The sequence below is a fragment of the Phacochoerus africanus genome, chromosome 6, assembly GCF_016906955.1.
Source record: "Phacochoerus africanus isolate WHEZ1 chromosome 6, ROS_Pafr_v1, whole genome shotgun sequence".
Classification (NCBI taxonomy): Eukaryota; Metazoa; Chordata; class Mammalia; order Artiodactyla; family Suidae; genus Phacochoerus; species Phacochoerus africanus.
The window spans coordinates 90,279,854-90,340,801 of record NC_062549.1 but is presented as its reverse complement, the minus strand read 5'-3'; the positions used below and the strand labels follow the sequence as shown (position 1 = coordinate 90,340,801).

At 48.5% G+C, this 60,948-nt stretch overlaps 1 protein-coding gene across 2 annotated transcripts; it reads left to right on the top strand.

Moving 5' to 3' along the window:
• Positions 1-720: 720 nt before the first annotated feature.
• On the top strand, positions 721-29,573 carry VANGL2 (VANGL planar cell polarity protein 2). 2 transcript variants are annotated; one of them, XM_047784159.1, is made up of 8 exons: positions 721-1,019; positions 18,194-18,454; positions 18,553-18,673; positions 20,511-21,118; positions 21,878-22,014; positions 22,522-22,657; positions 25,057-25,288; positions 26,060-29,573. In XM_047784159.1, the coding sequence occupies exons 2-8, from the start codon at positions 18,384-18,386 to the stop codon at positions 26,318-26,320; spliced, it is 1,566 nt and encodes a 521-aa protein (XP_047640115.1). In that variant the 5' UTR covers positions 721-1,019; positions 18,194-18,383; the 3' UTR covers positions 26,321-29,573. The 2 variants fall into 2 exon arrangements, with proteins under 2 accessions (XP_047640115.1, XP_047640116.1); XM_047784160.1 differs by lacking the exon at positions 721-1,019 and adding an exon at positions 17,609-17,674.
• Positions 29,574-60,948: the final 31,375 nt, after the last annotated feature.

Sequence of the window (60,948 nt, the reverse complement as noted above, 5' to 3'; positions counted from 1 at the left end):
AGGTTCCCTTTGTAATTAATCCTAACGCTCAAACCAGAGGGGAGGAAAAAAGTGTTAATGAGGGAGCGTCCCAGACTGACTGGGCGGTCGCGGCTCGCAGCGAGAGCACCAAGTAATTAAATTATTTTTGGAAGCATGGGGCTGCGGCGAGGGGTCGGGAGGGGGGGAAATATGATGGTGACTGTGTGAGGGAAATCCCCGTATGCATGGGAAGCAGGGAGTATTTCTCACCGCTAATTAAAATCAGGAATGACTTTTTCTTTCCGCAGCCCTAGGGGGGGAATAAATCAATCTTTTCGCCTCCCAGATTCCCTTGGATTCGTGTATTTCTATGGCTCTAAAGAATTGGACACGGCTATACCCGTGGGGCTGGGGGCTCGATCTCCGACAGGCAGGTTGAGGAAAACAGACCCAGAAGGGGCTGCAGGCTGGGCCCAGGCCAGGAATCAAGGCAATCCCTCCAGATCATAGTTCAGGGCTGGGGTCGCATCCCCGCCGGCGATTCCCAGGATCCAAGAGGGCCGCTGGGCATCTGGCGGCGAAGGGCTGGGGGCGGGGCAGCGACTCGGGGAAGAGCGGGGCCGCAGACAATGGACGCGGCGGCGGGAGAGGCGGCGGCTGCAAGAACAGCCGGGAGGCGGCACCCGGGAGCGCGCGCTCCCCCGCCCCCCGCCCCCCCCTCGGCTTTCGTCCCCTCCCCCTCCGCCCCCTCCCCCCTCCTCCGCCGGCTCCCGATCTGATTCCTGATCCCTGATTCCTTGATCCTTGGTCCCGCCATGGGAGCCTGAGCGCCCCCCACTCCCCCCTGGCCCCCAGCCCCCGGGGCCCTGAGGGGGAAAGAGGCAGCGGTCTGGGACGACGAGGGGGCGACCAGACTCAGTAGCCCCTCTACACCCCCGCATCGTCCGCGCTTCCCGTCGGGGAGCGCGGAGTTCGGAGAGACCCGGAACGCTGCGGATACAAAGACGCTGGGCCGTGTGGGGCGCCGGCCGAGCCCACCGGACCATTCGCAGCGGCGGGTGAGTGCCGGGCTGCGGGGGTGCGGGCAAAGTTTGCAAAAAAAAAAAAAAAAAGAAAAAAAAAGAAACAGAAAGGGGGACAGTCATGCAAAGGGCCACAGGGTGCCGGGCCCCCCGAACGAGCAGAACGGCTTAAGGGGGAAGGGGGACGCGGGGCAACCCCCTTCCGGTCCATTCCCCCACTGCACAGCGGAGTGCCCCCCCAACTTTGAGTAGAGGAAGGGGCGCGTGGGGAGGGGGCGGAGCCCGGGCCTGGAGAGCCGGGGACTTTCCTGGGCCCGGGGCCGGGCGGGGGCCTTAAGGTTCCCAGGGGAACTGGTTGAAGCTGGAGATTGGGAGTGTGTGTTGGAGGTGGGGGGAGAGGCAGCGGAAAGATCGGAGTCTGGAGGTATTGGAAGGCGAGGGTGTTTAGGGTGCATACACAACTCAGGAGCATGGGGAGGGACAGGGTCAGGTATGCGTTCGGGGTGTGATATGGAGACTGGGGAGCCGCCGGAGGAGAGTATTGGGGGGGCGTGTGTGCAGCTCGAGGATGGGGCTGGAGGCCAGAGACCCGGGAGCTGTGTGTGGGGCCCAGGGGACAGGCGCCGGCATCTATCTCCCCTCTCATATTTACCCATTGGAGGGGCTGCGGGTTTTGCATTGGTGAGTTTTAAAGGTTTGGTGGAGCATCAGTGTGCATGATTCTTTGTGTGTGTGTGTGTGTGTGTGCGCGTGTGCGCGCACGCCTTTAAGTGCTGTGTGTTCCTGCAGGTGGGCCCCTGGGTTTGGAGATGTAGGTGTTTTTCTGTGCCCAAGTGTGTGCGCACCCAAGGAGCAGCTGGCCATGTATCTGCCGTGTGTGTTTGGATGTGTATTTATGTGTATCCTCTGGGGGAGGGCTGTGTGTCTGTGTGTGTGAACTGGGGAGGGGCTTATGGGAAAGATACACAGGGACTGAGGAAGGTGGGTGTGTAAGAGCAAAATGGGGCATACCTGGGTAGGTGCGTGTGCACCTGTGTAATGCAAAGGAGTGTGAGTGAATCTGTGTTCTCTTGTGTGTAACCTGCCAGCGTGTACCTGCCTTAGGTGGCGCGTGTATTTCTGAGTGTGGTTTTAGGGGGTACTGCCACTTGCCTCTGCAGGCGGATTTTCCTGGCAGAGAGCCCAAAGGGAGGGCTGTCTGGAGGATTCTGAGGCTTCTTGGATGGCCCTGCCCTGGTTTGAGGGTAGCACCTTGTAGTGTCTGAGACCTATGGGTGGGAGTGAGTGGGCCATCTTATGCGGTGCCTGTTTTGGGAGGTGGGCTCTTCTAGACAAGGGTGTGTTTTGTGGGAAATAGGGAACAAGGATTCAGGTTGTAGCCCTAGAGGAATCTAAGGGATTGGAGGGATCAGGGAGAAGAATAAGAGCCCCATCTTCATAGGTTGTGTTGTAGCGCTCGGAGAGGCCACCTTCTTGGCCTCCCAGCCCAAGTTCAGCCCCCTCAGGCCACAGTTGTCTTGCAAAGCCGTCTTGGAGATTGCTGCTTCAGAGCCCACTAGCTCTACGCTGCAGTTTGAGAGGAGTCTGGGGGCTTTGGTAGGGAATAGAAGCAGGAGGAAGGGACATGCTTGGAGGATTGAGGCTGGTACAGAACATCTGGGTTCCCTGGGGCAGAGGGTTAAGAAGGTGGCATGGGAGCTCTGGGGAGAGCAGTGGAGGGTGTTTCTTCAGGGGTTTCTGCAAGTCTGTCTGTGTGGTTTACCACATGGTTGCACTTTTTCCTGTTGAGAAACATGATTGGGATGGAGCTGTGATCTGGGTCCAGGTCTCAGGGTGAGGGATAGGGGCTGAGCTTGCCGGGAGGGCAGTTATCCATCTGTTGGGGGAAGGGACAGACATCCATCGAGGGCGACACTCACCATCATGAATAGTGTGGTGGGATGTGGATGTATCTGTCCCCAGAGGAGGGTCAGAGCCTGTGTTCTCTTTCTCTCTCTCCCTGCACCCCCCCACCCACTCCCACCATGTGCCTGTCATCCTTTCTCTTTTGGGATGAAGGGAAGGGACTCGCCATCTTTGGGATGCTGCCTTGCTTGCCATCTCACTCTCAGCTATTTTCCTCTTGCTGCCAGAGATTAGGTTGGGGCACCCTGTTTTAGGAGCTGAGGCTCTGAATGCACAGGCCCATTTGGGTCCCTGGGTAATTCACTAATGGGAGATCCTATTGGGCATGTGTAATTGGAATGTCTCCTCTTTAGCCCTCAGGGATCCCCACCTCTCCTAAGCCCCCAGGATTATAAGAGCAGTAGGAGTTAGAAAATATTGGGACTAGGGATGGGGCAGAGGAGGGAAAGACTGGCTTAAAAAAAAAAAGCACGATGGAGTAACCATCATAGCTCAGCAGAATGAACTTGACCAGCGTCTGTGAGGATTTGGGTTTGATCCCTGGCACCGCTCAGTGGGTTAAGGATCCGGCTGGGACCTTCCTCTGATGCTGTGGCTGGGGTGTAGGCCGGCAGCTATAGCTCTGATTCAACCCCTAGCCTGGGAGCTTCCATATGCTGCAGGTGTGGCCCTAAAAAAAGACCAAAAAAAAAAAAGAAAAAAGAAAAGAAAACGTGACTGCCCCAAACGTGGCATTACTGATGGGTAGGGTTCCCAAGGTGAGCGAGGCACTTGCATCTGGGATGGTGTGCTCTGGCCTCCTGGGGTACCTTGTTCACTCCTGTCCTCTCACTTAATGTGTGACGTTTTCCTGGTACGGGGTGAGGGAGGAGCTCTTCCAAGGAGGAGGATGTGTGGTCAGACATTAGGAAAGGCCGCCTCTGAAAGTACCTCGGACTGGAGCTAGTGGCCACGTTGGCTCCTCCTCCGCCATTGTCTGGCTCCTGCCGCGCCCTCTCTTTTCCCTGTTTCTCCCGGGGCCAGCCTCTCTGTGTGCCCCCAGTGTTCTTCTGCTCCTTCGAGATCTGAGGAAGAGCCCCCTTCTCTGGCCCTAGAGCAAGACAGACTTCAGTTGCTCATTTGGTTTGCAGGAGGTTCTTTCAGTTTGAGGGGGTGTGAACTTGACTTACAGAAGCTTTGAGGGGAACAGGGACAAGATCCTGGAGCCCCTCCTCCCTGAGTTTGAGTTTGAGAGTCTCCAGTCTTCTTTACTCTTCCTCCCTGAGCAGCTCTCCACACTGTGAGGCCAAAGGGAAGAGTCCGAAAGAGTTGGCTGCAATTAGTACTTAATGGTGTTGTGACATTGAGCAAGTTCTTAAAACTCATTCCCTAGTGTCTTAGGTATCTTAAGACATCATGCTTCCTCCCCACCCACCCCAGATTGGGCCTTCCTCTGCAAACCCCACTTCTCCCCAGTGGCCTCCTTCCCAGGGTTGCAGCTTGCTCATAAATTCTGGCTTTGCCACTTCTTAATTCTGAGACCTCAGAGAGAGGACTTTTTGAAGCCTCACCTGCAAAGGAGTTAATAATAGGCCCTCCCTTTTAGGTTTATGAGGATTAAATGAAATAATATATAGCGAGCGCTGGCCCTTGGGAAGCCCTCTGGAATGGTGGGGGTTCTGAGTGATGATTGTTAAGGGAGTGAGTTCTGGGTTTGGGGGGAGAGCGAGGCTTTGGTTCTACACATCTTCTGGCAGACTGTCTGCCTACTACCTGTCAGATGCTGTGTGAAGCGCAGGCTGTGAGGGGTGAATAAGAAGGGCTTTCACAGGGGAGATGTGCAGAAACATGCCCATTCGCTGTAAGTATATATGGAGGTGTGTTCAGGAGGCCACTAGAGCATAGAGCGAGTGTGCTTGGTCCTGGCATGGTGTTAGGGAAGGTTCCTGGAGGAGATGTGCCTTTCCCTGGATGTTTTTTAACTGAGATGAAATTTCTGTGACATAAAATTAACCATTCAAAAGTGAACAGTGGGAGTTCCCGTTTTGTGGTTCGGGGGAAACGACCCCGACTAGGATCCATGAGGATACAGGTTCGATCCCTGGCCTTGCTCAGTGGGTTAAGGATCTGGCATTGCAGTGAGCTGTGGTGTAGGTCGAGGACGCAGCTCGGATCCTGCTTCGCTGTGGCTGTGGTGTAGGCCAGCAGCTGTAGCTCTGGTTCGATCCCTAGACTGGAAGCCTCCATATGCCCCACGTGCAGCCCTAAAAAGAAAAAAAAAAAAAGAGAGAGATAAACATAATAAAAAGTAAGTGAACAGTAGCACTTGATACATCTGCAGTGTTGTGCAACCACCGCCTCTATCGAAAAACATTCTCATCACCCCCAAAGGAAGCCTGTACCCAGTAAGGAGTTGCTGCTCCCTGTTCCCTACCTCCCCCCAGCACCAGCAACCACTGTCTCTATGGGTTTACCTATTCTGGGTGTTTCATGTAAATGGAATTATACAATGTGTGGCCTTTTGTGTCTGGCTTCCTTCACTTAGAATTTTTTCAAGGTTCACCTACACTGTAGCATCAGAACTCCACTCCTTTTTGTGGCTGAATCATATTCCACTTTGTGGATTGGTCTTAGCTGGGTTTAAAGGATGAGGTAGGCAGGCAGGGAGGGGACTGAGGAGGTGCAGCAGGTGGAGGCTGAGCCTGGGCGAGTGGGAGCAAGGGTGCTGCTGAACTACACGTGGCTGGGTGTTCCTGGGTCTTGAAGTATTAACTGGGGGTTTGGCCTCAGTTTCTCTGTCTATGTAACAAAGTCCTCTGTGGTTGGTGGGGATGGAGGTGCTAAGGAGAGGAGAGGGTGGGTTATAATTGCCTCTTCTCCAAGTCTAGATTGAGGATGGGTTTTTTTTTTTTTTTTTTTGGTCTTTTTAGAGCTGCACCTGCAGCACACGGAAGTTTCCAGGCTAGGGGTCAAATCAGAGCTACAACTGCCAGCCTGCACCACAGCCACAGCAACACCAGATCTGAGCCGTGTCTGCAACCTATACCACAGCTCACTGCAACGCCGGATCCTTAACCCACTGAGCAAGGCCAGGGATTAAACCCGAATCCTCATGGATACTAGTTGGGTCCTTAACCTACTGAGCCACAATGGGAACTCCTTGGATGGGGCTTTTTAAGATGTGCTCTTTCCATAATGTGAGAAAATGAATGTGTGTGTGTGTGTATAATATATATATTATATATATATATTATATATATATGACTGGGTCACTTTACGGTTCAGCAAAAATTAACAGAACATTGTAAATCAACCGTACTAGAAAAAAATAAAAATCTTAAAAAGATAAATTAATTAAAAAAATAAAATAGGAGTTCCCATCATGGCGCAGTGGTTAACGAATCTGACTAGGAACCATGAGGTTGCGGGTTCAGTCCCTGCCCTTGCTCAGTGGGTTAACGATCCGGCGTTGCCGTGAGCTGTGGTGTAGGTTGCAGATTCGGCTCGGATCCCGCGTTGCTGTGGCTCTGGTGTAGGCCGGTGGCTACAGCTCCGATTCAACCCCTAGCCTGGGAACCTCCATATGCCGAGGGAGCGGCCCAAGAAATAGCAACAACAACAACAAAAAAGACAAAAGACAAAAAGACAAAAGACAAAAAGACAAAAAAAAATAAATAAAATAGGAATTCCCATCCTGGCTCAGTGGTTAATGAACTCGACTAGCATCCACGAGGACGTGGGTTTGATCCCTGGCCTCGATCAGTGGGTTAAAGATCTGGCGTTGCCGTGAGCTGTGGTGTAGGTCACAGACATGACTCAGATCCCGAGTTGCTGTGGCTCTGGCGTAGGCTGGTGGCCACAGCTCCGACTCCACCCCTAGCCTGGGAACCTCCATATGTCGCTAGTGCGGCCCTAAAAGACAAAAATAAAATAAAATAAAGTAAAAAATAAAATAAAGTAAAATAAAATACTTGCTCTTTCCTGGGCACCTCCCTCCTGTATGCACCTCCCCTCACCTCTGTGGGTGCCTGTCTTCCTGTTTGATTGGGCATTGACTTCCGTTCTTTCTGAACTGTCCTGAAATTTCTCTCATCGTCTCCAGGGAGGTAACTCTGTTCATGGGAAGGTTTTGGTAGCAGAGGTGATGGAAAAGGCCTGGGAGGAAACCCTCTTTTCACTCGTTCCCTAGCCATCTTCCCCCTTTTCACCCTGGCTCCTGCTGATCTGACTTGGGCAGCCTCCTGTCACCTTTCTTCTTGTGACCTGAAGGGAAATGAGGGGGGTCAGGAAGACTCTCCAGCCCTGTCTCCACCCTGCTTGTACAGAGTAGGAGGCAGAGGCCTGATGTGGTGGAGACCTTTGCAAATAAGGTGTTGCTGTGCTAGTCTGATGCCCCCGGCAAGGCTGGTAATTACAGACAGAACAGCTGGGAATGGGTTTGGGAGAAGCGGGCTTAGAATCAGCAGAGCTGAGGATATCCTTGTAATCAGGGTGGGGCAGTGAGAGGGGAGGGTGGGAAGAAGTGGGGGGGCTGGAGTGGGCCTGGAGGCTTGGAGCCCGCTTCCCCTGCTGCTCTGCACACAGCTGACTTAGCGCCGCCTGCAGGAGAGTAAGAGGTGCTCAGAGCCCAGGCCCTGCTCCATTGTAATTGTGGAAGGAGGTGTTGGGTAGGGGGGATCCTGGGGTCCCTGATGAGGGGTTATTGCTGCTCCCTCAGACCTGGGTGTGGTCTAAGAGAGGGGCTGGGGCCAACACAGAAGCCAGAGTGTTGGGACTGTCTGATTCTGGGTGGGGTCTTACATCCCTTAGTGAGGTTACAGGATCAGGGAGTGAAGGGAATTGGCTTGCCCCCTCTATAGGAGAGAGAGGTGGGAACTACCATTTTATTGAGCATCTGTTAGGTGTCTGACTCTGTGATAGTCTATATACATTATTCATTGAACACTCAGTTTTCTGAAGTTGGCACCATTATCCCCCTTTAAATTTTTTTTTTTAAATCCTGTGAATTTTATCGTATTTATAGTTGTACAACCATCATCACAACCTAATTTTAGAATATTTCCACTCCCAGCCCCCAGGCCATCCCTCCCTACCAGGCTGTCCCCTTTGGTAACCATAAGTTTTTCAAAGTCTGTGAGTCTGTTTCTGTTCTGCAGTTCAGTTCATTTCCATTATCCCCATTTTGCAGATAAGAAAACTGAGGTTTAGAGAAAGCAAGCGACTCATCTAAGATTACATAGCTCCTGAGAGGCTGTGCCAGGTCTGTCTGAGGTCATTGCTCTTCTGTTTCCCAAAGTGCTCTTTCCATCTTCTCCTACTCATTTCATTTAGTTCAGGTTTTGCTTATTGCCTTTAATCTTGAACTTGAATAATTCTCTGTCTCCTAAAAAGCAGACATGAGTCAGCCTGAGGAGTAGTGAAGTCTACCCCTGAGGAAGGGGGTCAGTCCACTGGAGAAATGGGGTCTCCCAAGAAGAAGACCTCATTGTCACAGCCTGGGCAGGACTGCCACCTGGGCAGAACCACCCTGGGGGCTGTTGGCCTCTTCCTTGGCTGGGTCACTTCACCCATGGGGCCTCTGGTCACCATAAGCCGTGGGGTCGTGTTTTTTTTTCTTTGTTTTTGTTTTTGTCTTTTTGTCTTTTCTAGGGCTGCACCTGTGGCATATGGAGGTTCCCAGGCTAGAGGTCGAATCAGAGCTGTAGCCGCCAGCCTACACCATTGCCACAACAACTCGGGATCCAAGCCTCATCTGTGACCTACACCACAGCTCATGGCAACGCTGGATCCTTAACCCACTGAGCAAGGCCAGGGATCGAACCAGCAACATCATGGTTCTTAGTTGGATTTGTTAACCACTGAGCCACGACGGGGACTCCCTGGAGTCTTGTGTTGATTGAAAGGGCCCTGGCCCTCATTGTCTGTAGTTTTCCAGCAACCCCCTAATAATATCCTTCAGACTCCAGAGAGTTTCACCAGAGAGCTCCTGGCTCTCCTAGTCTGGCTAGAAGAGAGAGTGTGCCTTTGTGTGTGGATCTGGGCCAGGGTGGTGGTGGTGGTGGGGCTCTGGCTTTTTTAGGGTGAGTGGGGGTTGCACAGGAACAGGTGCAGAGCCTGAGGTGTGAATGCAGTAACTTAAAAAACAACTGAGTGTGAACAGCAACACGTGTTTTGTCACCTGCTTTACTCCAGGACTGGGATGGAACACGGAAGAAGGCTTGGGGAATGTTGAGGCTCCTCAGAAAGAGCGGAAACCTCAGGTGGTGGGTGTGTCCAGATGGTGAAGGTTGGCTGGTACTTGGGCCTTTCAGCTGGCTCAGTTTTCCTAGAGAAGAACTGGCTGAGGTACCAGATCTGAGGCCATGGACTGAAGCAGGAGGAGGAGGTTTGCAGAATGGGGAGACCCAGAGAGACACAAGCTGCCAACCGCACCCCTAATCACTCTGTATCACGCACCCTTAGGCCCACCCTCCTGCTTTCCCATTCAAACCAGCTTTGTTGCCCATGTCCTCCAGGCGCACTCCCCATCCCAGGGAGCTACTTTCTACTTGTTTCTCTTCTAAGGCAGGGACTGGGTGAGCAGGTTTTGAAGGGCCCTTGGGGTCAGGGACAGTTGGGGCCTACCTAGGACAGTAGGCCGTGAAGACGGAGAGGCATTTTTGTTTTCCGTGAGGGTGGGAGTGTGGCGCACACAGAAAGCTGGTCTCTGGGTCAGCACAGCTTGCCCACCTCCTGTTGTCCAGCTTTTCCTGTCCCCGAGGACAATTCAAGGTGCCTGCTTGCCTTCTTGGCTCTTCCACAGCTCCCCTGGTGGGCAGGTAGGGGCCAGTCCTTTGCCCCAGCCAAGGGAGGAAGAAGCCAGAGCCTGGTGGGTGGGAATCACAGGGCCTGCTCATTAGTGAAAATTAAACAGAGCATCCAGGCATCTAGAAGCCCTGGTTACCTTCTCACCAGCTTAGCGTCCTGTCTCCCTCTGGCCTCCACCTGGGACAGATGCCAAGGGGATTACTCACCCTTTCTACAGCTCCCTCCTTCCTCCCGCCCAGTGTTCCCTTCCAGACTGACTGGGAATGGGTCTGGGGGAGGCAGGGAGTGAAGCATATTGGTGTGTGTGCAACATGCGTGTACTTGTGTGCAGTGTGCCTGGGTCAGGGACGTTCTGCGAGCTGGAGTGGGGGTGGGGGTGCTAGAGAGAAAGCAGAGCAGGTCTCTACAGAACCTGCCTGGCTGGGGCGGGTGGAGCTGGGTGGGGCAGGCAGAGCCGTTCCAGGTTCCAGAGGGGGAATACGAGCGTGGGGGTACCTGTGTGCGTGTCTGTGGATTTGGAGGGTGCCCAGCCTCACCCTAGCTTTAGATAGAGGAAAATGAAGGAAGTAGGTGGAGACGGGCTTGGCTCTGGCTTCCCTGGCTCCTTTTAGGTTAGAACGCAAGCTCAGGTATCCTGGCTGGGATCCCAGGCTGGGGCCCTTCCCTGCAGCTCCTTGCAGTGGGGTCTGGTGGTGAACAGCTGTTCTGGAAGCATAGACTGTCTGGGTGACCCCAGCACAGCCCTTCCCCTGCTGCGCAGCTCAGTGGGGAGAGGGATCTTGCCCCCTGCCCCGGGGCTTAAGGATGGTGAGCTCACGTCTGGGAGAGCACCTGGTTAGCAGCGCGGGGGTGGGGCTTGGTGCCAGCTCCTGGACTCCCGGGTCCGGCCCTTTCCTCTCCCTCAGCCTGCTGACATCCAGCTGTTCTCTGTGTCCTGGACGGCACTATCACCCAGGGATCCTGGGGCCTCTGTCAGGGTATAGGAATGAGGGTGGGGCAGAATCTCCATCCCACTTTTGGTCCAGGGTCTGGGGCTGGTCCTCGCCCACTCTGTGCCTTAGTTCTTTCTGTGCTAGGGAGAACCCAGTGTGGGATGGGAGGCTTGTCCATGGCGCAAGGCGGGATGGCAACGGTGAAGGAACTTCGAGATCTCAGCCAGGAGTGGTGAATAGGCAGGAGCAGAGACCACCCCTTGTAGGGGAAGGGGAAGGGGCTGTTTGGTCTCAACTGTCGCAAAAGGCATAGACCTGTCTAGTCTCTGTCCCTTTGTCACTGGTGAGAAGCCGGAGTAGGGCAGGAGCCAGTGAATTCTCTCCTGTCCTGGCCATCTCATAGTCTAGGCTGCTCCAAGAACCAGCGTCTGGAAGGAGCATCATGGAAGAACCTGGTTTCACTCTGAGAGGAGCACGCCTCAAAGTCACAGTGTTAGTGGAGTTCCTGTTGTGGCTCAATGGGTTAAGAACCTAACTAGGATCCATGAGGATGTGGGTTCAATCTCTGGCCTCGCTCCGTGGGTTACAGGTCTGGCGTTGCCATGAGCTGTGGTGTAGGTCGCAGATGTGGCTCGGATCCTGCGTTGCTGTGGCTGTGGTGTAGGCTGGCAGCTGTAGGTCTGATTCGCTCCCTAGCCTGGAACATCCATATGCTGCAGGTGCAACCCTAAGAAGAAAAAAGCAACAAAACAAAAACCAAAGTCACAGTGTTAGTGAGGTCTTTCTAACCATGGAGGGAGAAAGGGCTGCCTTGGATGTACTACCATGAACTGGCAGCCTTCTCTCCCTGCCTTTATCTGTAAAATTTGGGGTTACAGCTCAAGGCCTTATCTAACTTAGTGCTGGAACCTGCTGAGAGTTGGGTAGGTCAGTTTACCGTCTCCTCCTTCGGAGGCAGGGAGAGTGTGGGGAATGATGTGGGTACAGTCAGAGGTTCTGGCACTGCCCTCTTCTCCGTGGGACTATGTTAGGGGCTGCACTGTCCCCCATATCGGACACCTCCTGCCTCCACCGTGTCTGACAGTGCGCCTGGATGGAGCACATCCTTGAAACTCGGGGGGTGATGTGGCAGAGAGGAAAAACCAAGCGGGGCAGTCAGCTGTGACTCGGAATTGGCCCTGCCCCATGCTCACTGATGTCTCGGTGAGGCGCTCGGTCTCTGGACAGGCTTCTAGCTCCTTGGATACTGGGCTGGGAGATGGGACTCCTGGGGTCACCTGGGAGGGGAGAACATCCAGGACATTGGACGGAACTCACATCAGTGTCCTTGGACATTGGGGCTGTGGTGGATGAAGCTTAGGGAGCCTTGGGCTAGGGCCCCACATGTCCACACTTCCCCCTGGGTTGTAGTGAGGAAGAGGGTGCAGGGCACCTGCAGTAAGACTCTTGTGTAGGGGAGTTCCTGTTGTGGCTCAGTGGTTAATGAATCTGACTAGGAACCATGAGGTTACAGGTTCGATCTCTGGCCTCACTCAGTGGGTTAAGGATCCGACGTTACCGTGAGCTGTGGTGTAGGTCGCAGACTCAGCTCGGATCCCGCGTTGCTGTGGCTCTGGCGTAGGCCAGCGTCTACAGCTTCGATTAGACCCCTAGCCTGGGAACCTCCATATGCCGCGGGAGCAGCCCTAGAAAAGACAAAAAAAAATACTCTTGTGTAGGAAGTAGAGATTTTTTTTTTTTCGATTGAAATATGGTTGATTCACAGTATTGTCTTAGTTTCAGATGTGCAACGTAATGATTCAGTATTTTTGCAGATTATAGGAATCAGGACCTTTAATGGGCAAGGGTCTACAGACTCCTCTGCAGGAGGGATCTGAGGGGGTGACCATGCCCATTTCCTTGGGTCCAGACAGGACCACCCTTCTCTCATCCTGGCCTGAGGAGAGGAAGGCTGTTTGTTTACAAAATGGTCCTGTCAGAGCACTGCCCCTGTCGGAGGAAAACTTTGTGCTTCCTGTCCTCTTTCTCATCCTCTTCCCCCCTCAAGCTGGAAGTCCTTTTTTTTTTTTTTTTTTTTTGCTTTTTAGGACCATACCTGTGGCATATGGAGGTTGCCAGGCTAGGAGTCGAATTGGAGCTGTAGCTGCCAGCCTAATCACAGCCACAGCAACACAGGATCTGAGCCACATCTGCTACCTACACCACAGCTCACAGCAACACTGGATCCTTAATCCACTGAGTGAGGCCAGGGGTCGAACCCACATCCTCATGGATACTAGCTTGGCTCGTTACCTCTGAGCCACAACGAGAACTCCTGGAAGTCCTTTCTGAAATCCAGTGCAGGTGCGCTCCGCACCACTGCTGGTCTGAAACTCCCAGCCATGTTCTCGGTAGGGATGAGGAGCGACAGGTGCCCTTGCTGAGTGTGTGTTTGTGTTCTGTCCCCTCTCCGGCATCCTCTCCGGCCTGGTTGCCCTGCTCCCACAGTGCTTTCCCCGAGTCCCACCTGTGCCCTAGTCTCTGCTCTGCTTTCTTTCCCACCCGAGGCCTGAAGGGGCTGGGATCGGGTGGTGGGGTGGTCTGGGCTAAAGCAGCAGGAGGAGGTGGTGCCCGCAGCTGGCTGCCCTCTGGTCATCGGTCCTTAGCCCCGCCTCACGTGGGGGTGCCTGAGTCTGTGTCCAAGGCCTTGTCTACCTGAGCTGCTCCTCTGAGCAGGGCAGTGGGGTAGGTCTAGTCTTGGTCTGCCTTTTGGCTAACACCAGCCCCACCCAGGGCCTTGCTCCCTCTGCCTGTTGCCAGGTTCTGAGTGTATTTTTTTCCAGGAACCTCCGATTGTTTCCTGAAGAAACCTGATCCCAGAGCTCATACAAAAGCTGGGGCCCGCCAGAGGAGAAACCCCATTCTCTCCCCCTCTGTCCCTACCCACCCCCCCACCTCCATAACCTCTCTCGCTTTGGATGCCGGGTATGGGTTCCAGGACCTGGCTGCCATCACCTAGGCAACAGGGGGCTTTGGTTGCCATGGTGATCAATGTGAGAGAAGCTGGGCAGCAGGGACAAAAGCCCCCACATTTTTCCCCCCAGCCCTCCCCCCTGTCCCCTTGGGATGATACTGAGACACATTCCATTAATTTTATTTCTGAAAGGCCTTTGGAGGGGAGAAGGTTCTCCTTTTTGTGACGAGCTCTCTCTTCCCTCCCTCTCTCCTCTCTGGCCTTTTTTTAACCCCAGATAATCCATGGTTGGTTTGAGCAGGGGATCGGGTGAGTGTGTTTGTGAGTCTGGGACGGGGTGGGGGCAAGGTGAAAAGCAGCGGCACACAGTCCCTTTTACAGCTTCCCGCCCCCGAGACCAGGGCACTCCCTGCCCTGCACCAAGTCCCGACTTCCCGCCCCGTCCCATCACGCCTCCCACATTTCCACTTGTTGATCTCATCCAGGGGTCCCCTCCCCCACTCTCTTCCCTGGGAACGCTGCCCACCCGGGAGACCCTCCAAACCCCTGATTCCTGAGACTGATTAAACAAGGGGGACTTCTGCCCTTCTCTTTGCTCACCTCCCATCCGTCCCCACAGCCTCGCCAGTGCTTGGATTAGTTCCCTGGGGTACGTGAGGGGACAGCTGGCAAGGGTTTCAGAAATCGGGTTCAGGTTTGGTCCTGCTGTTTGGTACGAGAGGGAGGAGCATATCCTGTTGCTTTCTGGGCACCTTGAATTGGGTTGGGAGGGGTGGAGAGGCAGGCCAAGGGAGCCAGGTTGATGTTGGGTCTTTAATAAATAGCTAGGAGGAAGGTAGGGAGCTTTAGGCTGGAGCAGTTCAGAACAAAGGGTTGGGAGGGGACCGGCACCCTCATCTGGTTTGAAATTTATCTGTAGGGGAAACACAATGGCATCAGCTTCCCTCCTGGGTATGTTTGAAGTGGTGGTTCTGCTTTGGGGTGTGTGTGTGTGTGTGTGACTTTAGTTGTACAAGCAGCAGGATTTATTTATACTACCTCCTCCCCAAGTCTTAGAGGAAGTGTCTGCAGATTTGAGTAGGAGTGATCTTGGAGTCAAGAGTGTATTAATTGCTTAACATATTACTTGCCGAGCAGTTTCTTTCTTTCTTTCTTTTTTTTTTTTGTCTTTTTGCTATTTCTTTGGGCCACTCCTGCGGCATATGGAGGTTCCCAGGCTAGGGGTCGAATCGGAGCTGCAGCCCCCGGCCTACGCCAGAGCCACAGCAACGCGGAATCTGAGCCGCGTCTGCAACCCACACCACAGCTCACGGCAACGCCGGATCGTTAACCCACTGAGCAAGGGCAGGGATCGAACCCGAGACCTCATGGTTCCTAGTCAGATTCATTAACCACTGTGCCACGATGGGAACTCCGAGCAGTTTCTTAAAGTACTTCTTTTACCCCCAGAATCCTCACAGCAACCCCATGAGGTGTGTATCATTTCCCCTATATTACTGATGAGCCTGCCAGTCTGCAAAGCACAGAGAAGTTAAGTAACTTGCACATGGCCACACAGCTAGTCAATGGGAGAGTTAGGTTTTGAGCTCACATCTTCGGGTGCAAATCACAGGCTCTTTTTGTGCTGTGGTCCTGGCAGACAGGAGAGTTCAGGCTGGGGAGATGGAGAGTCTGGGTTCTGGTGTCTCTGGCGGTGCTTTTCCTCTTTATTTCTCCACCTCCTTCACTCTGTAACCCACTTATTCTCTTTGAACCTCCTGGTGCAATTCAGTTTGTAGGAGGCGGACTAGAAAGAATAAGCTGAACCATAGCAAGAGAGATGCAGGTGACATGTCTGGAACTGCATCGGGACCAGACCACTAGAATGTTCTCAGGAGGTGGAGTAGAGGAGCCCAACCTGTAATTTTCAGACCAGGACATGAGTGGGGCCTTATTCGTGGCAAAAGGTTAGAAGGGTTTAAGGTAGGTTAAGATATCATGGCTCTGTCCCCTAAGTGTGTCTCTGTCACACATTTGCCTTGCCGTGGGGATATCAACAGACATTACTGGACCATGAAGTGCCTCCGCACCATTCTGTTAGGAGGATCCGTGAGTGGATTTAGCATGGATTTCATCTCCCCACAGTCATTGCAGTTTCCCTGAGCGTCAGAGAGGCATCTTCATTTACTGGGTGGGTATCAGCTACTTGCTGGGTGCCCAGGAGAGGGTGGTGGATACAAGTATGTATCAATCAAATCAATCATAATTCTTAGTCTCAAGTTACTGATGTGTCAGTTTAATTGGAGGAAAGTTAACAACTACACAAAGCAGATTCATTTTAGTTCTTAGCATACTTGACCACAGCAGCACTTGACTGGCTGATTTTATTTTATTTTATTGTATTTATTTATTTATTTTTGTCTTTTTGCCATTTCTTGGGCCGCTCCCACGGCATACGGAGGTTCCCAGGCTAGGGGTCGAATCGGAGCTGTAGCCACGGGCCTACGCCAGAGCCACAGCAACACAGGATCCGAGCCGCATCTGCGACCTACACCACAGCTCATGGCAACGCCGGATCCTTAACCCACTGAGCAAGGCCAGGGATCGAACCCTCAACCTCATGGTTCCTAGTCGGATTCGTTAACCACTGAGCTACGACGGGAACTCCTTGACTGGCTGATTTTATTCCTAACTCGGAAGTGTGCTAATTCTTGGCTGCATAAGAACCCACTCCTCTGCCTTCGTGCCCCTCTGGCCTCGCCTTCCCAGCGCCTTTGCCTGCTCCCTTTCCTTGGACATATTTACATATTGGGGTTCTCAGGAACCCCTTCTTTAACCCTCTGGCCAGGTGATCCCATCCATTCCCTTGGCCCTGCACACTGTCCATACCACCAGCTCAGACTCGCCTGAAGCCAGCTCCTTTGACAGCAGCTGCCTGTTCCACTGCCTGGCTCTGGACGCTGGGACCCGAACTCACTAACTTCCTCCCCAGACTTGCTTCCTCCCAGTCTTCCTGCCTGGTGATGGCCAGAGATCATGACACTGCCCTCCCCCGCAGACAGTCGCCCTTAGGTCCTGTTGGTCCTGTCACCAACATATGTGGCAAAGATGACTGTTTCCTGTCTCCCTGCCCTGCCCCATCCAAGCCTCACGGCTGCAGTGGTCTCCCGCCAGCCCATATGGGCATAGCCAAAACCCTTTGCAGGCTTCCCACTGCTTTTAGAAGAAAACCCAAGCTCTTGGCCTGACCCTTGGGCATTTGCCTAACCCAGCCACAGCCACCTCTTCAGCCTCACTTTCCGCCACCCTCTCCCTTCCTCAGCTCCGGCTCCACAGTTTCTTTAAGTCCACTGAAGTCTTTGCTGCCTTTCACGGGCGATTCTCTGCTCTGCAGGCTTTCCCTTCCGTTCTGCCTGCTTAACTCCTATGCTCCTTCAGGCTTGGCTGTTATTTTCTCAGACTTTCCAGAACCACTCACTCTAAAGTAGTCCAGCTCCCCAGACTTGTCTGTCACACTGTCCTCATTCTTCTGCTTTCATCACTGATGTAGTTAAGTCGTTTGTATTCAGCTGTTTACTTGTTTAGTGTGCACCTGCTCCACTGGAGTGTGAACTCGGGATTTATTCACTCCTGTGTCTCCAGGGCCTAGCCGGGTACATGGTTCCTAGAAGGGGCCTAAGCAAGACGATGCCTCAGTGAATGAAGAGAGGAAATGACCGCTCAGTGCATGGGGATGACGATGGTGGGGTCGGGGTCCGAGGGGAGGTCGTGACAGTGGGTGCAGGGGTAGGTGGGGGCTTTTGTGAGGGGGTGAGGCTGGTTTCTGAAGACCGAGCAGGGTCTGGGTGAGAGGGATGAGGGGAGAAGGAGAGGTTCCTCTCCTCTGAAGAACTAGAAAGTGAAAGTATAGAAGGAAGATACTGCCCCTCGGTCCACACAGAGTCAGATACGCTCAGGCCTTTGCCTAATTCAGGATGTTCGGTTTTCGGAGAGTGGTTTCTCTACTCACCTTCTCTTCCTGTCCCCCACCACATTATCTGCAGTTTCCATCCTTCACCCCCCGCCTCACCTGCTTTCACCCAGACATGCACACAGCCTCAAGCGGAGCCGCTAGCTTGACCCGGCAGGAACCGTAGGTCTGTTTGATGTAGGTGCTAGGGACGTGATGCCAAGAGAAGCAACCATAGGCAGCCCCCTGTGGGCCCACTCAGAAGTTTTGAGTAGGGGGAAGATGAAGGGAGGGGAGGAGAGGCCTGGGGTAGCCTCTGGGCCGAAACCAGCTGCTTCCTGCTAAAATCTCCCCTGTTGCCTGGCCAGAACCTGCTTTCTCCGAGTCATCGTTTTCCTGGCTGAGAATAGGAAAGCATTGCCTGGTTCTCTCCAGCAGGGGGTCCAGGGTTGAGTCATTCTGGCTGCCCTTTGCAGGCCACCCCTTCTCCCTAGTCCTTGGCAAAGTCTGGAGGTGCTCTTTCTAGGGGGCAGGGCAGGAGGAACTGGGCCCACTGGACAGAGTGGGAACTCGGATGGAATCTTCTCAGTAGTGAAGCTCCCCTGAGCTTCCTGTGGCTGCCTTTTGGAATGGCCCTCCTCTCTGCCCCAATCTCCCTCCCAGGGGAGCTCCAGCCCACCTCTGACCAGCTGCTTCCTCTCCCTAGGAGTGCCGCCTGATTTTCTCTGAGATAAGCCCACCCGTCCAGCAAAATAGAGTCCCTCAGGGTGACAGTTGATTTCCTGAAGGTGCCCCTTGGCCTGAAGAAGTCAGTGCTGAAGGAGGTGGCAGTGGGGCCCCCCAAAAGGCCCCAGCCTGTGGCCCTGGAGCGCTACAAAGCTCGGCGTTCTGACGCCATGGACACCGAGTCCCAGTACTCCGGCTATTCCTATAAGTCGGGCCACTCGCGCAGCTCCCGCAAGCACAGGTGGGTGTGTGTGGAAGGCCAACGCAAGTGGCTGGGAGGGGTGGGAGTGGGTCCTCCCCTTGACCTTGAGCCCCTGTTTCCCTGGCCTCCTGCTGCAGGGACCGCCGGGACCGACACCGCTCCAAGAGCCGAGATGGGAGCCGCGGGGACAAGTCAGTGACGATCCAGGCCCCAGGGGAGCCCCTGCTGGACAACGAGTCCACGCGAGGGGATGAGCGGGTGAGCATCAGGGGCATGGGGTCTGGGCCAGGTAGTTTCCAGACTGATCCTTAGAGAAGCTGGAGCTCCATCAGAAAGGGGAAGGGTGGGGAAACCTGGCCTCTTCCGACATAGGTCAGGTCAGGGAGGCGTCTTGTGTCCTACTTCTTCTAAGCATCCCAAGGAAGGACCACATTTCAGTAAAATTCAGGGAGTTTCAGCAGAGATCCCTTTGGAAGCAGCAGCCTTTTCCATCTTTATCTCCAGAGAGGTGGGATGACCCGCGCTGTGCCATGGGAATTGCCTGGTTCCCCTGGGCCCCTGCGGGCCAGTTAGGGTGCTGGGAATCTGGAGTGGGAGGGCCGTGGTGGGTGGGTGGGGCCTGGGGGTGTGGCAGCCCTGAGTTTTCCCTCGGCCTGAGGGCATGGGCACTCTAGCGCTCTCTGGTGTTGGCCTGAATAGCACCTCCTTGTCTTAGAGGAGGTGTGGGAGAAGGGGCAGGGAGGCGTGAGCCTGGGGAGACGCAGAGGGTCCCCGGAAGAGAGTTCTCCTGGGCAGGGGTGACCAGGTTGCTCCAACTCTAGTCTCTCTGGCCCACTGTGTACACCTGGTAGGAAGGCCAGGAGTCTGAACCTGAGTAGGAGGAGGGCAGAGGCAGGATTTGGGATGACTCTGAGGTTGCCGGAACCTCATTCCCCTCCTATTCTTTCTTCTTGGGCGCACACTAGGAGCTGGAAACTTCACACAGCATCCCTGTGACTGACACTGGGGATTTCTGGGTTTGGGGAGCAGATTGGTGCCTGAGGGAAATGTTCTTTCTCCCTCCTTCCCAATCCCGTCTTCTCTTGGAGACCTGGCCTCCTGGGTTCTTGAAGTGACCCTGAGACATGATCAGCTCATCTCTTAGTGAGGATGAGTACCCAGGCTCCTTATGCTTGAGAGGGTAGGCAGAGTGGCTACAGGTCACATGAAGGTTCCCTGAGCTGAGAGCAGGCAGAGCCTCTACTTTGCATCTTTAGGTCAGATTCCTCTGTCCTGGGGGAAGATTCTCCACCCCCAGTTGCTGACCCTGCCAGGCAGTCTTCTACACCCCCATCCCATGTCTCAGTCCTGCAGCCGAATCCCCTGGGTGTCAGGATGTGATTCCCCATCCCCTGGGTGTGGACACTGATGGCCACTGGTGGTCTTGGCGCTCATCTGTGGGATGGCGTCCAGCCACTTCAGGGAAGCAGCTTGAGTGGACCACACTCGGAAGGGCCCCTGGGGACCTCAGCCTGTCCACACACTTGCCTCCAGGACCAGGCAGCCCCTGTGTTGTGGGCATTCAGATGGCCTAGCAAAGCCGGCCAGGCAGATGCAGACTGGAGACCCAGAGTGGCCCTGAGTCTGCGTGCCCTGCACTGGTCCCTTACCTTCCCTGTCCCTTCCTCCTGGGATCCTCTCCTCACCATGCTGCCTTTGTCAGGTCACTGTCTTAACCAGAAACTTTGAGAGGCTCTCAGCGTCTGGAGGATAGGTACCTACTGCTTAGTCTGGCCTTGCAGGCAGCTTGCTTGAGCCTGCTTTGGCTGAGCAGCTCCCTGGCATCTCTCTTGTACCCTCTGCAGTTTTTTCCTATCTCGTTGATGGCGAGAAGCTCCCTGAGGGCCCAGGTCTCAGATGTCCCGTCCCTGAAGAGGTCAGGCTTGGGCAGTGGTACTCAGTAAATACCTTGATGGCTGCAGGTTCGCTGATTACCCTCTTTTCTCGTCTCCCTGCTGTGCTGTCTTCTCTCCCCTCACCTTTTCTCTTGTGTCTCCTCCCCCTCTGCCTCCTCCTCTCCCCCCCCCCGCCGTGTCTGTGGCCCTTCCTGCTGCAGGATGACAACTGGGGGGAGACGACCACGGTTGTCACGGGCACCTCGGAGCACAGCATCTCCCACGATGACCTCACACGCATCGCCAAGGACATGGAGGACAGCGTCCCGCTGGACTGCTCCCGGCACCTGGGTGTGGCAGCGGGGGCCACGCTGGCCCTGCTCTCTTTCCTCACACCGCTGGCTTTCCTGCTGCTGCCCCCGCTGCTGTGGCGGGAGGAGCTGGAGCCGTGCGGGACAGCCTGCGAGGGCCTCTTCATCTCCGTGGCTTTCAAGCTGCTCATCTTGCTGCTGGGCAGCTGGGCCCTGTTCTTCCGCCGGCCCAAGGCCTCCCTGCCCCGCGTCTTTGTGCTACGTGCGCTGCTCATGGTGCTTGTCTTCCTGCTTGTCGTCTCCTACTGGCTCTTTTACGGCGTGCGCATCCTGGACGCTCGCGAGCGCAGCTACCAAGGCGTGGTGCAGTTTGCCGTGTCGCTGGTGGATGCCCTGCTTTTCGTGCACTACCTGGCCGTGGTCCTGCTGGAGCTGCGCCAGCTCCAGCCTCAGTTCACACTCAAGGTCGTGCGCTCCACCGACGGGGCCAGCCGCTTCTACAATGTGGGCCATCTCAGGTACGGAGACGTGGGAGCAGGTGGTCGGGCCCGGGGCAGAGGCTGAGGGCACCGGAGGGCAGGAGGATGTGATGGCGGGGCTGGTAGGGATGGGCCAGTGTGGGAAGGAGTTGCGTGCTCTGCACAGCATTTGGTGCTTGATGGAACGGTCATGCTCAGGGTCCTCGAGCCAGATGGTGCAGGAGTAAACAGATGAACAGACAGAGATGAAGGATCTTAGAGAGGGATGGACCAAAGAGGAGAAAGGCGTGGGGCATGAAGAGGGGCTTTTTGGAATCATTTTCTTCTTGGAGGCGCGGCCTCTTGAGGATACTCAGTGAGTGGTCACTGAGATGAGCTGGCCAGGGGTGGGACCCCCCCCAGAGGAAAAGATAATGAGGAGCGTTCTTGAGTGCCCCCTAAACCTGGGGCCAGGATGCCCCCCCTCCAGGCCATCCACAGTATCAATAGCACCTCCTGGTCGTGTAGGATGTCGTGGGGGGAGTGCTGGAGGGGAGGAGGTGACCCTTTGCGTGGGATCCTGGCCCAATGCCCTTTCTCCCCCGGGCTTCAGCACGGCAGGCAAGGACTGGCAGGCCCAGCCCTGGGGAAGGCTTGGGAGCCTGGTAAGTAGACCTCAGGCCCTGAGCCAGGCTTCTTGGAAGCAGCTTGTCCCTGTCCCGTGTCCTTTCCTGCCCTGCCAACCTGCCCTGATGTGTCCCTCCCCCTGCGCCCCTTGTCTGTCCCTTCTCCCTCCCCCTCCTGCCGTCTCCCCCACAGCATCCAGCGCGTGGCAGTGTGGATCCTGGAGAAGTATTACCATGACTTCCCTGTCTACAACCCTGCCCTCCTCAACCTGCCCAAGTCCGTCCTGGCCAAGAAAGTGTCTGGCTTCAAGGTGTATTCCCTCGGAGAGGGTGAGCGGCCCTGCTCCTCGGCCTCCTGCTCTCTTCCCAAGCAGGACTCCCAAGCTCCCGCCTCCCGTTCCTCTTTCTCCCTTCTTCCCTCGCTTTCTCCTTTCCCAGCCCACATCCCAGCCCCTTCTGTTCTGTCATTTCCCTTGACTCCAGGTGGCTGGTTTTAGCTGCTGATTCTGCTTACTGTCCCTTTATGCTAAGGTGTGTCCCCTTAATCCGGCTTCTCTGCGTCAGCTCATCAGCTCTGGCCTAAGGCCTCTCTTGCTGAGCTCCAGAGCCTCCCGCACTGGGGAGGAGCACGTGCAGGACTCCTGCCCTCCGGCCCTTCCTGGTTGCTTTCCTCGGGCCTCTCCCAGACGCCGCCTCCAGGAGGGTTGGGAATGGGCGGTACTGCTGGGGGGTGGACCCAGCTTCCCCTGGACACATCATGCGGCTGGCTCCAGGCGTCCTGGAGGGAGAAACGAGGTCACGCTCTGAAGTGACCACCCGCTCTCTGCTCCTGTGCAGAAAACAGCACCAACAACTCCACGGGCCAGTCCCGGGCTGTGATTGCAGCTGCGGCCCGGAGAAGGGACAACAGCCACAATGAGTACTACTACGAGGAGGCCGAGCACGAGCGGAGGGTGCGCAAGCGGAGGGCCAGGTGGGTCCCTGGGGAAGGAGGGGGTGCTGGGGGGGGCTGTTGTGGGTAGGCTGGGGAGAGGAAGACCATCCGGCTTGTATCGCTGCTGAACAACACAGCAGTGGTGACAGGGGCAGGCTGTGTGCTTTCGTTTTCTGTTGCCATCTTAATAAACCACCATGAATGCAGCGCTACAGAGCAACCCACACTTACTGACTCGTAGTCCTGTGGGTCGGGGGTGGGAAGCTGGACTCTCCACTCAGCTCATGGGCTGAAGTCAAGACGACTCTCACTTGAGCCTGAGTCCCCTTCCAAACTCACTGGTTGTTGGCAGAATCAGTACCTGGTCACCTGGGCCTGCAGGCAGTTTGCTTTTTCCTCGAGGCCGGAAGCAACCAGTGTCTCTCTGACTTCGCCTCTAGCCCAAGAAAACTCTGCTTTTAAAGGGCTCAGGGGATGAGATCAGACTTGCCAGGATAATCTCCTTATGTTAAAGTCCACTGACTTGGTACTTTCATTACATCTACAAAATGGACCCAGATGATTGAATGACCAGGGGATGGGGATCTGGTAGAGGTGGACAGGGCACGTGAATTCTGTCCACACGGTGGCACAGGGGCCATCAAAGGACTTGGCAACAGCAGAGACCGAGGCTGGACCAGCCCTCCTTTCAGTAGATCTTATAGGCTGGCTCAGCAGAGGGTACACTCTTACCTGCAAAAAAGGAGGTTCTAGTGCCCAAATCTTGGTGCATTCTTCTTCTTCTTTCTTTCTTTCTTTCTTTTTTTTTTTTTTTTTGGCTTTTTAGAGCCGCACCTGTGGCATATGGAGGTTCCCAAGCTAGGGGTTGAATCAGAGCTACAGCTGCCAGCCACAGCCACTGCAACGCCACATCCTTAACCCACTGGGCAAGGCTAGGGAACAAGCCTCATGGATACTAGTCAGATTCGTTTCCTCTGAGCTATGAGGGGAACGCCCTAAATCTTGGTGAATTCTTATACGCCCACCTCCCCTTTTCCTGTTCCTGTTGTTAAGTCATGCCTGGAGAATCCTTCTTGCTACCAGGGCCCATCTCGGTCTGCAGAGGGTCTTGGGATTCTGCTCTTGCACGTGATCTCCAGGCTTCCAGGGAGGAAGGTCACCCTTATCCTGTTCTAACACAAGGCTGGCGGGCCTGCCGTAGACAGATCAGCAGCCCCATTTCTGTGACATTCCAGCCAGTCTCCAGTGGTCTCCAAAAAAGGTCCTTGTGGAAAGGAAACCAGAGATGCTCTCTGTCTCCTGTACCTTCTGCCCCGACTAGGCGCTTTGGGTCTCCTGTGCTGTCACCGCCCTAGGGGACCCTTTCCTCCCCCACTGCTTTGGTTGTAACCAGGAGAAAACTTTTTCCTTTGGTTCAGATCCTTGGACAAAAGGATCTTTTCAAAAAGAACTTTACTGAGACACTGAGGGGAAGCTAGAGAGTCAACAGAGGCTCGTAGGTGTACACAGATCCGCACATTGACTTCTTAGCCCAGAATCCCATCCTAAGCCGCTTGAAGTCCCAGGTTCCTGGGTTTCCAGATACTAGCCTGTGTGTCCCTAGGCTTTGGATGTCAATTGGCTTCTTTTTCCTGCTTCCCCCTTCGTGCTCTAGTTTTGAGATTTGCTGTCGTCCATGTATCTGGCTTATTGCATCTTATTGCTGCATTCACTCAAAGAATATTCCCAACATCCTGACCAATATATGGATGATAGTCATCTTCCTAATTTTTTCCATTCGGATACGTAAGTTGTATTTTATTAACACTTTAATTCTCTAAGTACAGTCATGACTTCATCTATTTCGCAGCCTCTCAGGTCTGTCATGAATTGTTTGGTCACTTCTTAGCCCATTTTCTATGCTGTTCTTACCTTTTTCTTCTGGATTTGTAGCACATTTTTTTTTTTTTTTTGCAGTACCTCTGCCCACTGTAGGTGTTAGTTAAGGTCGCTCTCCTGGTTGAATAAACATCTGTCATTTTGATGTGGTTATATGAATTTTTCATGTGCTGAAGTGCAATTTGAGGGTGTTCATTAGGAGTGGGTTCGTTTTTCTGGGGTTTGATCCATAGGTGTCTCTCTGGGTTTGATACTGGATTGCCCTCTTTGGGTCTCTGGGCTGAGCCCACTGAGCTCTAAAACTATTTTCTAGCCCTAGCTGGGGGTGGAGGGAGACCCTCCCCTCCCCCAGCTGCACACACAGGTGCTCTCACACACACACACACACACACACACACACACACACACACACGGCCCCCGAAGCCCGGTTCTTGGCTCCGGCCAGGTGTGTATTGCTTCAGGGACAGCACAAAGGCCTGACCTCACCAGGCTGCTGGAAGGTGAAGCTGCGGGGGAAGGTGAGAGGTGGGCATCTGGCCCACACCCCTTGTATCCCCCAGGCTTGTGGTGGCGGTGGAGGAGGCCTTCACTCACATTAAGCGGCTGCAGGAAGAGGAGCAGAAGAACCCCAGGGAGGTGATGGACCCCCGGGAGGCAGCCCAGGCCATCTTCGCCTCCATGGCCCGTGCCATGCAGAAGTACCTTCGCACCACCAAGCAGCAGCCGTACCACACCATGGAAAGCATCCTGCAGCACCTCGAGTTCTGCATCACGCACGACATGACGCCCAAGGTGGGCCGGCTCTGCCCCCGGGGGCCTTCGTCTGCCCCCAGTTCTGGCCCCTTCCTTTCCACGTCCTTCTCCTGTCTTCTCTCCCTTCCTTCTTTCCGCTCCATCCTGCTCTCTCTCATCTCCACCTTCTTATAGTCTCTCCTTTCATCCGTATTCCATCCACCCCACCTTAGGTGGAAGGAGAGGAAGGAGTTGGGAGACCATTTTGAGAATGGCCAAGACCTCTTTCTCAACCTGTAGACGTTCTGGGATTTTCAGATCCAATGTCCCACTTTACCTCCCTCACCTCCCGCAGATGCTCTCTGCTGTGTACTCTTTTTGAGCCACTCCTGCCCTTCAGCTCCACAGCCAGCTTCCTAGGATCCCAACCCCTGAGCCACCTGTAGGGAACAGGTGACGAAAGAAGTTGCAGTTCAACTGTGACAACTTTCAGCTGGTGCAGACCTGCTGGGCACTGCCCATACGAGCAGAAGGAAGAAGGAGGGTGGATGAGGGAGGGCTTGCCCGGGCCGTGGCAGGTGCCAGGGAAGAGCAGAGGCTGAGGGGTCTGGAGAGCCAAGCCCCAGTCCTGACCCTGCCGTGGGCTCCGCTCCCGCCTTTATGAAATGGGTCTGAGGCAGGTGCTCCCTTTCCCACTCTCACCCTCTGAGACCAGATGCAGAGGGTGGGCTTGGGGACATCTTGGTGGTCTTTGGAAGCTGTACTGCCAGGGGGTAAAGGATGGTAGGTGCACGGGAGAGCTTCCTGTGACGTCCCCTCTCCCTTCCTCAGGCCTTCCTGGAGCGGTACCTGGCGGCCGGACCCACCATCCAGTACCACAAGGAACGCTGGCTGGCCAAGCAGTGGACACTGGTGAGCGAGGAGCCGGTGACCAGCGGGCTCAAGGACGGCATCGTTTTCCTCTTGAAACGCCAGGACTTCAGCCTGGTGGTCAGCACCAAGAAGGTCCCGTTCTTCAAACTCTCCGAGGAATTTGTGGATCCCAAGTCGCACAAGTTTGTCATGAGGCTGCAGTCGGAGACCTCGGTGTGACTGTGCAACAGCAGGGGGAGTGGGAGACACGGAGGGGGGGCTCCTGAGGGTGGTGGTGGGGGCCCGGCTCTCAGGCGCTGCCACCTTCCCGCCGCCGCCACCCTTCTTCCTCTTGCGCTAGTGTTTTTTTTTTACTTGAATGAACTGGCCCCCCCACCTGTCTTCTCCCCTCTTCCTTGTTGACCCCGTGTGAGACCATCCTGCTGTCAGCCGTCCCCGGGAAGTCCCTCTCTTTGCTCCCATCCTCCTCACTTTTGTATCTCGCCAGGCCCTGCAGGAATCAGTGCCTCTCTCCCTCTCCTTTCTCTGGGCGACCGTCTCTTCTGAAAGGGCACAGGGCCCACCCGAGCCCGACTCCCTTGAACCCAGGTTCTCCTAGCAGTTCTCTCCAGTGGCCCCCAAAAGGGTTCCTCGGGGTGGTGGGGGTGCCGACCTGACTCGAGAGAGCCGAGATGCCAAACTCCTCCCCGGGCAGCGCTGCCCGCACCCTCCAGGTGACAGGTGGATCTTCGGCCCGCTCACCCACCCGCAGCTGACCCGGCGTCCTCGGGCCAGGATGCTCCCACACGGCCCCAGAGTCAGGGGTCTCCCTCCAGGGATATTTGCTTCTAGCTGCTGGAGCCTCTCCCCGCATCCACACACTCAGAGCAAAGGGAAGATCCCATCCTTTACCCTGAAGTCTCCGCCTTCCACTTCGACTTTGTGTGGTCACGTGTGACCACGGGCAAACTGAGACGGAAACCCTCTGTGACCCCTTTTCCTAGGCTCTGGGGCGCAGTACCTTTCTTCTCATTGGTCTTTCCTAGGCGGTCCCTGGCGGACGGGCACGAGAGAGCCCCACGGACGTCCCTGACCCCTACCCTCTGCGCCTGCGTGGTGGGATGGGTCTCCCCCTTCCCTGTGAAGGATGCCACGGAGACTCCTGGACAGAATTAGTGGCTTGCAGACCGTAGCCCACGCTGGCGGCCTCAGACAAACGTTCTTCTTTCTCTCACCAACCACCCGATGTCCTGCTGTCTCCTCTCTCAGCTCCGGAGACCTGTAGCCTCATCTCTTGTTTGGGGGGAAGCCAGCAGCTTCTCCTCATCCCCTGCCTTAAGTCCACTTCTTTGCCTCAGGGGTCTCTTTTCCTTGGCCGGCCAGGGTCCTCCCCTACCCCACCCCCAATTCCCGTTCCCTCCCTGCCTGGTTTTCTGGGCTCTGGTCTCCCTCGGTATTGGGGTGAGGGCCGAGATTGCTGCCTTTGATGGGTACTTAGCCTCTCACCCCATTTAGCCTCCACAGTCTTTGCACCCAGTCTGAATTCTTGAGCGTTTTGGTTTCATTCTGAGCAAAATTTGCTGGCCTTCTAATACTTAATTTCATTGTCAATCTGAGCCTTTAAATCAGACCCCCTTAAATTACGGAGTTTTAGCCGAGGGGAATAGAACTAAGCAGTACTCATATACCTCTAGCCAGCACCCATGTCGGGGGGGCATTCTGATGGCCGGGCTGGAGCCGTCCCTGGGCCAGCCCTCAAAACAGCTCCCAGTGCCCCGTCTTTCCCCTGGAAAACTCACTGGTTCTTGCCTTGCTGCCAGGGAGGCGTGCCCTGTGGGGCAGTGGCGCTGGACATGCCGAAGCCCGGGGGTGGTTTCCCCTGCCGTCCTTTCGGAAAAAGCACATCTGTCCACATATTACTTACCAGAGAAGGGCTGGTCGGCCGCTGCCAACCTTGTTTGCACATAGGCGGTCATGGGGCTAACCTAGGCAGGGCCTGGGGGTCAGCCTTGGGCTGGGGCTGGGGGTTTTGGAACAAGCCTGAGTGAAATACATCCTGTCCTGAGGGTCCTGGGAAAGTATTTTTTTTTTTCCCCACATTCTTCAAAGACCTGGTTTCAGAGGAATCCCTACTGGGTCACATTTCTAAATACCTCACTATCCTGGAAAACGGGGCCTGGATGGTGATGGGGGTCCCTGCCTTTGTGGGCAGGAGGGGGGTGTGGTGTGGTTGAGGAAGAGTTGGGTGGGGAGAGGGACAGTATTTGAGATCTTAATTGCTGCCCTAGGTTAGGGGCAAGGGAGTGTTTATTTTAAGAACCTGCCATGTTTTTAATCACTGTGATTTTTTCATTCCTTTTTCCTACAACAATTTTTTTTTTTTTTAAAACCCCCAACTCTCTCTCTAAGCACTAAGGGCTGTGACTGAGAATGGTAGTGTTTTGGTCCTTTGCGTCAGAACTGTGGTATCTTTGTCTCCTTTGATTATTGTTGTTATTATTTTTTAAACTGTCAGGATGAATTGTCAAGTGTATGGCTGTGTTTGTCTTTTGCTTCTCTTGTTCGGGAAGTTGTCTTCATGCTGTGAACTGCTGACTCAGTCCCTCTGAGCAGCATCCCCCCCTTTGCCTGTCCCATCCCACGCTGGATGTTCTCATTTTCCCTCGTGGGGCTGTGCCCACCCATCGCCACCCCGACCCACCCATCACCATCAGGGATGCCATGGCCGGGTCTCTCCAGGGCTCTTGTTTTTGCCTCCCCAGCATCCCGGCTCACCCCCAGCATACCTCCCAGGCCTTCCTTTTCACCACCTCGGAAGGCTGGTCCTCCTGCCCTCCACACCAGAATGCTGTGCCTCAGTCCTTCGCCTACCTCGCCACTCTGCCGCTGTCCCTGTTGGTCCCTTTCTCTTCAGCTACTCTTCGTGCTCTCCTTTTTTATCCTTGTTTATTTTCCATCAGCCCTGCCTCTTTTCTTCCAGTCCCCTTCATTCCAGCCCTTCTCCAGCCCCACCTCAGTCCCGTTGCAAACCCTGACACAATACCTGCGATGAGACATTGGGATCCCTTCTCGTCTCCAACATCCGTCTCCCAGAGTTTGTGCTTCTCTCCTTCGATTGAGCCCGGATGCACTCCCTTGCCCCTCCATGGTGTCCGTCGGTCTGTCTGTCTTCTCTTTCCTCTGCCCTCTCCACAGGGCAGTATCTGCTGATGGATTCGGTCCTGGTGTGTGATTGTTGTGATCTGTTCTTCTGTGCGTGAAAGGAAGGGGCCTGAGTTCCTTCCAAGTGAGATTGTAAATGTAGAATTTTCCATTGTTGGATCTAGATTTTTTTTTCTTTCTTTTTTTGGGTTACAGAGCTGAGACCTTGTGCATGCATGTAGAAAATTGTAAAATGTAAATTCTTTTTTTAATATATAAAAAGCTTGTTTTTACAGTTTGCAGTGGATCTAAACATTATGGCAATTTTAGGGATTTTTTTTTTCTTAAACATAGGAACTAAAACTGTACAAATTTTTTTTATATATAAAATAAAGACATTTGACTTTTGTGGGGGCATCCTGTTGTTTTTTCCTTTCCTTTCCTTTCTTTTCCTTTCCTTTCCTTTCCTTTCCTTTCCTTCCCTTTCCTTTCCTTCCCTTTCCTTTCCTTCCCTTTCCTTTCCTTTCCTCTTTCAGGAGTAATAGGGCCAAAGGAGGGAAGAATGAATGCGTGCTCCTTGTTAGGCAGTGGGTGGACCAGGAGGGGGCAGTGAGTGCTCATCACAGCTCCACTCCTTGGCATTCGTGAAAAAGGACATTGTGTGTTTTCAACCCTGATTCTGAGAAGAGAGACACTGGGGAATGTGGGGACTCAGCCATTCTCTAGGGGTGGCTGTCAGCTCAAGGAAGAAGAAAAGATTCCTTTCTAGGTAGATTCATAGGAATTTCAGAGAATGGTCAATGATTTCACTCAATAGTGACAGCTCATCACATTTTACTAGGAAAAAATTCCTGAAAGATACGGTGTTTCTAAGTATCTTCTTATTTCTGTCATTATCTCCCTAATCTTTCAGACATTGCACAAAAGAATATTCTAGCAGTAGTCCTTTACTAAAAATGGAAATGTTCGGTTGGCACTGAGTTTGTAATCAAGCCCTGGAATCAGGTCTAGGCTCTACCCAGACCCAAGCTTCTCTGTGATTTCGGGAAAAATGCTTAGCATGCAAACCACTTTCTAAGGTTAAAAAAAAAAAAAAACCTTTCTTGTGTGAATTTAACCCATTTACTGAATTTGGTCCTCCTCTCCCCTGCCCCACACTTCGCCTGGCTCTGAGGATGCAAAGACCAGAGTCTTGCCCTTGTCCTGGAGGAAGATCCAGCCCACAAGGAGGTGACAGGCCAGATAACCCAATGCCAGGCTGTGTGGCTAGTTCACAGGCAGAGCACATGTCAGCCCGGGGAGGATCCCAAGGAGCTCAGAGACCCTCCAAGAAATTTAAGCAGTTTAAGAATCAGGAGGTAACAGTGTCTCCTTGAGACAGGCTGTATTCTGCTCGCCTAAGTATTCCTAACATCTGTACCAGTTCCTCACGTATAGTCGGTGCTCAGTTAAGAACTAGATTGAAAGGCAGTGGTGCAGCAGAAGTGAATCTGATTAGTATCCATGAAGACATAGGTTTGATCCTTTGCATCACTCAGTGGGTTAAGGATCTGGCCTTGCCATGAGCTGTGGTGGAGGCCGCAGGTGAGGCTCGGATCCCGAGTTGCTTTGGCTGTGGTGTAGGCCGGCAGCAGGAGCTCTGATTGGACCCCTAGCCTGGGAGCCTCCACATGCCATGGGTGCAGCCCAAAAAAGACAAAATACATACACACATACCATGGGTGCGGCCCTAAAAAGACAAAAACGAACAAATGATTCAATAGGGGCATATGTAAGGGATCATATACTTCTCCCTGTATTTTTATTTATTTATTTTCTTTTTGCGGCCACATTGCAGCATGTGGAAGTTCCCTGGCTGAGGGTTCATTATCCACAATGTGGGGCTGGGGATTGAATTGAGAAGGCCAAGCTGGATCATGAATACACCGTGCCACAGCGGGAACTCCCACTTCTTCTTCCTTTAAAATTGCACTCAGGTCTTTCTCATGTGAAAATGAGTTAAAAGGATTTCCCTTGGAACTACATCCCCCATGGTCATAGCGTCGTCCTTTCTGTAACTAGGCCTTTAATTCCACTTGCTGTTTTCATTTCACCCAAAGCCAGCTTTTGAATACTGAGGCCCAAGTTCTATGCTACCATGCCTATGAAATTATTCTTGTTCTTAAATACCTTTGAGCAAGTCTGTTCAGTGCCTATGACATTCCAGCCTGGGACTAGAGTGCTTTGGTTGGTAAAAGTAGTGGATGTAGGAGGTTCCCCCAGAAGCAGGTTAAGAACCCAACATGATGTCCATGAGGATGTGGGTTCCATCCCTGGCCTTGCTCAGTAGGTTAAGTATCTGGGGTTGCCACAAGCTGCGGTGTAGGTCGCAGATGTGGCTCAGATGTGTTGCTGTGGCTGTAGTGTAAGCCAGCAGCTGTTTGAAACCCTAACCTGGGAACTTCCATATGCTGCAGGTGCGGCCCTTAAAAAAAAGGCAGTGGATATGTTTCTAGCCTAAACGACCCCACTTTTGTGGACCCTGGAGGAGTATTTAACCTCATGGACTTGCTCCTCTTCTCCTGGAGTTTGCTTAAAGCAAAGGTGATAATCCTACCCATTTGTCATGTAACAGAGGGTATTTGTGACCTAGCTGAAATGTCACATTTTTTCCTGGAATTAGCGCACCTATCACTGAAGATAGGGACTTGGCTTGGCTGACAGTCAGGATCTGGCCTGGGACATTTCAGCGTAGCTGCTCAGAGGTGATTTTCAAGCCTTTGCCTTTGAAATGAAAATGAAGCCAGGGTGGGAGTGGAGGGGAACCAGGGGTTAGGGCTCTGGGGTGAGGAGCCAGAAGAACTTTTAGACCCAGGTCTTAGTGAGTCCGTATGAATTTTTCTTGTTTGGTCCCTTTAAACGCTGTTGCAGAACTGAAAACCAGCTGCTTAAAATCGCCCCTGGCTTTTCATTTGTTAGTTTAAGCTGGTGATAGAAATACTCTTCCAACGGGAAGGCTGAGATGGGAGGAAGTTAGCCTTTGGAAAACCATTACAGCATCAGTGGACAAGCGGTCATGGAAGATGCTAAAGAGATAGTACAGGACCATCCACGGTAAGGAAAGATCTTGGGAAACTGTCATCCCTGCGCAGCACGCCAGTTTCTCTGTAGGCTCAGAAGTGGGTCCATTTCTTGACACCTCATCCTAGAAGCTCATCACAAATACCAAACTCAATATGGATGGGGAAAAAAAGTGGGAGAAGGTACTGATTTAGACTTGGGAAAGATAGGCAAGGCATCGACCTTTCATTTCATCCCAGCAAGTTTCAGGGGGACACTTAACTGTATTATGCAGGCAGACACCAAAAATAGAGAAAACATTACCCCTGTTTTCTAGGAATTCAAGGCACTTGGGCTAGTAAAATTGGGAAATCTTATTATTTTGTCACCTGTGGTAGGCAACCAAGAAAGTAGACTACTTCCTAGGCCATTGGCAAGAGAAAGACTGAAGGCAACATTTGGTGAGAGTGCTGAGCATGTTAGGCGAACGGTTTGAGGTCACTCCTCAAAAAGAGACAACGTTACTCTCTGATATCTGTTAGGGCAGGAACATGTTGGTGGAGTTAAGAGTATGAGATCTTCAGTTGTGTCCTGTCCCTTCTCCTTTTCTTGGGCACACTTAACCCATGCGGCTGCTCCACCTAGGGCAAATATGTGGTTAAAAGTGAAAGCGGATTTTTTTTTTTTTGGTGTGACTTTTTTAGGGCTGTACCCACAGTACATGAACGTTCCCAAGCTAGGGGTTAAATCAGAGCTACAGCTGCTGGCCTACACCACAGCCATAGCCATGCAGGATCCCCAGCCACTGAGCAAGGCCAGAGATCCAACCTGCATCCTAGTGGGATTTGCTTCTGCTGCACCTCAATGGGAACTTCCGAAAGTGGATTTTTGAGGGCATGAGAATACTCTGTAGGAGACTGTTATGGTGGATACATGTCTTTATAAATTTGTATGAACCCATTGAATATACAACACTGAGAATAAAACCTAATGTAAACTATGGGCTTTGGGCGGTCGGTGCAGTTTCTTTGATTGTAGCAGATGAAACACTTCGCTGGGCGGGTGTGTGTATGTGTGTGTGTGTGTGTGTGTGTGTGTTGGTAGTGGGGGGGTGTTGGTAGTGGGGGAGGCTATACATGAGTGGGGGTTGGGAGGATACATATGGGAACTTTCTGTGCCTTTTGCTCAATCTTGCTGTGAACCTAAAAGTGCACCAAAGGTATGAACTTCCAGCTAAAAGATAAATAAGTACCAGGGATGGCTTAAAAAAAGGCACACCAAAAAAAAAAAAAAAATCTGCTTTCACTTTTAACCACATATTTGCCCTAGGTGGAGCAGCTGCATGGGTTAAGTGTGCCCAAGAGAAGGAGAAGGGACTACCTTCTGTGCCTTCCGCTCAATCTTGTAATTGAGTAATAATTTACTACTTCCCTCTAGTAATAAAAGTGATAATATAGGTGGTTCTGGGGAAAAAAGTGAAATTGGATGTTATTTTCTCTGGATTCCTTAAAGTGTGTCACCTTGAATTTAGAAATCTGATAAAGCCAATGGAAGAGGAAGGTCTGGTGATCCATCAACAGAGGGACAGCTGAAAATGGGCGTGGGTCCATAGCGCTTTAACTTAGTTGTGGTTTTTGCTCCTTTCAAGTTCCTGTTAATATTTGTTCTTTTTCATGTATGAATGTCTGACTTTAGGGTAAGTTGACTGGGATCGTTTTTACTGCAGTAAAGGACTGTTGTGGAAGGGTATGAACCTTCCCTTAGGAGATCAGTAAGCTCTGGGGGTCTAAGGTCCATCGTCGTGACTATAGTTAATAATACTGTGTTGGGTACTTGAAACTCATGAAGAGAGTAGACCTTACGTATTATCACACACGTAGAAAAAATGGTACCCATGTGAGGTGATGGGTGTGCTAACCTGACTGTGGTAATCACTTCACAAAGTAGACATATATCAAATCACGTTGTCCACTTTAACTCTATCACATTTTATTGGTCAGTTATGCCTTAATAAAGCTGAAAAAGCCGTTGTTGAGAATCTGCTTGTTTGCTGCCTGTTGACCTACATCCTAACATGGTACCTCTGGCCTCAGATAAAATCCAGTTAGAAAGGAAGCAGGGAGGAATTTCCATCGTGGCTCAGCCAGCAGAAACGAATCTGACTAGTATCCATGAGGATGCAGGTTCAATCCCTGGCTCTGGTCAGTGGGTTAAGGATCTGGTGTTGCTATGAGCTCTGGTGTAGGCCAGTGGCTACAGCTCCTATTTGACCCCTAGTCTGGGAACCTCCATGTGCCATGGGTGTGGCCCTAAAAGAAGAAGAAGAGGAAGCAGGGAAAGCTGACACTTTTCGAGGACTTGTCAGCCGTTGGGTACTTCTGACTGGGAGCCTATTGAAGAATTTCACATCAGGGAACCTGCTTCCAGAGATTGATGTATTCAGGCGGTTTTTATTCTATCTTGAAGGAGGTCCCTAAAATAGAGCTTCTCAAACTTTAATTGTGCTGTGTAGCGAGCATGAAAATCACCTGAAGATTTTATAAAAGTGCAGTTTTTTTTTTTTTTCTCTTTGCCTTTTCCAGGGCTGCTCCCACGGCATATGGAGATTCCCAGGCTAGGTGGTCTAATCAGAGCTGCTGCTGCTGGCCTACGCCAGAGCCACATCTGCGACCTACACCACAGCTCATGGCAACGCCAGATCCTTAACCCACTGAGCAAGGCCAGGGACCAAACCCGCAGCCTCATGGTTCCTAGTCGGATTCGTTAACCACTGCACCATGACGAGAACTCCAAAAGTGCAGGTTTTGTTTCAACAGGTCTGAGACAGGTTCTGAAATTCAGCAGTTCTACCAAGCTCCTGGGTATCTTAGCTCAGGTTGCCATAAAAATTTCTATAGACCAGGTGGCTTAAACAAAAGAAATTTATTTTCTCAAAGTTCGGAAGGCTGAAAGTCTGACAGCAGGGTGCTCGTGTGGTCGGATTCTGGTGAGAGCTGGCTTCCTGGCTTGGTGGAAAGAATGCAAGCGACCTCTGGCCTCTTTCTTCTCCTAGACGGGCAGTAATCTCATCATGGAGGCTTTACCCTCAAGACCTCATCTGAACCTAACTACCTCCCAAAGTCCCCAGCTCCAAAACCATCACACTGGGAGTCAGGGCTTCAACATATCAGTTTTGGGGAGAACACAATTCAGTCCACAGTGCCAGGTAATACTGCTGTAAGTCCTGCAGATTTATTTTCAGTAGCAAGATCCTAAAAGAAGCTTTGTAGTTCTATGACAGCTTGAGGGGCCTAAACGTGTCTTACTTAGTGTTAAGATACTTGATCCAGGAGATTCGTCGAGATGTAAATTTCATGAGTATAATAAATAGTTTGGTAAAGTCATCCTTGCTTGTGTTATAGAACTGCAGCATCTCTATCAAATTATTGTTTATCACCTTACAACAGTCAGAATGGCCATCATTAGTAAGTCTACAAATAATAAATGCTGGAGAGAGTGTGGAGAAAAGGGAACCCTCCTACACTGTTGGTGGGGATGTAAATTGGTACAACCACCTTGGAAAACAGTATGGAGGTAGCTCAGAAAACTAAATACAGAATACATAAGAATACATAAGATCCAGCAATCCCACTCCTGGGCATACATCCAGAGAAAACTCTAATTCAGAAAGATACATGCACCCCTATGTTCACTGCAGCGCTATTCACTATAGCCCAGACATGGAAACAACCTAAATGTCCAATGAAAGATGAATGGGTTAAGAAGATGTGGTACACACACACAATGGAATACTACTCAGCCATAAAAAAGTCCAGCAACATGGATTTTTTTCATACTAAGTGAAGTAAGTCAGAAGGAGAAAGACGAATGCCATTTGATATCACTTATATCTGGAATCTAATATATGGCACAAATGAACCTATCTACAAAACAGAACACTGATTCACAGACATAGAGAACAAACTTGTGGTTGCCTAGGGAGAGGGGGGAGGGAGTGGGATGGACAGGGAATTTGGGCTTAGTAGATGCAAACTATTGTATTTGGAGTGGATAAGTGATGAGCTCCTGCTCTATGGCACAGGGAACCATATCTAATCACTTGTGACAGAACATGATGGAGGATAATGTGAAAAAAAATGAATTTAAATATATAACTGGGTCATTTTGCTGTACAGCAGAAATTGAAAGAACACTGTAAATCAACTATAACAAAAATTTAAAAAATTATCATTTATGAGACTCAAATGATATGTAGTGAGATGGCTTTTTGTATAGATTTTATGCAAAACAACTCATTGGATCTCTTAACGGGCTCAGAGAGACATTTATAATGATGTAAAAAAGAGCCAAGCTCATGAGACTTAATCACTAGAGGCCACAGAAATTAAAGGAGCAGATAACATTATAAATTATATTTTGATCAAATTTCTTGCTGACACGATTGACAGAATGGAGGAAATTCAAGAGTTTTAGCAAGTTTGGAGAGTTACATAAGTTTTCTTAATATATTTCAATGCTTATATTAATTGCTATGGGCATAGAATGAACGTAAACTATTACCATATACTAATGATTTAGAAACGCCTTCTCAAGTTTCTTTGTGAAAGCCTTTGTGATTAGTTTGCAAACTTTAAGAGCATGAGGATCATGCAGTTGATGTTGCTGGAAGCTGCCTTATCTGTGTCCAGGCTTTTCCACTCAGTCATTCAACAGATTTTTTTTTTTTTTTTTTAGCTCCTCACCTGCCACATATGGAAGTTCCCAGGCAACGGGTTGAATCAGAGCTACAGTTGCTGGCCTATGCCACAGCCATGGCAACACCAGATCTGAGCTACATATGCGACCAATGCTGGATCCTTAACCCGCTGAGGGAGGCCAGGGATCAAACTTGCATCCTTGCGGACACTGTGTTGGGTTCTTACCCTCTGAGCCACAATGGGAACTCCTGAACAGATATTCGTTGAGCATCTTCTATATGCTAAGAACTATGATAGGTATTGATGCTGTGGCAATGAATCATACAGATACGGTCTTTATTCTCATATATTGGTCACATAATTTCAAATGTGATGAATGTAATAAAAGAATAATGGACCTTCCAATAGCAACCTAACCAAGAGAAAAAATCAGGGAAATTTCCCTTGAAAAAAAAAAAAAAGTCATTACAGGTCAGTGGAAGAACTTCTGCTTCGAAACGTGAGGCACAAACTTTTCTTTCTTTCTTTTTTCTTTTTAGGGCCACACCTGCGATATGTGAAAGTTTCCAGGCTAGGGGTTGAATTGGAGCTGCAGCTGCCGGTCTATGCCACAGCCACAGCAATGCCAGATCCGAGCCACATCTGCAAACTATGCTGCAACTTGTGGCAACACCAGATCTTTAACCCACTGAGTGTGGCCAGGGATCAAACCTCTTGGAGACTACATTGGGTTCTTAACCCACTGAGCCACAATGGGAACTCCTCTCTTTCTTTTTTAATTGTAGTTGCTTTACAATATTACATTAGTTTCAGGTGTACAATACAGTGACTTTTATAGGTTATAGATCATTATATATTTATAATACACCACATCTTCACTATCTACATCCCTGTTGGTGGACGTTTAGGTTGCTTCCATATGTTGGCTATTGTGAATAATGCTGCTATGAATATTGGTGTACATTTATCTTTTCTTTTTTCATTGAGAGAGAGAGAATTGGAGAATCTGAGGTGCCCTGCTGCTATAGATTTATATACCAATTGTTCAAAACTAAAGAAAAGAGAGACATTTTAGAAGCACCTCATAGGAGTTCCTGTCATGGCCCAGTGGTTAATGAATCCGACTAGGAACCATGAGGCTGTGGGTTCCATCCCTGGCCTTGCTCAGTGGGTTGAGGATCTGACATTGCCGTGAGCTGTGGTGTAGGCTGCAGACCCGGCTCAATCCCACGTTGCTCTGGCTGTGGCAGAGGCCGGCAGCTGTAGCTCCGATTAGACCCCTAGCCTGGGAACCTCCATATGCCTCAGGAGCGGCTCTGGAAAAAAGGCAAAAAAAAAAAAATATATATATATATTTATATACATATGTATGTATATATATGAGGGGTTTCTTTTTTTTTTGTCTTTTTGCCCTTTTCCCTCATATATATATGAGGGGTTTCTTTTTTTCTTTTTTTTTTTTGTCTTTTTGCCTTTTTTCCAGGGCCGCTCCTGAGGCATATGGAGGTTCCCAGGCTAGGGGTCTAATCGGAGCTGTGGCCGCCGGCCTACGCCAGAGCCACAGCAACACCAGATCCGAGTGGAGTCTGTGACCTACACCACAGCTCACAGCAACGCCGGATCCTTAACCCACTGGGCGAGGCCAGGGATCGAACCTGCAACCTCATGGTTCCTAGTCGGATTTGTTAACCACTGAGCCATGATGGGAACTCCATGAAACCCCTTATATTTAAGACGCAAACAGTTGCATTTGGAGTGGGTAAGCAACGGGATCCGACTGTACAGCACAGGGAACTACATCCAATCTGGTGGGTTAGAACATGATGGAAGAGAGGATGAACAAAAAGAATGTTCATGTGTCTATGACTGAGCCACTTTGCTGCACAGCAGAAATTGAAGGGACATGGTAAATCACCTGTACTTTTAAAAAAATTTAAAAAAAAAATTAAAAAAAGAGAAACCCCTCATATTTAGACCACAGAGTCCTCACCTGGTACTTGATGTTCCTCAGCTGCCATGGTTCCTTCTGAGGTCAAGGTCTTGACAAAGCTTATAAATAGTGACTGAAACCGGGTGCACTGTGAGCAAAATCCCGAGTTTAGTATTTTCAATTCAGAATTTTATTTTCTTTGAATTTTTATAAGTCACATGGAAACTCTACTTTCCAGAATTCCCAGAATGACACATATTGTGGCTAAAGAGATGCTCCGGAAAGCCTGCTGGGTGCTTTAGGGTTTTAGCACTTGTCCAGACATTCTATTCTTACCAATTAATCAAAGGGAAATAATGGAATCAAACCAACCATACAGATAGTTGTAAATAAGAATTCTACTTTATTAATTTATAAGAGCTGGTAGGTCTCCTTTAGGAACTGGGTTGGTCATCTGTGCAGGTGGTTCCTGATGAAACAGATAAACTGATAAATTAGTATCCTGTCTGGTAAGGACAGAACCAGATAGAGGAAATTATAAATTCTGAAAGGACATGACTAAATGTCACAGCACTTCAGTGCCCTTTTCTCTTTACCTACACTCTGTCCCTGAATGATCTGGTCTCACAGCTTTAAATACCACTGAACACCAGATAATATATCATAGTGGTATTGCACTTGGCCTCTTGGATTCAGTCTGCCTGGGTTTTTCTTTTGACTTTACCTCCATAAGCTACTGACCTCGGGGGAATTTTCTTTGTTTCTTAGTTTTTGTTTATTTATTTATTTTTATTTTTTTGTCTTTTTGCCTTTTCTAGGGCCGCTCCTGAGGCATATGGAGGTTCCAGGCTAGGGGTCCAATCGGAGCTGCAGCTGCCGGCCTACGCCACAGCCACAGCAACTCCGGATCCAAGCCGTGTCTGCAACCTACACCACAACTCATGGCAATCCCGGATCCTTAACCTACTGAGCAAGGCCAGGGATCAAACCTGCAACCTCATGGTTCCTAGTCGGATTTGTTAACCACTGAGCCACGAGGGGAACTCCCTGTTTATTCTTTTAATTAAAAAACCATTTGGGGAGCTCTCACTGTGGCTCAATCGGATCGGTGGCATCTCTGCAGCACCACAATGCAGGTTCGACCCCCAGCCCAGCACAGTGGGTTAAGGATCTGGCATGGCTGCAGCTGTGGTGTAGGTTGCAACTGTGGCTCAGATCTGATCCCTGACTTGGGAACTCCATATGCTGTGGATGCGGCCAAAAAAAACCATTTTTTTTTTTTTTTTTTGGCTGCATCCACAGCGTGTGGAAGTTCCTGGGCCAGGGATTGACACCACCACAGCAGTGACAATGCTGGATCCTTAACCCACTGAGTCACCAGGGAACTCCCTGTTTCTTCATCTTTGAAATGAAGGTAAGAATACAGTGCTAACTCTATATGGATGTTGAGAGTATAACTAAGAAAATATTCATAAACTGCTTAGATAATGCCTGGCACATCATAAGCACCTAACACCTATAGTAAGTGTCAGGTATATGCCATTTTTTTCTTTTTTTTCTTTTTAGGGCTGCACCTGCAGCATGTGGAGGTTCCCAGGCTAGGGGTCGAATCGGAGCTACAGCTGCCGGCCTCTGCCACAGCCAGAGCAACGTGGGATTGAGCCGGGTCTGCAGCCTACACCACAGCTCACAGCAATGTCAGATCCCTAACCCACTGAAAGAGGCCAGAGATTGCACCCTCAACCTCATGGTTCCTGTTGGATTGTTTCCACTGCACCTCAACAGGAACTCCACACTCAACTCTTTCTTGCTCTCGCTTCTCCCCAGAACTCTAGAACAGATTCCCTACTCAAGTCTGCTTCTTTCCTGGTGACCATGTTTCATTAAACAGCATTACCATCCACTTACTTACTCAAGCTAAAAAGCATAGGCCTTATCCTTGACTCCTCTCTTTTTCTCATTCCCCACAGTCCGGGAACACATCTTGCTCATTTTCAGGGAAGGGTCTTTGCCTTAGGTATCCTCTGTCTGCAATGCTGCCCACTTGACCTTCTCTTATCAGGCTCTTGTCATTCAAATGTCAGCCAACTGTCATCTCCTAGAGAGGCTTTCTGTAAACAGCTAATATAAAGTAGCTCAACTTGTAACAGCTTTGGAAGACAAAGATAGCGTTTCTCTGTGGAACTGGGGGTGATGACTTAACCAGACTCTTGAGAGTAGTTCTGTGTCAGTAGGAGAGGTTTTGCACTTACTTTCCATTTCATGTGATGGGCTCAGGCTTGGGTTAACCAAACTTCTGATTTTGGTCTACCCAAAGCTCTATTTCCTAATTTTTTTTCTTCTCTTTTGTCCTTTTTAGGGCCGCACCCGCGACATATGGAGGTTCCCAGGCTAGGGGTCTCATCGGAGCTGTAGCCACCGGCCTATGCCAGAGGCACAGCAACGTCAGATTCGAGGCACGTCTGCGAACTACACCACAGCTGATGGCAACGCTGGATCCTTAACTCACTGAACAAGGTCAGGGATCGAACCTGCAACCTCATGGCTCCTGGCCAGATTTGTTTCCATTGTGCCACAACGGAAACTCCTCTATTTCCTAATTTTAACTTAGGGGATATCTTGTCTAAAGAATCACTGCCTTCTTTTCTTATGACTAGTACTTGTGGGGCTTGCTGTTGCATTGTGGCAATAACATCTCTTCCTCCTCTCCCTCAGAGGAAAAATGAACAGCCAAACACCATTTGAACAGCTTGCCTCAATCTTAACTCTCACCTCTCAGCTGCACGAGCAGGTGGAATTGGTGGGAGGACCCCTTATTCCTCAGCTCTTGCCCTCTACTTGGATGAGAGCTCTTCCTGCTGGATCATGGGGAGTCTCTCTCTCTCTTTCTTTTTTTTTTTTTTGTCTTTTTGCCATTTCTTGGGCCGCTCCCAGCATATGGAGGTTCCCAGGCTGGGGATCCAATCAGAGTCGTAGCTGCCAGCCTACACCAGAGCCACAGCATTGGGGGATCCGAGCCCCCTCTGCGACCTACACCACAGCAACGCCGGATCCTCAACCCACTGAGCAAGGCCAGGGATCGAACCTGCAACACCATATTTCCTAGTCAGATTTGTTAACCACTGCCCCACGACGGGAACTACCGTGGGGAATCTCTCCTATCTCCCAAACACAAAAAGCCCCTTTACTCTTCTCTGCCAGAAAACCAAGTCTCTCAGCATTACATCCTCATTGCCAAAACTGTTAACAATTATGAAGGAGCTGAGATTTTTATTTACTTTTTATTTATTTTTGTCTTTTGTCTTTTTAGGGCCGCACCCATGGCATATGGAGGTTCCCAGGCTAGGGGTCGAATCAGAGCTATAGCTTCTGGCCCACACAACAGCTGCAGCAACGCCAGATCCAAGCCTCGTCTGCAACCTACACCACAGCTCACGGCAATGCCGGATCCTTAACCCACTGAGCAGGGCCAGGGATCCAACCCAAGTCCTCATGAATGCTAGTTGGGTTCGTTAACCACTGAGCCATGATGGGAGTTCCTTTTTTTTCTTTTTTTGAAGGAGCCGAGATTAAAAAAAAAAAGTTATGTTCTGGAGATAGCACATTTTGCTTATTAATTCCCCAGTTTATGGATATGTGCATTTTTCCTAGTTTCGACTATAATGTATGGGCATAGGTGTTCATTTCTTTTGGAGAGATTCCTAGGAGTGGAATTATTTGGTCATATGATACATTTATGGGTAACTTTTTAAGAAACTGCGCAACGATTTATCAAGGTGTACGTACCGTTTTACATTCCCATGAGCAATGTATGAGAATTTCAATTTCTCCACATTCTCGCCCATACTTGGTATTGTCTGAGGAGCTGAGATTTTATCCTACTCGGAAGCTAACAAGTTTGCCTGCCACTGTTCCACGGATGCTGAAGAAGGCACAGGACTACAGGACTGGAAACAAAGGACTTCATTGCTCACAGCCCAGCAGGCACAAGAGCTTCATGTTTTCATCCATTTTCCTTGCCCCCAAGTCCCACTGGATGATGCAGAGAAGCCCAGGAAAATGCTCTGTGAACAGAAGGTTTGTGTCATAGCTGAGGAACCCAGAGCTTGGGAAACACAGTCTTTTTTTCAGTTTTGTTGAAATATAGTTGATTCACAATGTTGTGATAATTTCTGCTGTACAACAAAGCGATTCAGTTATACACATAACACGTATCCATTCTTTTTCACATTCTTTTTCCATATGGGTTATCACAGAATATTGGGTAGGGTTCCCTGTGCTATACAGCAGGTCCCTGTTGACCATCCATTCCATATACATGGCATACCGATGCCCCTCCCAAACCCTCAATCCATCCATCCCCTTCACCTGTCCCCTTTGGTAACCATAAGTTTATTTTAGAAGTATGTTTCTGGTTTTAAATAAGTTCATTTACATCCCCCCCTTTTTTTGTGACCTTTTAGGGCCACATGTGCGGCATTTGGAGGTTCCCAGGCTAGGGGTCGAATCGGAGCTATAGCTGCTGGCCTATGCCACAGCCACAGCAACGCCAGATCCGAGCTGTATCTTCGACCTACACCACAGCTCACGGCAATGCCAGATCCTTAACCCACTGATGGAGGCCAGGGATCCAACTTGAATCCTCCTGGTTCCTAGCCGGATTCGTTTCCACTGCGCCACGACGGGAACTCCTATATCCTTTTTTTTTTTTGATTCCACGTGTAAGTGATATCATATGTTTGTCTTTCTTTGACTTCACTTCGTATGAGAATCTCTAGGTCCATCCATGTTGCTGAAAATGGCATTATTTCATTCTTTTTTATGGCTGAGTAATATTTCGTTGTATATCTGTAACACATTTTCTTTATTCATTCATCTGTTGATGGACATTTAGATTGCTTCCAAGTCTTGGCTATTGTAAATAGTATTGCTATGAACACTGGGGGTGCATGTATTTTTTTGAATTAGAGTTTTCTCTGGATAGATGCCCAGGAGTGGGATTGCTGGATCACGTGGTAGTTCTATTTTTAGTTTTTTGAGGAACTACCATACTGTTTTCCATAGTGGCTGCACCAATTTACATTCCCACCATCAGTGTAGGAGGGTTCCCTTTTCTCCACACCTTCTCCAGCATTTATTGTTTGTAGACTTTTGATGATGGCCGTTTTGTCTGGTGTGAGGTGATAACCTCATTGTAGTTTTGATTCACATTTATTTAATAATTAGCAATGTTGAAAATCTTTTCATGTGTTTTTTGGGAAACCCCAGTATTTTAAAGGACATTTACATGAGATACAAATGCCTTCACATTCTGGCCACTTCACACAGTTCTCTCTCAGACTTCCTTTTCACACATCTTCAAATTTTGTCTTTCTTTGAAGAGTCTGACCAAGTTGGTCTGAACAGTCCAACCAGTTAGATGTTTCTCATGTGTCATCTCCTTCCAAAGTGGACAGCTGGTGAGGCCACCTGAATTTCTGCCTCCTGGAGAGACTTTCTTTCATTGACTGTGAAGCCACCACTGAGTGGGGCTGTAGTGGAGAAGCCACTTTCTTTTGTTGGAGCTGGCACAGTGTGCCCATACCTTCTCTTTCTCCAGGGAACTCACCACCAGGCTTGGGCTAGGGTGAGGGGAGAGATGGAAAGGCATTTGGAGCAGTTGCTACGCCTACCTGCTTATGCAGCTCATGTGTGCGTACCGCACCTGTTCGGGCCAGGTCTGATATATTCCATCATGTTGTATACTTGGTGGTTCAGAGAACACCCAGTTCATGATGGGCAGTTTCATGATACTTTCAGCTGGAGATTGGCCCTTGCCACCTGCCTCTACAAGGATTAAATGCAGCTGCTCACTTTAACCTCCCCTGAGAGTTCAAGGTGGAGATCAGGAGTGAGGTGCTCTGTGCTCTTGGAAAATTGGCAGAACAGGTCTTCAGATAGATATTTTCTTTCTTTCTTTCTTTTTTTTTTTGTCTTTTTGCCATTTCTAGGGCCGCTCCCGAGGCATATGGGAGGTTCCCAGGCTAGGGGTCTAATCGGAGCTGTAGCTGCCAGCCTACGCCAGAGCCACAGCAACACGGGATCCGAGGATCCGAGCCGAGTCTGCGACCTACACCACAGCTCACGGCAATGCTGGATCATTAACCCACTGAGCAAGGCCAGGAATCAAACCCGCATCCTCATGGTTCCTAGTCGGATTCATTAACTGCTGCGCCACGACGGGAACTCCCCAGATAGATATTTTCAAGAGAAGATTTTATGCATCAGATTCTTGCATCTCCTCATATCTAGAAAAGCACTAAAATCCTTCATGGCAACATCTGCTCCTTGTGACTAGTATTCCCCTTCATGAAACTAGCAGCAACTTTCTGCAAAAGTGTGCTTGATTGCATATACGTCCCTCCTTCACCGAAATCACACATATATTGACTTTCCCCTCTACCTCTTTGGAGTGGTTTCTCAGAGCTATCTGAGATGCTGCCAAGACTGCTGCAAGAAATAAAAATTTAGTACCTAGCCACCACAAGGGCTCATGTCTATTTTTAACCTCTATCTTCTTATCTTCATATAAGCATATTTTTGTCTACATGTAAGCATATAAGCATAAGATTCATATTAAGACGATAAATAAGTCAATGTATTCTTTGTAAAATAAACATGACAAGATTTTGTCTTATAAGTGAAAGTTTGAAAGGTTTAAATAAATATTGTCGCTTATGGGAGTTTCCGTCGTGGCTCAGTGGAAACCAATCTGACTAGTATCCACGAGGATGCAGGTTCCATCCCTGGCCTCGCTCAGTGCATTAAGGATCTGGCATTGCTCTGAGCTGTGGTCTAGGTCACAGATGCATCTCGGATCCTGCGTTGCTGTGGCTGCAGCGTAGGCCAGCGGCTACGGCTCTGATTGGACCCCTAGCCTGGGAACCTCCATATGCTGTGGGGGCAGCCCTTAAAAAAGAAACAAAACAAAACAAAACAAAAATCGCCACTTAAAGTACTGTTTTGACTATCAAATAATATGAATGTCACACTAAGTTGTGAAATTATATATGTATATATATTGCTCATGGTTCCTGTCATAGGGCTTTTGAAATCCTTATAATTTCCTAAGCAATAAGCACAGTAGGAGCATGTTTTGTTCTAATATTTGGTTTGACTCTTGGTCCTAACACAAGGTTCCTAAATCCCTTGGAATTTTCTGGGTGATAGCTGTGTTTTTCTTTTAATGAGGTTACTCTTGGTGGGCCCCTAGATGGGGGGTGATCATAAGAACCAGTGAGCCATGATTAGAAATTTGGAATTTTCTGCCCCATACTTGAACCTCCAGCCAAGGGACAGGTGATTGAAATGGAGTTAAATGATTGCTCATGCCTACGTCATAATACTCCAAAAAAATCCCCAAAGTATGGAGTTTGGAGAGCTTCTGGGTTGGTGAACACATCCACATATGAGGAGAATGGGCCACCTCAACTCCGCGAGGTCAGAAATTCCTGTCTTCAAGACTCTCCTTGGAATTCCCATCATGGCACAGTAGAAACGAATCTGACTAGGAACCATGAGGTTGCAGGTTTGATCCCTGGCCTCACTCAGTGGGTTAAGGATCTAGCGTTGCTGTGAGCTGTGGTGTAGGCCGCCATATTTAGCTCCAATTAGACCCCTAGTCTGGGAACCTCCATATGGAATGGGTGCAGGCCTCAAAAGCAAAAACAACAAAAAAACAAAAAACAACTCTCCTAGACCTCACCCTCTGTACCTCTTCATCTGGCCATTCATCTGTGTCATTTGTAATGATCTTTATTTTTTATTTTTTAAAATTTATTTAATTTTTTTTTGTCTTTTTGCTATTTCTTGGGCCGCTCCCGCGGCATATGGAGATTCCCAGGCTAGGGGTCAAATTGGAGCTGTACCGCCGGCCTACGCCAGAGCCCCAGCAACGCGGGATCCAAGCCGCGTCTGCAACCTACACCACAGCTCACGGCAACGCCGGATCGTTAACCCACTGAGCAAGGGCAGGGACCGAACCCGCAACCTCATGGTTCCTAGTCGGATTCGTTAGCCACTGCGCCACGATGGGAACTCCAAATTTATTTAATTTTTAATTTTTTGATTTTAGGGCTGCAGGTGCAGCATATGGAAGTTCCCAGGCTAAGGGTCAAATTGGAGCTGTAGCTGCCGGCCTATACCACAGCCACAGCAACTCAGGATCCAAGCCACATCTGCGATCTATATCACAGCTCAGAGCAACACCGGATCCTTAACCTACTGAGCGTGGCCAGGGATCAAATCTTCAGCCTCAGGGATACTAGTTGGGTTCATTTCTGCTGAACGGCCATAGAAACACCCTATTTTTAATTTTAATTTTTATTTATTTATTTATTTTTTGTCTTTTTAGTTATTTCTTGGGCCGCTCCCGCGGCACATGGAGGTTCCCAGGCTAGGGGTTGAATCGGAGCTGTAGCCACCGGCCTATGCCAGAGCCACAGCAACGCCAGATCCGAGCCGCGTCTGCAACCTACACCACAGCTCACGGCAACGTCGGATCGTTAACCCACTGAGCAAGGGCAGGGACCGAACCCGTAACCTTATGGTTCCTAGTCGGATTCGTTAACCACTGCGCCACGACGGGAACTCCTAATTTTTATTTTTAATTAAAAAATTTTTTTTTGTCTTTTCCAGGGCTGCACCTGCAGCATGTGGAGGTTCCCAGGCTAGAAGTCTAATCGGAGCTGTAGCCACTGGGCCTACGCCAGAACCACAGCAACTCAGGATCTGAGCTGAGTCTGTGACCTACACCACAGCTCACGGCAATGCCAGATCTTTAACCCACTGAGTGAGGCCAGGGATTAAACCCACGACCTCATGATTCCTAGTCAGATTTGTTAACCACTGAGCCACTACAGGAACTCCCAAATTGTTTGTTTTATTGTTGTTGAGTTTTTTTTGTAAAATAGTTCTTTGTGTATTTTAGATAAGCGTCCTTTTTTCTGGCCATGCCCATGGCATGTGGAAGTTCCCAGGCCAGGGTCTGAACCCTTGCTGCAGCAGTGACCCTCGCCACAAAGGTGACAGCTCTGAATCCTTAACCCACTGTGGCACCAGGGAATTTCTAATATCCTTTATTATGTAATAAACCAATTAATGTATTTCTCTGAGCTCTGTGAGAAATTTTAGCAAGTTAGTGAACCCAAGGAAGTAGTCGTGGGAACCTTGGCGTATAGTTGATTGCTCAGAAGTACAGGTGATAACCTGAGACTTGTGACTGGCATCTGAGGTGGGGGTAGTCTCTGGGGACTGAGCCTTTAATTTGTGGCATCTAAGGCTAACTTTAGGGAGAGTGTGTCAGAACTGGATTGATTGCAGGACACCCAGCCAGTGTCATGGTGGAACCCACACATCTAGTATCAGAAGTGAAGTGGTTTTTTTTTTTTTTTTTTTTTTTTTGCTTTTTAGGGCTTTACTCGTGGCATATGGAGATACCCAGGCTCGGGGTTGAATCAGAACTGTAGCCACCTGCTTTTTTTTTTTTTTTTTTTTGGTCTTTTATAGGGCCGCTTCCCAGGGCATATGGAGGTTCCCAGGCTAGGGGTCTAATTGGAGCTATAGCTGTCGGCGCATGCCACAGCCACAGCAACGTCAGATCCAAGGCACATCTGCGACCTACACCACAGCTCAGGGCAAATCCGGATCCTTAACCCATTGAGTGAGGCCACGGAATGAACATGCGTCCTTAATGGATGCTAGTCAGGTTAGTTTCTATTGAGCCACGACAGGAACTGCAGAAGTGAGGTATTGTGAGTGTGAGAGGAGTGTGAGAGTAGAAGGGGATACAGTGTAGTTTTCATTTACAAAAACTACATGGAATTAAGAAGAAGTGTAAAATTGAGGTGAGAGAGCTACTTGTAGATGAGAGAAATAAGTATTGGCCTCTGGTTTTGTGGTCTATGCTCCTTGTAAGTTTAGAGTCTTTTTGTTTGCTTCTTTCTGCAAGTTCTGCTCAGGTGGCAAAACTTTCATCTTCAGAGTGGGTACTGTTCTCAAAACTGACATTTAGACCGACTCTGGCTATGCTTCTGAGTACTTCATTAATTGTAAAAACAGGGGTTTCTTACTTCTGGACAAATCAACATTTCTCAAGTTCTTTTCTGACTTTCTGTTTTGGTTGTTATAAAATGGTTCATTTGAGGAGTTCCCGTCGTGGCGCAGTGGTTAACGAATCCGACTAGGAACCATGAGGTTGCGGGTTCTGTCCCTGCCCTTGCTCAGCAGGTTAAAGATCCGGCGTTGCCGTGAGCTGTGGTGTAGGTTGCAGACGTGGCTTGGATCCAGTGTTGCTGGGGCTCTGGCGTAGGCCGGTGGCTACAACTCCGATTGGACCCCTAGCCTGGGAACCTCCATATGCCGCGGGATCGGCCCAAGAAATAGCAAAAAGACAAAAAAAAAAAAAAAAGGTTCATTTGGGGAGTTCCTGTTGTGGCTCAGCAGGATACAAACCTGACTTGTATCCATGAGGATGTGAGTTTGATCCCTGGCCTCACTCAGTAGGTTAAGGATCTGGGGTTGCTGTGAGCTCTGGTGTAGGTTGCAGACATGGTTTGGATCTCGAGTTGCTGTGGCTGTGGTGTAGGCCGGCAGCTGCAGTTCTGATTTGACCCCTAGACTGGGAGCTTCCATATGCCATGGGTTTGGCCCTAAAAAGCAAAAAAAAAAAAAAAAGTTTGTTTGGTCTTTTTTTTTAATCATTTCTTGGGCCGCTCCCAAAGCATATGGAGGTTCCCAGTCTAGGGGTCGAATCGCAGCTGTAGCCACTGGCCTACGCCAGAGCCACAGCAACTCGGGATCCGAGCTGCGTCTGTGACCTACACCACAGCTCACAGCAATGCTAGATCCTTGACCCACTGAGCAAGGCCAGGGATGGAACCCGCAATCTCATGGTTCCTAGTCAGATTCATTTCTGCTGTGCCACGACGGGAACTCCCAAGATCATCTTTGGCTGCTAGGTGGTACTAAGCTTCTGTAGCCCATCACCTGGCAACATGAGCAAAGAAGGCTTGAGGAATGATTAGGCATGGCTGGTTTGCTGCCTGGGTCCAGAGGTGCTCAGTGGTATTGTACACGTTTTCCTACCATTAGGTTTCAGAAGAAAGAAGGCAGCTCATCCTCCTGAATGGGGAGTTTGGTAAATACTTGGGTTGAATTTATTCATGTGAAATATTTTCCCCTTTTTATGCTTTAGTGACCATGTGTACCTTTATACCTTTATAGCATGTTCATAAGTAAGTGCTCATGACCAGTGCTGGGTTAGTAAGTGATTTCTAAAGACGTTATCTTTCAGTTTGCAATATCTTGGTCTGTTAATTCTCATCAGGGCACACAAGGATCGAACCTGCATCCTCATGGGTCCTAGTTGAGTTCGTTAACCACTGAGCCATGATGGGAACTGCACATGTAGCTTTGTGAAATTGTTTCCTTCACTTGCATAGGAGGATAAAAATACCTCATTTATGTTATAAACTCGTTAGGAAGTTCAAAGGAGATATTCCAGATATAAGCAATGAAGTATTTTTAAAACGGAGCCTGTTATATAAACACTCAATGGGTACTCTCTCTGGTCTTACAAACACATAATTAATTCCAGCCCTCACAGTGCTCACAGTCCACAGAGACAACAGTGTATAGTGGCAAAAATATTGTGGTAAAAAAAGAAGCCTTGCTTCCTGGAATTACACGTGTTGTGTGACCTTGGACAAGTCTTTTAACTTCCCTGAAGCTGATTTTTTTTTGGGCTACACCCATGGCATATAGAAGTTCCCAGGCGAGGGACTGAGTCTGAGCCACTTCTTCGACAACACCAGATCCTTTAACCCACTGCACTGGGCCAGGGATTGAACCCGAGCATCTGCAGTGACATGAGCCGCTTCAGTCAGATTCTTAACCCACTGCACCACAGTTGGAACTCCTGAACCTGATCTTTTTATTTGCTAAATGGACAGGGAAAGATTAAACCACACAGTTGATAAAACGTCTTCTGAAAATCCCTGATTCTGTGCCCTTGGACAAACTACAACTATTCCTCATCTTTTTTTTTTTTCCCCCCTGCCTTCTTAAAAGAGACATTGTGAGGGTTTTGGAAGCAAGATGTGCAAAAGGACTTTGAAATCTTAAAGGGCTGTGTGAATTCGATGTGTGGTTATTACTATCTTCCTCCCCCCACCCCCCGCCCGGTGTGGGTGGGTTTCAGGACCAGCTATGTAATTTGCATGGCCTGATGCAAGATGAAAACTTGGCCACTTGTTAAAAAAATTATTAAGAATTGCTGGGAGTTCCCATCATGGCTTAGCAGAAACGAATTTGACTAGCATCCATGAGGACGCAGGTTTGAGCCCTGGCCTTACTCAGTGGGATAAGGATCTGGCGTTGCCGTGAGCTGCGGTGTAGGTGGCAGACGCAGCTTGGATCTGGCATTGCTGTGGCTGTGGTATAGGCCAGCAGCTACAGCTCTGATTTGACCCCTAGCCTGGGAACCTTCATATGCCGTGGGTGCAGCCCTAAAAATACCACCCCCTCCCCGCCAAAAAAAAAAAAAAAGGAATTTCTGGACAGAAATAACAAAGCATTAAAAACCAAAAGCAGGGGGCTTCTGGCTGTGCTGCCCTGTGTGACTACAGAGGCCACAAGCCGAAGAAGCCAGCCCTGGTGGTTTTATAATTTCCCAGGCATCCAGCTCTTGTAGCATCCCTAGGTGGTTTGTAGGATCACGACCTCTCCACCCGCCTTTTACGCATTCAAAGCAGTACACAAGGACCAGTCACGCAAGTTATTACCCACTTCGTGAAAAGTGAGGGAATTCATGGGAGGGGGTCATATACCCAAATGTAAGTATTCTTAGCTTTCATTTCATTTTAAATTACGCAGTAGCGTTTTTGATCTACTTTACTGACAGTTCCTCTTGACTAGGTTGACTTTTGCCTTGAATGGTTTTACAAGGTCCCCTGGACTTTTCCATTGGTGCCACCTCACTTTTTACTTTGTTCTTCCTCATCCTCTACCCCAGACATGCCCTATGAACATCCTGCTGTTCCAGCCTGTCTTCCAATCCTGCCTCACAAAGGATGTCACCATCCTTTGTGAATGCAGTCACCTCCAAGGATGAAAGCCCGTGAGTCCTGCAGGCTGTGAAAACTGAGGCTACTGGCCCTGACAGCGGAGGTGCATATCAGAAGAATGATTTCAGTGAGCCCAGACCTCTTTTGTTCCTGCTCCCTGGCCTTTGTTGCCAATAACTCCTGTATATCCCAGCTCCTCCCTCGCTGCCTCAGAGCGCTTTCTCAGGACTGCCTGAGATGCTATCTCTCAGGCTAAAGTCCTAATTTTGCCCCCAGTAAAACTTAACTCTCCAAAAAAAAAAAAAGAAAAGTATATGCTAAGAATTGGGATTTTTCGAGGGACTAGATAGTTAAAAAAGAAGTTAAATCTAAGCCTAGAACGTTATCTAGACCATGTTAAAGTGATGTAAACTTAAAAATGAGTGTGAATCACCACTGAAGCCATTGACTCATTCTTCTAAAAATCATTTAGTTTTAAATTTATACACAGTAAAATTAGTTTTTGTGATATACACTCCTGTGGGTTTTCTCGAATGCATACAGTCATATAACCACCAGCACAATCAAGATATGGAACGGTTCCATCGCACATTAAAAATCCCCTTGTGCTGCCCATTTGTAGGCAGCCTGTCTCCCTCCCGTGGACCCTGGCAACCACTGATCTGTTCTCTTCCCTATCATTTTGCCTTTTCAAGGATATTACATGACATATAAATTTTGAAAAGATTTTCAAACTTAGCAATTATTAATTTTAATTTTTAACTGAGATATAATTGACATATGACATTATATTAGTTTTCCCTATGCAGAATAATGATTCAATAATTGTGTATATTGTGAAATAATCACTACATATGTCTAGTTAACATATCACTACATATGTCTAGCTTACATAGTTATAAGCTTTTTCTTGTGATAAGAACTTTTAAGAACTACTCTTTTAGCAACTTTCAAATATGCTGTCCAGTCTTATTAATTATTAGCCACCATGCTCTATATTGCTTCCCTTATGACATTCATTTTATACCTGGAAGTTTTTATTTTTTAACCACCTTCACTCATTTTGCACTCACCTCCCCACAAATGGCAACCATTAATCTGTTGTTTGTATCCATAAGCTTGTATATTCTGGGGGGAGGACGGCTTAGATTTTACATATAAGTGAGATCATACAGATTTGTCTTTCTCTGTCCAATTTATTTCATTCAGTATAGTGCCCTCAAGGACTGTCTAGGTTGTTGAAGTTTGATTTTTAAATTACAAAAATAATGGCTATTTTGGGGTTGTGGGAATTTCCCTGCTGATACTAGTCAGATTGAGAAGGCCCAGATAGTCACAGACAGGATGAGGTTAGTCTGAATTCAGTTCCACTCATAGATTCACAGGCTGTTAGAATTGGAAGGATTTTTAGAGTCATTTAGCCCCAAATCCCAATTTTAAATATGAAGAAACTGAGATCCAGAAGAGAAGAGTGGGTCTCAAGCTTATGTAATTAGTTGTAGAGTCTATCGAGCACTCAGTTTCTTTTTATTTTTAATGTAATTTTTAATTGCAGTATAGTTGATTTACAATGTTTAAGGTGTACAGCAAAGTGATGCAGTTAAATACATAATTTCAGATTCCTTTCCATTATAGCTAATTACAAGATTTGCATTGTTTCCCGTGCTGTACAGTATGTCCTTGCTGTTTACCTATTTTGTATATTGTAGTATGTATCTGTTGATCCCAAATTCCTAATTTATCCCTCTCCCCTTTTTCCCTTTTGGTAATCATAAGTTTGTTTTCTATGTCTGTGAGCCTGTTTCTGTTTTGTAAACAAGTTCATTTGGATTCTTTTTTTAGATTCCACATATAAGCAGTACTAACTGATATTCATCTCTGTCTTACTTCACTTAGTATGATAATCTCTAGGTCTATCCATATTGCTGCAAATGGCATTATTTCATTACTTTTTAGTGGCTGAATAATATTCCATTGTGTAGAATCTTCTTTATCCAGACATCTTTATGCAGCCATCTGTTGATGGATATTTAGGTCACTTCCACGTTTGGCTGTTGTAAATTGTGCTGCTCTGAATATTGAGGCACATGTGTATTTTTGAATTATGATTTTCTCCAAACGTGTCTCCAGGAGTGGGATTGCTAGATCATATGGTAAGTCTATTTTTAGTTTTTTTTTCTTTTTGTCTTTTGTCTTTTTGAGGACTGTACCCACAGCATATGGAGGTTTCCAGGCTAGAGGTCTAATCAGAGCTGTAGTTGCAGGCCTACACCAGAGCCACAGTAATGCCAAATCCGAGCCGCGTCTTCGACCTACACCACAGCTCACAGCAACACTGGATCCTTAACCCACTGAGCGAGGCCAGGGATCAAACCCGCAACCTCATGGTCCCTAGTCGGATTTGTTTCTACTGTGCCAGAATGGGAACTCCTATTTTTGTTTTTTGAGGGAAACTTCATGCTGTTTTCCATAGTGATTGCACCAATTTACTTTTCCATCAATAGTGTAGGAGGGTTCCCTCTTCTCCACAGCTTCTCTAGCATTTATTATTTGGAAAGTTTTTGATGATGACCATTCTGAAGTGTCAGAATGATACTGTATGAATAATAAATACCTCATTGTAGTTTTGATTTGCATTTTTCTAATGATTAGTGATGTTGAGTATCTTTTCATGTTCTTGTTGGCCATTGGTATGTCTTCTTTGGAGAAATGCCTATTTAGGTCTTCTGCCCATTTTTTGATGGTTTATTATTTATTTTTTATTTTTTTTTATTAAGCTGGATGAGCCATTTGTATGTTTTTGAAATTAATCCTTTGTCAGTAGCATCTTTCACAAATATTTTATCCCATTCTGTAAGTTGTCTTTTCATTTTGTTTATGATTCCCTTTGCTGTGCAAAAGATTTTAAGTTTAACTACGTCCCATTTGTTAATTTTTTCCCCATTATTATAGGAGATGGGTCCAAAGAACATTGTTACAATTTACGTTCAAGAGTGTTCTTCCTGTGTTTTCCTAGTATATGGTCTAACATTTAGGTTATCAATCCATTTTGAGTTTATTTTTTGTATATGTTAGAGAACATTCTAATTTCTTTCTTTTACATGTAGCTGAGTAGTTGTCCCAGCATCACTTATTGAAGACACTGTCTTTTCTCCAATGTATATTCTTTATATTTTTAAATTTTATTTTTATGGCTGCACCTGTGGCATATAGAAATTCCTGGGCCCAGGGATTGAATCTGAGCCACAGCTGTGAACTATGCAGCAGCTGCAGCAATGCCAGATCCTTTAACCTACTGCATTGGGCCAGGGATTGAACCTCCACCTCCACAGCAACCCAAGCCATTGTAATAGGATTCTTAACCCATTGCACCACAGCGGGAACTCCATCCATTTTATATTCTTGCTTCCTTTGCCATAGATTAATTGACCATAAGTGTGTGTGTTTGTGTCTGGGCTTTTTATTCTGTTCCATTTATTTATATGTCTGTTTTTGCATTGGTAACACACTGTTTTGATTACTGTAGCTTTGTAGTATAGTTTGAAGCAGAGAGTGTTATTCCTCCAGCTTTGTTCTTCTTTATCAAGATTGTTTTTGACTATTCTGGGTCTTTCATGTTTCCATACAAATTAAACATTTTTTTTTGTTCCAATTCTGTGAAAAATGCCATTGGTAATTTGATAGGGATTGCACTGAATCTGTAGATTAGCACTCAGTTTCTTTACAGACAGATTCAGTATGTTTTAGCTAATATACACCATGATTTTTACTATTGTTTTTTTCTGACTCTCAGTTCTAGCACAAATTCTTCCTTTTTGTACTTCTTCTGCCAAACCCCTGATTGCTGATGATCAAAACAGTACTTGGTATATGTCACTAATACTGAAAAAAGGATTATTTTGGATGACACTCTCATTGTTAATTTCTGACTCTGCATCACAAAAATGTATCTCACTCACTAACATTTATTTGATGGCTGTTCTTTCTGCTATAGGCCAAATGCCCATGCAAAAACACACAACACAGAATCAAGTCATTTTAAATGTTGAGAACTAGAAAGCCACTTACAGATCACTTGAGGGGTTCTGAGGCATCTTTAGGCATCTCTAGAGTCCCCACCTGGAGCACCTAAGTAGAGGGATAAAGAAAGGGGATGAATGGTAGCTGTGCTACCTCCTCTAATTAAACTGTTTGGTATCATTTTCATTCTTCCTAAAAGGCTTCCTTTAATATTTCTAGTAGTGCCGATATGCTGGTGATTTCTTTCAGCTTTTGTGTGCCTGAAAAAGTCCTAATTTCAGCTTTTTTTGAAGGCTGTTTTCACTGGGTATAGAATTAATTCTAGGTTGACAGTTTTTGTCCATTACACTCAAGATGTTGCTCCACTGTCTTCTGTCTTGCATTGTTTCCAATGAGAAGTCTGCTGTAATTCTTACATATATTCCTCTGTATATAATATATCTTTTTTCCTTTGGCTGCTTCCAAGCTTCTCTTTATCACTGGCTTTAAGCAACTTGATTGTGATGTACCTTGTTTTCTTAAGTTTCTACTAGTTGAAATTTAATGAACTTCTTGGATCTATTGGTTTATAATTTCATCAAACTTGAAAAGTTTGTTAATTCTTCAAACTTTGCCCCTCCCCTTTTCCTGGACTCAAGTTGTACGTATGTTGGTTGATTTGAAGTTGCCTTAAAGGTCAATAATTCTTGGTTATTTTGTTTTCTGTCTTTCTTCTATGTTTCACTTTGGGTAGTTTCTGTCTCTATGCTTTTAAGTTCACTATTCTTTTTTTTTTTTTAGGCCACACCCATAGTATATGGAAGTTCCCAGCCAGGGGATTGAATTGGAGCTGTAGCTGCTGGCCTACACCACAGCCACAGCAACACGGGATCCAAGCCACATTTGTAACCCACACAAGAGCTCATGGCAAAGCCAGATTCTTAACCCACTGAGCAAGGCCAGAGATCAAACCTGCATCTTCAGGAATACTAGTTGGGTTCGTTACTACTGAGCCACAATGGAAACTCCTCACTAATCTTTTTTTTTAGTGCAGAGTTTAATAAGTTCTTAATTTCATCCAGTGCATTTTTCATATCAGACATTGCATTTTTCATCTCTAGAAGTTAAATTTGGGCCTATTTTATATCTTCCATGTCTCTTCTTAATATGCTCATGCTTTCTTCTACCTTCTTGGACATAATAGGATATATTTGTAACAGCTGTTTAAATGTCCCTTTCTATTATTTTTATCATATGTGTCATTTTTTTGGTTCTGTTTATTTGTTTTTGTCCTCACAGTGGGTCATATGACCCTGATTCTTTGCATGTCTGATATTTTCTTAATCGAAGGCCAGATATTGTGAATTTTAGGTTATTGGAGTTTTTTGTATTCTTTTGAATAATTCTGAGTTATGTATGCAGTTAATTTACTTGGGAACTGATGTTTTTGAGGCTTGCTGTTTTTGTTTGTTTGTTTGTTTTTTAGGGCTGCTCCCATGGCATATGAAAGTTTTCCAGGCTAGGGACTGAATCAGCCACAGCCATAGCAACTCCAGATCTGAGCCTCATCTGTGACACCACAGCTCCTGGCAACACTGGATCCTTAACCCACTGAGTGGGGCAAAGGATCAAACCCAAGTCTTCATGCATACTAGTCAGGTTTATTACCACTGAGCCACAATGGGAACTCCTTGAGGCTTGCTTTGAGCTTTGTTAGGTGATATTAGAACCAGTCCTTTTTATTCTTTAGTATATACTCAAGTTTTCATTCGAAATCTTTTTTTTTTTTGGCTTTTTAGGGCTGCACTTGTGGCATATGGAGGTTCCCAGGCTAGGGGTCACATTGGAGCTGTAGCTGCTGTCCTATGCCACAGCCACAGCTACATCAGATCTGAGCCATGTCTGTGACCACAACACCAGATCCTTAATCCATTGAGAGAGGCCAGGGATTGAACCTACAACCTCATGTTTCCTAGTAAGATTCGTTTCTACTGCACCATGATGGGAACTCCTGAAATCTTTTCATTTTAGCTTTAAAAACTTCTTTTAAATTTCCTGCAGTGTAGCTCTTCAGATCAATAATTTTTCCATCTTTTTATTCTTAAAAAGTCTTTGTTTTGCCTTCTTTTCTAAAAGTTATTTTCTCTGGATAGAATTCTAGATTTAGTGTTTTTTCTTTCAACACTTTAAAGATATTGTTTGTCTGCTGGTTTGAAAAATTTTTTTTTACCGGAAGTCTGCAGTAATTCTTATCTTTCTTCCCCTGTATGTAATGCTCCTTTTCCCCTTTGTTGTTTTTAAGATTTTTTTTCTCATATCACAGGTTTTTAACAGTTTGGTCATGATATTATTTGGTATGGTTTTTATGTGTATCTTGCTTGGGGTTGACTGAGCTTCTTGGATATGTGAGTTTATAGTTTTACCAGATTTGGAGTATTTTTGGCCATTATTCCTTGAAATATTTCTCTGCCCCCCACTTCTCAGGTCTCTGACTACATTTATGTTATTCTAATTAACAGTATCATACTTCACTGAGACTGTCCTTGTCTCTTTTTTTTTTTGTCTTTTTTTAAGGGCTGCTCCCATGGCATATGGAAGTTCCCAGGCTAGGGGTCAAATCAGAGCTGTAGCTGCCAGCCACAGCAACATGGGATCTGAGCTGCGTCTGTGACCTACACCACAGTTCACAGCAATGCCAGATCCTGAACCCACTGAGCAAGTCCAGGCATCTAACCTTCAACCTCATGGTTACTGGTTGGGTTCGTTAAACACTGAGCCATGATGTTAACTCCCTTGTCTTTTTTTAAAAGCGTTTTTCCCTCTCTATTCTTCAGTTTGGATGTGTTGTATTACTATGTCATCAAGTTTGCTGATCATTTCTTTCACAACTTCTGTCTTACTCATCTCTGCTGGACTCTTTCCATGCTGCATTTTCTCTTCTCTACTGCAGACAGGACTTTGGCATGTGATAGGAAACATCAGTTATTGCCAGACCCAGCTCAGTGACCACAGAAAGAGAGGTTTTCTTGGGTCCCAGTATGGATGTAAAAATCCCTGAGACCTGTTCTAATTAGCCTTGCTTGGATTACATGTCCACTCCTTGGATCAAATCATCACTGCCAGTGACATAGGACACTATGACTGTCCTATACTAGTCATGTGACTACATTTTTGCCTAACGGGGAAGGGTCTGTTACCAGAAGAATGGAATAGAAATGCTTACTGGGAAGATACAAATAATAGTTGACCCTTTGTGTTGCTTCAGTGTAAACCAATTGTACTGAAGGTTGCTTCCATAAACCTTCAGTACAATTAGAATGTTCTTCCCATGCAGAAGCTTTGTGTAAATGGAGGTTTTTAGGTGGAAATTTTGGAAAGGATCCTAGGCCTTCTCTGGGCTTAAGGTCATAAGGAATAGGGAAACATACAAAGTATCCATAAACTGAACTAATTTAGCAGAAGCAAGAATTTTGAGCCATAGGTGACCATGAGAACATGTATTGGCTTGCCAAAGGATGTGGAATGGAGATTTGAGCCCATCTTATATACCCTGCAACCTGAATGGGGCAGATTAATATTATTGGCTTTTTTTTTCCCCCCATGGGATACTGTAGGTTCTTCAAATATTTCATTACTGGGAATCTTTAACTTCAATTCCTGTCATGTGGATGATGCTTATCTCATTGCCTGGTTTTTAACATCAATATTCAGGAGTGAGATTTCTGTAATCAATAATAGGGGACATCTATGGAGCCCTGAGCTTTCAAATTGGCTCCAGGTCAACCTCATTTTAGAAAGCCTGTGTCTGGTATGAGGAAATACTCTTATCTGTAGTCCTTCATGGATGATCACCCTTCTTTTTTCTCTGCTCTGGCCTCAGGCCCATCTATCCACAACCTCTCTTCACATTTCCTTATAAACCTCAAACTCCAGCGGACACAGGTCACTCTGAATGATCTGCCCCTTATGAGTCTATTGAAGGACATACAGTTGGCTTAAGGTAAAGGGAAGTCCTCCTCCCCCATGCCGTGTAGAACTAGCATTCCCACATGTTTTGAAAGAAATTCTGTGTTTCCCCTTCTATTCAACTTGAACTCGTGATACAGAAGATGTGCTAAAAGCCAGCTTTTGGTCATCTCTTTTGTAAATTCCTGGAAAAGTGGCAAGCTTTGTAATGTGAGGAAAGCTTAGCATCTGCTCTTTTTTTGGTCTTTTTCAGGGTGCACCTGAGGCATATGGAAGTTCCCAGGCTAGGGGTCGAATCAGAGTTGCAGCTGCTGGGCTATGCCACAGCCACAGCAATGCCAGAGCTGAGATGCACCTGCAACCTACACTGCAGACCACTGAAATGTCAGATCTTTAACCCACTGAGCAAGACCAGGGATCAAACCCACATCCTCATGGATACTAGTCGGGTTTGTTACCACTGAGCCACAACAGGAACTCCAGCATCTACTGTTTTACTTTTGATTTTGTAGACTTAGCCCAGACTAACAAAGGAAGAATACTATTTTATGCTTCTTTTACACATGCATTATCCTACTTAAATATTTAGGTGTATTAATCCCATTTTACACATCAGGAAACAGGTTTAGAAAGGTTATGCGACTTGTTTGAGATCATATAGATAATAAGTGGCAGGGAGAGAATCTGAACCCACATCTTTCTGACTTCAAAGTTTATGCTTTTTTTCACTTTAAAACTGTTAATTGATGACCTGGGAGTCCTAGAGCCTTGTGGTTAATGCTCTGAATCAGGTATGAGGAACCTTGATCAAGTGCTGGTATCTCTGACTCACTATGGTGTTTTTAGTACATTTACTTTTGTGTCTAAGTTTTCCTTTATGTAAGCCTGGGAACATCAAAGTGATAATTTTATTTTATGTTTTTTACTGCTTCCTAGTTGGTGTTAGTGAGGAGGTTTGGGGTTGGTGGGTAGAAAAAGAATTGTTAGGGCAAA

Coding starts and splice junctions, on each gene's coding strand:
- VANGL2 (XM_047784159.1), top strand. CDS start 18,384: ATGGACACCGAGTCCCAGTACTCCGGCTATTCCTATAAGTCGGGCCAC. Junction 18,455..18,552: donor CGCAGCTCCCGCAAGCACAG/GTGGGTGTGTGT, acceptor CTCCTGCTGCAG/GGACCGCCGGGACCGACACC. Junction 21,119..21,877: donor TACAATGTGGGCCATCTCAG/GTACGGAGACGT, acceptor TCTCCCCCACAG/CATCCAGCGCGTGGCAGTGT.